Source organism: Durio zibethinus, chromosome 11 (genome assembly GCF_047325235.1).
Source record: "Durio zibethinus cultivar Kanyao isolate XHJ-2024 chromosome 11, ASM4732523v1, whole genome shotgun sequence".
Classification (NCBI taxonomy): domain Eukaryota; kingdom Viridiplantae; phylum Streptophyta; class Magnoliopsida; order Malvales; family Malvaceae; genus Durio; species Durio zibethinus.
Genome location: NC_143172.1, coordinates 23758668 through 23830606, shown reverse-complemented (window position 1 = coordinate 23830606; position 71939 = coordinate 23758668). Strand labels below are relative to the sequence as shown.

Sequence of the window (71939 nt, the reverse complement as noted above, 5' to 3'; positions counted from 1 at the left end):
CACATCATCAAATATTCATCTTGTTGATTTCGATTTAATTATGTCGAAATAGATGTACAAAAGGTATTTAAAAATTGGCTGAAGAAATACAAAAACTAATATAAAGTAAATCAAAGAATTGAGCAAAACCAAAGGAGATAGAGATAAGGAAATAAAATTTAATTAACTTGTATTTTAACGTGGAAAGAAGGTAATGCTAATGAAGAGAGGGTTGAACCTTTCTTAACTATTAGGTCTAATAAAAATCAAAGGTTATAAATACGTGTAAAACTTATCGGTTTTTATATTGGTATAGGTTGATTCCTTACATGCGATAGAAAAAAATAGATGAACAAAACAAACAAACAAATCTATTAGTAACACATGTAGGTAGAGAAAAATCAACATAAAATCACCTAAAACCACAATTCAAAATTCGACACTTGAAGATTTGGAGACCTCCTCGAGTTGACTTTAAAGCCTCTCTTCTTGTTTTTGCCATGAAACATGATCTCATTTAACTAACTTTAAAGCTTCAAAACTAGTTATTAATTATTGGGAATTTAAGTGCCCAAAAGAATGGAATTTGGAGGTTTGCTTTAACCACCATTCACTGCACAATGCATAGAATTGGAACTATATGAAAACCACAAAATCATAAAAAAAAAAAAGGATAAACCTTATAAAACCCTTTGTATATATTTGTTGGGGGCGGAGTGAGATGTGAGAATATAAAAACCAAAAGCCCTGGAACAGGGTCGGTGTAACGCTAAGGCTTGGAGTTTTGGGGTCTCCAAGATAACACGTGTGGTGCGGTGCAAAGAACATGGTGTGTGAGTGTGTGCGCTGCTTCGTTTCTTAGACTTGACCAGTCAACCTAATTACCCTTGCTTAATTTCTTTTTCATCTATTTTCTCTTGCTTTATCTTTTCTTAATTAAGACCTTAAGAATTATATTTATTTATTAAAACTTTGATAAGCAAATCCAAGAGTATTCACAAACGTCGAATCTCAGGGATCACATTGGTTGTACACGCAATGTTACATTGGACTTGATGTGATTCATTATAAAAAGTTTACAAATATTATGTCAGTTATAGACCTAATAAAATGCCGGGTATATTATATTCACCACTATCATAACAATTTTGAGATCGTTAGGTAAAAAAATTTTAAAATTAAAAAAATAAAAGAGTTGTTATCAATTTTTTTAAAAGTATGATTGGTCATTCAAAAATTTATCTTTTTAATAAAATGATAAAATGAATTTAAAATTTATAAAAAAAAAATAATTTTGGTCTACTAAAACGAAATTGGGTTTAGGAGTTAATTTCATATAAAAAAGGATTAGTACCCCCACAATGCTTATGAAAATTGGTATCAATTAATTATGCCTTATTTTTAGGGTTAGATAAAATGGTTTTGACTTGAAATTTAATAATAATTTCGTTCATTTTTTTTTTGAAAAAAAATCAATGTTACTAGTCTTTTATTTAAGAACATTGCAAAAAAAAAAAAATCTTTAAATTAAAGAATTAACTTAAAATCTTTCAAAGGTAAAATTTAAAGACAATTCTTTTCATCTAAGATTTATTATAACATTCATTGAAAATGAAAATAACATTTTTTGTAAAAAATAATTATTAGTGACTTTCTAACATTTAGGTAGAGTATTAAGAATTATTTCTTTTGAAATGTTATTTTTATTTTATTTTATAATTTCACATTTTAAACTACATTTTAAAAAATATGTTTATGCAAAAAACTATTGATGGTACAATTAGCTGGCAAATGATAATTAAAGGTATAAACATGCGAAACGAGTACCAACAATAATGAATATATGCATGTATGCCAATAGATGTCATGTATGATGATGAAATGCAATTTTGAAAATGTTTTTTTAAATATAGTGAGATCACCCGAACTCTTCAATCTCTAAGTAGAGTTTATGTGCGACTATTTATATTTAAGATCTCATTTTTAATTTTTTTTTATTTAATCTCATTATTATTGAAGGTTAATGACTTGTACAAAAAAAACTTGATGAATAACATTTTTTAATCTTTTTGGCCATATTTGGAAACAAATTACTTCATATGAAGTTTTTCATACGTATCTTTAGAATTTTGGAATGATTTTGAGAGTGGGCTTATGTCGAGATTTTTAGGGTTTGAATGATTTTTGGTTGATGACTTAGGGTTGTAAGTTGAATTTAGGATTTGGGTTAAATTTAAAGTCTTGATGGATTTTTAGGATTTAAGGTCTCGCTTTAAAGTTTCAAGGTTTTAGGGTTTTATGATTTTAGGGTTTTAATTTTAGGGTTTGATGTTTTAGTGTTTTAGCATTTTACGGTTTTAAAGTTTTGGATTTTGAGGATTTTTAGGTTTCAAATTTAGGGTTTCGATATTTTAAGGTTTTAAAGTTTTGGGGTTATAGGATTTGAGGGTTTTAGGGTTTTGAATTTTAAGGTTTTGAGTATTTAAGGTTTAAGGTTTTAAGATTTTGAATTTTAAGGGTTTTAGATTTTAGGATTTGAATATCTTAGGGTTTTGGATTTTAGGGTTGGGGAGTTTTAGGGTTTTAAATTTTAAGGTTTTGAGGTTCTTGGGTTTCGTGGTTGTTAGGTTTTGTGTTTTAGGGTTTCTAGTATTTAGGCTTTAGAATTTTGAGGGTTTAGGGTTTTGAGATTTTGAGGTTTTAAAGTTCTAGGGTTTTGAGGGTTTTTGCATTTTATTTTTTTTTTGCGTAAAAAAAGAGAATTATCGATAACCCAAACTCTTTTAATTATCTCCAACATTTAGACAGATTTTCGAAATAAGTTTGATTTTTGTAATTCTCTTTTTTCCTTGACAATTTTATATAAATGCAACAGAAACAAATAAATTATGCATATGAAAGCTAAAAATTAAAACAACCAATGTAATCAATTTTTATACATATTTTATTTTTATTTACTTATGAAAATTTCCTTTCTAAAATTAAAAGTGGAATAAATTTTACTTGTTATTTAATTTATTTATGAAAACTTTTACCTTATATTTTAAATTCTAATTTAATTTAACTTAACCTAGTTTTTTAATTTTTGATTTTTTTAATTCTCCAACATCTAGGTAGAATTAATTTTTTTTAAAATATGATTTTGAATTCTCTCCAACGTCTAAGGTTTTCAAAATCATTTTTTTAAAAAAATAAAAAAATTATTTCGTATAAATATTGTTATATTTTATCCCTAAAATTTCCTTTTCAAAATACATTTTAAAAGTGTGAAATTATTTCAATTTATTTTTATTTAGGAAATTATAGAGAAATTTTTTTTATCAAGCTTAATCATCCACAAATAAGTTTACTTTTAAAGGTGTACAATACTAAATGAATGCATATAACATCATAATAAAATAAAATAAAAGTAAAAAAGATAACCAAATAGTCTATTAGGCTTAAATCCAATAAGATCCAAAACAAGAAGGGAGCCTAATTTGGTAGATTTGAAGCAGGCTTGAATGGAATAAGTGGGTTGAATTAGAGGAATAGGTCGAGTTTGGAGAGGCTGGGTCACAGGTCAAGTCAGTAATGCTCAAGTAGGGTCTTAGGCCAATCGGTCGAGTTTTGGGTTGAGTTTGACCCGATCAACTCTTACTTTTAAAAAAATAATTATAAATATCGAAAAAATTTTAATTCATTTCCTCTTTTTCTAAAAAAAAAATAATCTTTTTCGAAAATATAAAGAGCTCTCCACAACTTGGTTTTTGGTGAAGATGTGTTGTCGTAGCCACTCTATTGCTAGGTTCACCTTCGGTCGGTGGCCTTTCTTTTTTAAAATTGACTTGTAGCTTCCTCTCTACATTTTCTTCATGAATCTAATCTCTATTTTTCCTAAAATGGCCCTAAAAACTTCAGATTTGAGCCTAAAGCTAAAAGTTTTAAATTTTCAAAAATTTATTTTCCACCATTGAATTTGTCCCAAAATAATATATGATGTCTTCCACCTTCTCCTTCTCATTTTCACCTTCAGTGATAAGCCAAAGGGAAGTCACAACCATTCACCTCTTTTTTCTTTTGGTGAAACTAATTTTTTCTTTTTCTTTTTTGGTTCAACGCTGTTCTTTCTCCCAGTCATTGGTTCTTTTTTTTTTTTCCTTTTTCTATTTCATCAAATCTTTTTGTTGTCAGTGCCCCTCTTCTTCTTTTCTCTTTTTTTTTTTTTGCTAAATAAATTCTTTTTTTTTCAATAACCCGAAACTGATCTTTGCTATTATTTTTCAAGGTCAATCTTGGTGCTGGGTTCTTCATCGAGATCGATAAGGACTGTGGTTCTTTTTTTTGTTTTGGTTTGTTTGCCTTTAGATGTTATGGGTCGAGTGCATGCAAAGGCTGGAGATGGGTGGTGTTTCGTACGATCTTAGTTCTAGGTAATAGTGGGTAAAGGTTGGAAATAGGGGAAGTCAGGGATGGGTTGGTGTTCAGCTATCAGGGATTGATCATAGGGTGGTTGAATGGTGAGTGATATGGAGGGTTCTGACTTGGTGACTATCAGGGCTTTGGTGTTTCATAGGTGGTGACTGTAGGCTAGGGTGGTTGCCATTAGGTTTATTTGGCTTGGAGTTTTTTCTTAGTTGAATGGTTTCTGAGGAAAAAAATTTTTCTCCTCCTCATATGAGATCAAGTATTTGTTAAGCACTGGTGCTTTTTTAGTATTGTTGCAACAACTATTGCTATATTTCAAGAGATGTAGCATACTACATTTGGGGCTAAGTGTCTTTGCTAAATTCATATTGAAAGTGAATAAGGATAAAATATAGGTAAAGACAAGGGATAGCTGGAAATAGAACTTAGCAGTGCTGATTTTAGGGTAGAAGGAAAGCAAAAGGGAAAAACTCTGGCAACCGAAATTCGACCATCCATTCTTACCTTGCATTTTTTTCAATATTTTACCTTTTTTTATTTTTTTGTAATTTATGGATTAATAAAAGTAATTAAATCTAAGAATATATATATATAAATAAATAAATTTGGGCCTTAAAATCAAATTGATCCAAATTAAATCGAATTGGGCTTTAACCCATACAAAAATGATTCAAAAACAAATAATCCAAAACAAAATCCAAATGAGTCCAATTAGAACACTTAAACTAGCTTAAATCAAAATGCTCAAATCATGTGTTTTTGATCGAATAAGCTTGAACTGATAGGACAAAATTACGTATCTACAACTATGAGTATCACATCCACGATCACATACAAACATACATCGGTCGTGTCATCTCATACTCAAATAATGATACAATCTCATCCATGTCGACATCACCCTATATGATGAGTTAGAAATAATGAAGTCGGGACAGTCGTTCAAATATTTTGTTTAGATGACTCCATGAAAACTAAAAAATCACATTCAATTTGCAGCTCTGTCTAAACGATAATAGATCGACCAATCTTATCCTCGTTAGTCCATTAAGAATAGAACGTTAAGAGCATTTTAGTATCTAGTGAGCAAAATAGATATTTTCTTCTAGAATATAAGTCAGCTGACAAATGTGTGCATTTTGGTCATTTCGACCGAGCTGATATGTCAGACTAGCTTGAAATCGGGAGGTCCATGTCAAGTCGACCACCTCAACAATTTATAGCTAGTGCCTCAAGATGTTGACTTGTTATGCTCTGAATGAATAGTCAATTGACAGCTCAACTCAAGCCTATGAAATCAATCCTAGTCCCCTAAGGCTATTTAGGTCCAAAGTTTCCCATCACACAAGTATAAATAACCCAATCCAAGTATTTTCAATCTATCTAGCATACTCGACTTTTAAGCTTTTATTCTCATTTCCTTTTCTAGATTGAACTCTAATTTGAACGTAGGAACATAAACACCATGATAACTCCTGACTTTTATATTTAATCGATTTTTCTTTTTTGTGTTATCAAAATTTTATTCCTCGTAAACAATTCGATGTAAACAATATTGTATTTAAAATTATAAAAGAATTAACTATTAAAGGAAATTCGATACCCAAAATAACGTTCATTTGATACTCAAAATAATGAAAGACCCATCCATTGTATCTATGTTCAAACTTTTATAAAATAACATCAAAATAAACTATATTAAATTACATAATCATAATTAATGATCCGTAAGTGATTAGCTTATCCGTAAGTGATTGGCTTAATTGTTTCTATTTTGCTCTTTTCGACACGAGAAAACTAGCTAGCTAGCTAGTTTTAACAGTGATGAAAATATTAAAATACAATTACGTGGTATTGCGTGAGGACTCAGAGTCCCTGACAAACATTGATCGGCTGCCCTAAAACCAAGCACCTCTCTCTCTCTCTCTCTCTCTCTCTCTCTTTGGTTGAAAGAGAGAAAGATCAGATCAGAACAATTGTTAGATCAAAATTATAAGTTGAAGCAAATTGGGAACAGACCTAAAGAAAGACAGTGTGGCGTATCCAAGGAGAGTTGATTCTTTTTTTTTTTTCTCTCTCCAAAACCCTATTTAAATACAAGGCTTTTGCAACTCCTTCTCCCATGCGAAATGTCTCCTCTCCACTAGCTTTCAGCCTTCCCTCGGGTTGAGTTTGAGTCTATTTCTTCTTCGCTCTCTTGTTTCTTCAAAGTTCAAAGCATACCACTATATCTCTTCCTCCACAACTTGTCTCCCTCACCACCACTCGTTTGTGTTCCTCAGCTCATCTTTTTTTAAGTTGTTTTATATACATACTAATATCTCTTACTTTGCATTTGCACCCTAGCTAACAAATTAAGTAGCTTTTCTTCTTCTTCTTCTTCTTCTTCAATTCCTAGCTATAATATATATCCTAATTAAGAAGATGTCGAGCAGAAGGTCAAGATCATCAAGGCAATCAGGAGGTTCAAGAATAACTGATGATCAGATCAATGATCTTGTCGCCAAATTGCAGCAACTTCTCCCTGAGATTCGTAACAGGCACTCTGATAAGGTATATATTTTCAACTTCCCTTCTACTTGGGTTTTTTCTTTGTAACTTAGATGTATAATTTCATTCAATTAATATTATTAAGGTCATGAAACAGGGTTTTCAACCTTGTTTTATACCTATACATAGCAATAGTTAATAGAAAAAAAAAAAAAAAGAAACGAAATGAAAATTAGGGGTGTGGAGGTGACTGAAGAATATTACTTAATTTTGGTATATCTGTATATATAGACAGTTTTCCACGCATATATTTGATTTTTATTTATAATGGAGAAAAGGAAGAATGGATAAGTTATTAAATTTGGAGTTTCTTATGCCATTTTGCAAGAACAATATAATCTTGAAGATAATAACTATACAAGAGTAGGATGTGCGATTTTGTTAATTATATTAGGCTTCGTTTAGACAGTCAGTGAAAATCTTTTTTTTTTTTCACGATATTACATCGTTTTTGGACCGAATACTTAAGGATCCAATGATAAAATGAAATGATGATATGATGGAAATTCTTTTTCATCAGTCATTCAAATGAAGCATAATACTTAGAAACAGAATTTTATATTAATCGAGCTTGTGATTAAAGTTTAATGTGGAGAAGTGAATTTTGTTCATGAAATATTTTCGTTAGTTCCTGAAATTATCTACTAAAGAAAGACTGAGTCTTTCTTTTTCTTTTGAGTAGTGCATCATAGAGTCTTCTCTGTGATATGAGTTAATAAAAAATATTTTCCCTCCACTTTAGTAATAATAAGAAAGGAAAACCCATGGCAGCAGCTGTTTTGGATTGTTTTGCTAAATTACAGCTTATAATGAGTTCTAATTATTATAATTATTGTTGACAGGTTTCAGCTGCCAAAGTGTTACAAGAGACTTGCAACTACATTAGAAGTTTGCACAGAGAGGTTGATGATCTTAGTGAGAGGCTATCAGAGCTACTAGCAACAACTGACAATGCCCAAGCTGCCATAATCCGTAGTTTGCTTATGCAATAGATCAGTTTGCATATTCATATTAGGGTTCACTACTACTTTTTGTAATAGGGTGCTTTAATTTGTCTTTATGCTATCCCTTTGCATTTCTATCTAATTTATCCCTTTTTTAGGGCTTTGTTACTACCTAGCTAGATAAAATCCTAGTTGAAGTTCAATGAATAAAAAATCTTTGTGCAAAGCTGTGTTAATTTATAATTTAAAATTTAATTCAGTTAATTCACGTACTTGCTTTTAAAAAGTGACATTTAATGAATTTGATATTCAAATTCTAACACTTACAAATTTTTTTTGTTATCTCCAAATTACAATCTCTTTTATATAAAAAAGTTATATTAATTCAGGGAATCGAATAATATAATAAGAGGACTGATCTTGATCCACCCATCAAGCCTCTCTCAACGTGCAAATGTGATGAATTCACCAATTTCAAGATATTAAACTACTCCTAGGACAGAACCAAAGCATACATACATACATACATACATACATATATATACATACATACATACATATATATATATATATATACATACATACATACATATATATATATAGCGAAACTCTTTGGATCAAATAGGGGTAAGTGTTAATATATATATATATATATATATATATATATATATATTCAGCAGTGTTTGTACTCTCTATAGATATATTAAAAGCCAAAATCTTAACCACAAGCAATTAGTTAGTTAGTCTTAATTAACAGTTTAAAGATATTTTGATGTTGTGAAATCAATTGCCAATCCTGGAACTCTCTCATGAAAAAAAAAAAAAGATTAATTACAATTACAAATAATGAATGAGAAAGATGTAGAAATGGACTAGAGGAACAAGATCCTATAAAATAGGAAAACAAAATATAAATATATAAAGCCTTTCTAAATATTAATTTAGCAACAGGCTCTCCTTAATTAATTATAGTTTAGTAGGAATTTATGATTAGTGAAGTATACATGAGACACCACCTTGAGTATTAACGCAATTTATTATGAAGAGTTTCACAAGTTTGAGATTTAAATCGCACTACTTGAAATATTTTTATTAGATTATAACCTCTTATATAAAAAGAAAAAGTATATATGAGACTAAAGGATAACAAGATATATAGAGAAGAAAAACAAGACGGGAGTTATTCATAAGCAAAATTGAAGAACTTCTTATTTCTTAGTAGTAATCAGCTAGAATTATTTTGTATCAATGTTTTATTTTGCAAAATTTTATCTTTCAAGACTTGATAACTTGAATTTATCACTATCGCCATAGATGCATTATTCTCTATATATGGGCTCAACTTTTTTTTCCTTATACATATATAGAAGATGGGCAAACATATATTTAATTAATTGTGTACTCAACGATATACATAGTATATCCAATTAACATGAAGAAGTGAACACCCCTCAAATACATAAAGCAACTTGCATAGGGCAGGTAGCATGCATGTATATAACCTTTATTTGCAGAATGACCGACCAAAATGAGTCCCAATATCTTGTTCGATCTTTTAAAAGTTTGGTTTCTCTCTATTTTCCATGATCTATTTGATTGTTGGGAGTATGGGTACAATTTTTTCTTCGTTTCTTGTTTCTTGGGGAGTATGGTATGGGTAGCCCCTGCCTTACGCGCTCGAAATAAGCACAAAAGCTGCATGTGGATAAGCAGTTTTGACTTTGTGTTTGTCTTCCACTCACATTTTTATATAATTCAAACGCAAAATACAAGAATGTGGATCACCCAAATTTAATTTATATGAATGATTTATTTATATTAGGATAAGAATTACACTTTTTTTTTTAATTTTTGAATCAAAATGGTTAACTATAAGTATTATAAATTTAATTTTAATCTAATAATAAAAAAATTGTGTAACTCTTATATTGATGCAAGTAATTCTTTACTCTCTCTGTATAAATATGATGAAGATTGTTCTATCACTTGATTTTGCTTTATAAACTATATGGTATCAAAGTCCTAGCCCTCGGAGAGGACAATATTGAATTTTTTATTTTTATATTCGAGGTTACTAGGAATTAAATTTTGGTCACTTAAATAAATAAAAAATTTAATAGTTTATCAACAGATTATATAATTATTGACGAAAAACATTAGCTTCCCGACATAACCTTAAGCACTTGCAACATGAAATGGTTAGCTTACACAGGACTATTCTTTTTTTTTTTTTTTTTCTGTTTCATCCCAATTTTATGGAATGTCCCAAAGTCATACATTATAACTAATTAACATACATGAAGGCAAGTATTTACCTACTTATAATATGGATTAAAGATCAAAATGGAAATAAAAATGTTTTTTTTTTTGTTTTGTTTTTTATTTGTTTTAATTGGAGATTATATGGAAGAGGATAGAGGGTATGTTGCAAACTTGGAAATGAATGAATTGCGAGGAGTAGGAGTAGCAAGGAGGAAGACTGAAGTATTGCAACAAATGCATGCCAATTACCATGCCATGACAGGCAAAAGAGATGAGAAGCGGAATTATGAAGTGAGAACTTGAAAATTAGAAAGAGGAAAGTAATAATAACTTATTGAAGAGTGAAAAGTGGAAAATTTTAAAATTGTTAAGTACCGAAAAATATCAAATAAGAACTTATCAAATTAAAAGTGGGAAGGAAAAAAAAAGTAGGTACTTTGGGTGCCAGAACTTTGAATTAATTAATGAGTAACTAATTAAGGATATATTATAAAGGTCAATTAATTGGGAAATTTATAATTTATATCTCCAAATGAGAAAATTTTGAACTTATTCCTCGTTAAAAGAATTTATGTTGAATATATATCTAAAAATAAAGTTCGAGTTTAATTAATTAAGTTGTATAATGAGTGGGTTTGAATTCAAGACATTTAAATTAAATATATCTAAGAATAAAGAACAAAGTTGTTCCAAATGACAAAAAGGGGGGGGGGGAAGAAAAAAATACAATCACTATATACATATGAGTAATTGTCTTAACGATTTTGGAATTATTAGATGAAAAAATTTTAATTTTGAGAAAAATAAAAGGAGTCATCATTAATTTTTTTTAGGATGTGATTGGCTACCCAAAAGTTTATTTTTTTAATAACTATAAAAATAGGTTTAAAGTTTATTAAAAAGATAACTTTTAGTCTATGAAAATCAGGTTGAGTTTTGGAGTCGGTTACATGTAGGAAATGATTAACACCCCCACAATGCCCTTAAATTTGTACTAATTAATCATACGTTATTTTCGGTGTTGGATGAAATGATTTTGATCTTGAAATTTAATACTAATTTCCTTCATTTTTAAGAAAAAAATTAATTTTACTAAAACTCTTTATTTAGGAATATCGAAGAAATTTTTAAGTTAAAGGATTATCTTAAAATTCTTTAACATTTTAGGCAGAATTTAAAATAACTTTTTCGCTTAAAATTTAACATAATATTCCTTAAAATGAAAATAACACTCTTTGTAGAAGATGATAGTTAATGACTCTCCAACATCTCGACAAAGTATCAAAAATTATTTTTTTGAGAATATTATTTATAATTTCACAATTTCAAAGTACGTATTTCTTTTTTTTATATATAAAATATTTTATATGAGAAAGTAAATGATGGTACTATTAGGTAGCAAATAAAAATTAAAGACATAGACATGCAAAACGAGTACAAACAATAACACGATGACGTATGTATGTCAATGAATGTTATGCAAGGTGATGAAATGCAATTTGAAATTGGGTTCTTAAACATAAGGAGACTATATTGACTCTCTAACATCTAAGCAGAGTTTAAATATGATTATTTATATTTAAGATCTCATTTTATATTTTTATTTATTCGTTTTAATCCCATTATTAATGCGAATTAAGGACTCACTCAAAAAATTTAATAAAATAAGGTTTCCTAAATATCCCATCATCTAGGTAGCATTCGAGAATAAATTACTTTACTTGAGATTTTCACACGTATCTTTAAAATTTCAAGATGGTTTTAAGTATGTGCTTAGAGTTTGGTGATAATTTTGGGTTACGTGTCAATTTTAAAGTTTTGGATTTTTTGCTTTTAGATTTTAGGGTTTTAAGGGTTTAAAGTTTAAGGTTTTAGGTTTTAAGGTTTCAAGTTTTGAGCATTTTGGCTTTCGAGAAGAAAATGGACATTTCTAAAAATCTCCAACATTTAAGCAAATTTTCGAAGCAAGTTCGATTTTTATGATTTTTGAAAAAATTTTCTTTCTAGTATTTCCTTAAAAATTCATTATTATTATTACCAACTATTTATTTTTATTACCATTTAATAATTCTCCAACATCTAGGCGAAACTATTTATTATTTTTTTTAATTTTTAATTTTATCATTATTTAACAATTCCCTAACATCTGTATTAGAAAACACCTCGATCTACACAGATCAAGCTTCAAAGTTTTGGTTCTTTGTGTTTTTTTATTATAAACTAAAATTGATAGTTTTTATCTTGTTTTTGTGCAGTGGGCTGTGATGCTGAGGTTCCTTCCTTAGGGGAGGAGTGTGATTGATCTTTTTGTGTTTTTTTTCTATTTGAGTTTTTTTTAGGTATTTTTTTTTAGTTTTCTGATAAGTGGCTGGGTAGGTTTCTGGTGAGGTGTTTGGAGTGCTTGTAAGGGGCTGAAGTGAAGGCTAATGGTGCATGGGTGTGGGTTGGTTTTGGTGTGTGTAAGGCTAGGACCAGGCTACGGGTGCATAGGGCTTAAGTGAGGCAACAAGTGAGAAAGCTGGGTGATAGGGGTTTTGAGAATTTTGGGAACAACTTGAGATGATGAAGGTATGGGTGTTGCGAGAGTCTAAACTTATGTGTGAAGGCTGGGACTGATGCTGCTAGTTGGAGAATGGGTGCTTTATAGGACCGACTGCTTGGGGATAGTGGGTGGAATAGGTGGTGGCTATGAAGGTTTAGGGTATGCTAGAGATTGCAAGGGAGTGGGTGGCTCAGGGTTTTAAGGTATGGTCGGGGACTATAGGGGAATGAGTTAAGTGCAGTGGTACCGTGCATGGTACCACTATTTTTTTCTTTTTTTTAGGGTTTAATATTTTTTGTTAATTAATTAATTAATTAGACATATTATTTAATGTTATTATGTTTTAATATTTAATTATAAAACCAAATAATGAAATAAAAGTAAAAATAAAAATAAAGACAAAAATAAAAGTAGTGGGCTTAGGCCGAACAAATGAAATTAGTCTTTAGGCCTAAATAAATCGAAATTGGGCTCGACTTAAAATCTGAACAAATTTGGTATTTATAATTATTATTCTTTACAAGTTTATGAGAATAAAAAATAAGACAAAAACAAAGACAATAATTTTGTCCAAAGTCAAAAGTTTTTTTTTTATGATCTGAATTGACTTGAGTTGAAAAATATAATGACCGAAATTGAAAAATAAGTTTGAAAATAAAATGATTAGGATTAAAATACGTCAGGGATAAAGATGATTGGGATTGAATTGCAAGTCAAGAAATGAAAATGACTAGGACTGAACCGCAAGTTAAAGAATAAATATGACAAGGATTGAAAGTTAAAAAATAAAAATGACTGGGATTAAATCACAAGTCACAAGAAAAAGAATAAAGATGACTGGGTTTGAACTGCAAGTGAAAAAATAAAGATAATCGAGATTTAACTGCAAGTCAAAAAATAAAGATGATTGGGATTGAACCGCGAGTCAGAGAATAAAATGGCTGAGATTAAGCCACGAGTCAAAAAATAAAGATAATTGGGATTGAATCACAAGTTGAAAGATAAAGATAACTAGGATTGAACTACCAATCAGAGTATAAAAATGATCGAGATTGAAATATAAGTCGAAGAATAAAGATGACTGGGAGCAGTGAGTCAAAGAATAAAAATGACTGAGATTGAACTGTAAGTCAAAGGGTAAAGATGATTGGGACTGAGTCACGAGTCAGAGAATAAAGATGACTGGGATTGAACTACAAGTTGAAGGAAAAAGATGATTGGGACTGAATCGCAAGTCAAATAATAAATGTGATCGAAATTGAGCTGCATGTCACAAAATAAAAATGATCAAGATTGAACTACGAGTCAAAGAATAAAGATGATCACGATTGAGCCATGAGCTAAAGAATAAATGTGACCGACACTGAGCCATAAGTCAAAAAATAAAAGATTGGGTGCTCCACAAATTGATAGTCTCGATTTTAACATTTCATTTTCAAGACCATTATCCTTGTTTTAAAAAAGAAAAACATATTGATTCCTCTTGATGTTTCATAAAGAAACCTTCAATAGAACTTATCATAAGATGTATGTGATGCATGCAATGATTGTGATAAATTAGAAAGATAAAGATGCAATCAATGATTTATATCATGTGCTTTCATTCATGTTATTTCGAGTTTTGAAATTGGTTTGGTTTTTTCAGATTTTAGAAGTCGATTCTAGTATTTTCGTATTTTTGAATCTCTCACATTTCATCTAGTTGTTTATCTTTCTTTTTGTATCAAAATCTCAAACTTCTAATGGAACCATTTGACTCTTGCTTGCCCTGAAATCTTCTTTGAATTGTTTCTTTATCTTTTATTCCCTTTTTTTTCTTCTTGTTTTCGGTGATCAATTAATTTCATTTCATTTTTTCTGATCCTATATTATTATATGTGTCACCCTTACATTCTTTTTTTGAATGACGAGTTCGTATATTATGAACATTATCAGTCATTATCTTAATTTCAAATGATAAATGCAATGATTTCATGTAATGTTGAATATGAAACTTAATTAACAATGGGGTATTTTGGTTTAGAAAGATAAAGATAAGTTTTTCAAAACGCAAAGAATAGGTTATTCAAAAACATCTTAAGAATTAAATATCAGTTCTTTAAATAATGAACATTTGAATGACGATGACCTATTCAGACCAGATTTTTTTTCAAAAACTCATTTCATTTACAATCTTGCTACATTTGATCTCATATAATCAATCCTTGCCTCATATTTGCGACTAATGGAAACTTGCCCTAAAAAGTCATTTCCCTTGATTCTGGCACTGATTTATCTAGTTATGTGCCATCTTTTCATTATTTGAAAGGTTTCCTCCTAGCTTTACCTTTATTTAAGCCGTATTTTTAGATTTTCAGCTTAAACGATCCTCTTTGTAGTTTAAACCACCTGTTTCAGGTTTTCAATCTGAATCATCACCTTTTTTTGTTTGCCTCTTTTTTTTTTCTTTTTTTAAGCAAAATATTTCTTAGCAATGTTTGAATTCATAGGGTTTGGCAATTCATCACCATCCATTTTTACAAGGATCAAGCTCAACTAGAGAATGCCTTTTTTTACTACATATAGACTTTCTCAACTTGGTGTCCATTTTCTTTTATTATTATATTGATTTGGCAAAATCCTTTTCAAAACCAATTCACCTTTGTGAAAGCATTAAGGTTATATCTTTTTATCATATGCTTGCATGATTCTTCTTTGGTACATTGTCCATGGTTGAGTGTCAAGAGCCTTTTTTCTTCAATGAAATTCAATTGCTCGAAATGGTCCTGAACTCAGTCTGCTTCATCTAGTTTTGCCTCCATCAAAACTCTCAGGAAAAGAATTTTCACTTCGATTAGTAATAAAACCTCTATTCCATACACTAGTGAAAATAGAGTGGCCTTTTTGAAGGTTCAAATTGATGTTCTATAGGCAAGTAAAGCAAAGGGTAACTTTTCGTACCACTATTTATATGTATCAATCATTTTTTTCAATATTCTTTTGATGTTTTTGTTCGTAACTTTTATTACACTATTCATTTTTTAGTAATACGATACTGAATGATGATGCTTTATCTTAAATTATGCATACAATTCTTTCATCATTTTACTATTCAAATTGCTAGCATTATCAAATATGATCTCTTTTTAGAGCCTATACCGATATATTATTTTCCTCTTTATGAATTTGCACATCACTGATTGCGTAATACTAGCATACGAAGTTACCTCCACCCACTTGGTAAAGTAATCAATTATTACAAAGATAAAACGATGCCTATTCGAAGCTTTTGGGGTTATAGGTTCAATCACATCCATTCCTCACATAAAGAAAGGACATGGTAATACCTAAGACATGTAGTAGGACTAAAGGGGAATGAATCTTATCCACATAAATTTAACATTTATGGCACTTTTTGGTATAATTGATGCCATCATTTTCCATTGTAAACTAGTAGTAACCTATTCTCATAATCTATTTGGCCATCATATATAAATTGGCATGTATTTCACAAATTCCTTTGTGTACTTTTTCAAGTGTCTTTCTTACTTCAACGGCATCTACACACCTTAGTAATATTTGGTCTTGGCTTTTCTTATACAAGATTTTTCCATCAAGCACAAACCCTGCTATTAATCTTTGAATGATCCTCTTGTCATTTTTTGAGGCTTGTTCAGGGTAATTTTCACACTTGATATACTACACAATGTTATAATACCACGGTTGTCGATCTACCTCCTCTTTCACATTCGAACAATGGGCCAGTGAATTTTTCATTTGTACTCTGATGGGCTGGATTTCCATATTGTAATTTAACTTGACCATTGCTGCCAAAATGGCCAAGGCATCAGCAATCTAATTTTTTTCTTGAGGAACATGCTGAAATTGGATCTTTTTAAACTATTTTATCAAGCTAGTTATGTGTCTTTAGTGTAACACCAATGTTGAGTCCTTGGTCTCCCATTTGCCTTTTAGTTAATAAATTACCAAAGTTAAATCCCTATATACTTTTAATGCCTCAATCTTTTTTTCAATGGCCATCTGAAAACCTATGGCACATACTTTTATATTCAACAAAATTGTTTGTGCAATTAAAGTTCAACCTTGTAGTGCAAAGGTAATAATTCACTTCTGGGGATATTAATACTGCCTCAATGCCATGCCTCATTATTGTAGACATCGATTTTGTCCGGGTCTACTGTTTTAATAATAATAATAATAATATTAATAATAATAATTTAAAATGACATAAATTAATTATTAATAAAAAAAAAACAAAAAAAATAAAAAAACAGGCTGTAGAGTGGCTGGAACTGCTGTCGCCCCCGACCAGGCACCCTACAGCCCTCTGACCAACCCTTTGTCTACCCACGCTCACCAGCCTACAGCCACCCGACCAGTCATCTTACAGCCACCTTAGAGTCCTTTAAAACCCACAGCCTCTTTCCTTTCAACCTCTCTATCGGAATCCTCTCTTTTTCTAAACATCTCTTTTGAATCCCCTCTAAAAAAAAAAAAGCTCTCGAAACCCCTCTAAAAAACCTCCAGACATACTACCCTCAACACCTTTTTGTTTCGAGCTTAAACACCAAGCCAAACTCTTCCTTCAACAACCCCAAACACCCCTCAAAATACGTAAAATAGAAACGTAAAAACAGAAACAAAAACCAAAAACAACACAGTCCTCAACTATGGCGAGGAACCATCAGCGCCGAGCTCCCTGCAAGAACAAAAAGAATTCGATCAGCCTTCATTTTACAAAAAAAAAAAGAGAGAGAACATAAAACTTTGGACCTCGATCTACGCAGATCGGAGCTATTTTCGATGAAAAAGAGATCGGATCCGAAAAGATCACGTCGAAGAGAACTTTCAGAAGAATTTTGACATTTTTTGACACCGAAAACCACCTGTAGAGACTACCACCGGTGACCCAGACAGCAGCTGACGCGGTGGTCCGATGACCGGACGACGAGCTCTCTCTAGAGCTCTCTTCTCTTTTTTTTTCTGAAAAATCAAAAGAATGAACAAAAAAAAAAATTCAGCTATTTATAGAAAACATTAAAAGCAAAACGATGTCGTTTTGAGCATAGGGCCAAAACAACCCTGTTTCGACCAAGGAAGATCCGCACGTTAACCGAATCTGACCCGGGATCCGCGTAACCCGACCTGTGGACCCGTTCTTCCAACAACTGCTGATCGATCCAATTGAATCGATTTGAACCGGATCGAACCGTAGACTGTTCAATCGAACCGTGCACCGAACCGACACCTTTTCAGTTCAATCGAATCGATAGTTGACCGAACCGTTACCGATCCGGTTCAGGTAAAAATTTTTTTTTTTAATTTTCTATTTTTTTATTATTTTAAGTATATTTTTATATTTATGCATGATAAATTTTTAAATTTGTTTGAATAATTGTTTAATTGTTTTAATAATAAAAAATTGAAAACAAATAATAATTAAAAATATATATTAAAAATGCTAAAAAAAATGTTATTATTATTATTATTTTCCCTACCTAGATGTTGGAGGGAATAAAAAATATTTTTTAAAGAAATAATTTCACCTAGATGTTGGAGAATTATTATTAACAAATTTTTATAAAAAATAAATATAAAAATTTTTTAATTAATTTTTAAAAATTATAAAAAATTGAACCTGCTCCAAAAGTCCGCCTAAATGATGGAGATTTTTAGAGATGTTCGCGTTTTACTTAAACCTTAAACACTAATTTTTAATTTTCAAAATCCTAAGTTTCTAAAACCCCCCACTAAAATCCCAAACCCCTAAAATCCAAAATCTCCTAAAATTCAAAAATCCAAAATCTTAAAATCCGAAACCCTTAAAATCCAAACCTCAAAACCCAAATCCTAAAATCTCCAAACTCTAAAATCACAACCCTAAACCTTCCATATCCTAAAATTCAAGCTTTAAAACCCTCTAAACCTTAAAATCAAACCTTTAAAACCTCTACTCAAGCCCTTACTCAAAACCTCCTAACAATCCTAAGGACACATGTGAAAATTTTATTTGAAGTAATTTGTTTTCGAATGCCACCTAGATGATGGGGTATTTAGGAAATTTTACTTCGTTAAGTCTTTTCACATGATTTCTTAATTCGCTTTAATAATAAAATTAATAAATAAAAAGTATAACTGTAAATTAGGATCTTAAATATAAACAGTCACACCTAAACTCTACCTAGATGTTGGAGAGTCAGGGTGACCTTATTATATTTAAGAATTCAACTTTTAAATTGCATCTCATCCTGCATAACATTCATTAGCATACATATGTTAGCATGTTATCATCGATAATTGTCTACATTATTCTCTTTAATTTACTGTTCGATGATAAAATATTTTATAATAAAAAAGAATAATACTTCAAAAAAAATCTTTTTGTGATATTATAAAATAAAATAAAAACAATATTTTGAAAGAAATAATTATTGGTACTCTGCCTAGATGTTGGAGAGTCACTAACAATTATTTTCTATAAAGATTGTTATTTCATTTTAAGGATTATTGTGTTAAATCTTAAGCAAAAAGAGTTATTTTAAGTTCTGCCTAGATGTTGAAGAATTTTAAGATAATTCTTCAACTTAAAGATTTTCTCAATAGTTCTAAATAAAAATTTTAGCAAAAATATTTTTTTTAAAACGAAGGGAATTAGTATTAAATTTCAAATTAAAACCATTTTTATCCAACACCAAAAAAATACGTAATTAAATGGTACCAATTTATGGGCGTTGTAGGGGTGCTAATCCTTTCCCACACGTAACCGACTCCCGGACCCAACCTGATTTTTCCTAAATCAAAATTTATCTTTTTGATAAACTTTAAATCTGTTTTTATGGTTTTATTAAAAAGATAAACTTTTGGGTGGCCAATCATACCCTAACAAAGATTAGTGGCGACTCATTTTATTTCTCTCGATTTTAAAACTCATTTTTACGTCTAACGGTCTCAAAATCGTTACGACAATTATATTGGATGCTCTATCGAAAAACATCTTTCACACTTTTCTTACAAGTTTTTCATCTTCATCTTGCAAGATCGTTATTAAGACTTCATCTGAAAACTCAAACTTTATGGGCTCGTAATCTTTTACAGTTTGGTCAACAAGAAAATTAGTGATCACACTCTTTTTTATGGATTTTTGTGCCATATATACAATATCATATTTCGAAACCATGACCTGCTATCTCGTTATCCTACTTGATAGAGATGGTTTTTCAAAAATGTACTTGAAAGGATCTAACTTTGACATTAGCTAAGTCGTATGATAGAATATGTACTGCCTGAGTCTACACGTAGTCCAAACTAGGGCATAACATATTTTTTTTATTTAAGAGTACTTGGCCTTATACTCCGTAAAATTTTTACATAAATAATAGATATCATGCTTTTTCTTATCAGTTTTTTCTTTTTGCCTTAGTATGCATCCCATTGATTTTTCCTGTATTGTAAAATACAAAATCAATGGCCTTCCTGTAACTAGTGGTGATGAGCTTATCATATACTTTTTAATCTTTTCAAAGGCATTTTGGCATTCTTCATACTATTTACTAAGAATTTTTTAAGAAGCAACCTAAAAATTAGATCATCCCAAAAAACCTCTCACTTCTTTTTGTATATGCAGCATTGACAATTCCTGAATGGCTCTATTCTTATCAAGGCCTACTTCTATATCTCTTTCACTAACTATAAATCCTAGTAATTTTTTAAATTTAACACCAAAGGTGTATTTAGCTAGATTTAACTTGAGCTGGTATCTCTATAACCTTTCAAAGAGCTTTTTGAGCTTAACAACATGATCTTCACCTTCTTGAGACTTAGCTATCATATCATTAACATACACCTTTATTTCCTTATGCATCATATCATGAAAAAAGTGACCAAAGCCTTTTGATATGTAGCACTAGCATTTTTTAACCCAAAAGGCATGACTTTATAGCAATATATACCCAACATGGTCACAAACGTAGTTTCTTCCATTTCTTCACAAGCCATTTTGATCTAGTTATAGTCGAAAATCCATGAACGAAAAAGTGAAATGCTTAGCAGTATTATCCACAAAGATATCAATATGAGGTAACAAAAAATTATCCTTTGGGTTAGCCCTATTTAAGTCTCGATAGTTTACACATATTCTAACCTTTCTATTTTTTAAAAAAATTGAGACTATATTAGTTACCCATTCAGAGTACTTGGCCACTTTTAAAAAACTTATATCAAATTGCATTTTTAACTTTCTCATTTATTTTTAGCAACATTTCTGGCTTTATGCGTTTCAACTTTTACTGCACAAATCAGCACTTTGGTTTTAAATGTAGTTTATGCTCAACCACCTCTGTGCTAAGCCCAAGCATAACCTAATAAGATCATACAAATATATCCACGTATGCTTACAATACATCCACTAAATTTTATTTCTCAATCAATATTAATGAAGTACTGATCCTGACTTCTTTCTTATTCTCACCATCTCTCAAATTCAACAAGTTAATAGATTCTTGATAAGGTTCTATAATTCTCTTCTCTTGCTCAATCTATTTTAACATATCATGGGCAAATCATAATCTTTTAAATCAACATTGTTATCAAGCTCGCTAATGTGAATCGAAGTTTCAAAATCAAATCTAGCATTATTGTCTTAGTCATCCATAATGTTCATTATTAAAAGATCTAAAAATGAGTATAATCACAAAATATATATAAATATTGGTTTTGGTAAAGGCAAGAAAGTAACAATGGAAAAGAAAAAATGGAGAAGATGAATTCATCATTTTATTAAAATAATGAAAATAAGCCAATATATTGATCTTCAGCATGCTTTTGGGCAAAAGTAATTGAAATTTTTAAGTTTGAATGGTTCAAGGATAATGAAAATAGTACATTATTCTTGGATCTCCTAACCTAGGAAAGGAAAAAAGAACATTTCTTCATCTTGCATATCTTTTTCATCTACCCTAATATAAACTTGAGAAAAGGCTTTCTCTAATCCCATTGCTAACTCACCCTTTTCAACCTCTAAAAATCTAAGATGGATATATCTATTAGAACGAAATGTTTCGTATAGATAGAACAACATCATTCTTTCCTCAATTGATCCATACCCTTTGAGACGTGCCATTTTTTCTTTTTATTTTCTTGCATCATGTTCCTTTTATCAATAGTAATGGGCTTATAACCTAAATTCTATCTCTCTTTATTCTCAGTAATGCTTAGTATCTTCTTGACTTCTTGTAAAGACTTTTCCAAATCTTATCTTATTTGCCAACCTTTACCGTTAGTTTGTTTGATTACTATACCCGTAATTTTTTTACAGTTTAGGGATTGGTATCTTCAACCCTTTTATGACATAAGTAGCATTTGCTACTTCAAAAGCCCTAAATAAGCATTTGGTCACCTCTTCTACAATCTTAACATAAGGAATAGTCAGGGTGTTAGTCACTAATAAATCTTCTTCACCATCTAGATAAACTTGTTTCCCTTTAACAATAAACTTTACCTTCTAGTGTAAAGATGAAGGTACAACTCTAGTTATATGGATCCAAAGTTTTTTAAGTAAACAATTATATGCAAGTGTTATATCCATCACCTGAAATAGGACATTAAAGGTACATAAATCGATCAATAAAAAAATCTCTATATCGCCAATCATTTTTTTTCATGTTCTGTCAAAAACCCTTACAATCATGTGATTGTTTCTCATGTGGGAATGATCCACTGAAAGTTTTGATAATGTCATCATAGGCATGACATTAATAGATTACCTATTATCAATTGACACTTTAGTTATGGTGTAGGTTTTGCATTTGATAGTAATGTGCAAGGCTTTAACACTACCTTATTCCTTTAAAGGTATTTCATTATCATTAAAAATAATGAAGTTTGGGCTATAAGATTTTCAACCATGTAATTTACCTTCTTGACAGAAATATTATGTTTGACATAAGCTTGGTTGAGCACTTTCAGCAAAATATTTTTATGCGATTCTGAATTCAATAGTAATGACAATAAAGAAATACGAGCTGGTAGTTTGTTCAGTTGGTTAACCACACTATTCTTACCATGTTTAATAATCTTTAAGAACTCACAGGCTTTTTTCTCTAATATTGGCTTGTTGATATAGACTTCTAGGCTAACCATTAGTTGAGTACCTTGATTTTCCCTTATGTTCTTCTCTTATTTTACTTTTCCTTTTTTTAGCTTTTTTTAACATCTCAAGAGTGTAACATCGACCACTTCGAGTCATTCCTGCTATGCCTATTACATTTACGGTATTCTCCATACTTAGATCATTCGAAGTTATATCAATTCTTTATTTTACAATATCATAATCGTACTTTTATAAGATTATTTTATTAGTCTGGTAAGGGAATGGACTGGAGATATAAATATTCATTGGCGTCTGAGGAAAGAAAATAGCTTTCTTGACTGTAAACTCTGATTTCTCATCAAGTATACCATTGAGGTTTAGGGATAAAAAACTTGCCAGAATGCTCATCACCCATCATATTCACACCACTCTCATCATATTCATCATAAAACTCTATGATGGTTGCATCCATCAAGCTTTGCAATATTCGTCTAAAGACTTTACAACCTTAGATCAAATGTCAGACTATTATTCCATAGTGCTTATAAACTTTGTCAAAGTCTTCATGACTTTCATTGTTATCCAAAAATAACGACTGAATCATGCTTATCTCACTCAAGCAGTCATACATTCATTCAAAATGGGTCCACACTTCATCCACGCATCTTTTGATATTCACATCTTTTTTATTACCCACCATATTAATTTTTTCTTCGGTATGGTCTGAAAAAAAGTTTTCATTGACACTTGGCTTGAATTTAGTATCAAAAGATAAGAGCCTTTTATTTATTAAACCTTGTACCTTATGTTTAAGTACTGTATAATTTTTAATAAAGTGTCATGTCACATTATAATAATAATCACACTTAACATTAGGGTCATACCAACTTGGGTAGGATGACTTTAATGATGCCATATGGACAAGGGCAATAAGGTGGTCTTTCATCAATTGGGGGTCCAAATCAATATAAGACATGAAAATTAGGTCAAATTAACATTTTTCTCGATTATTGTTGTATTGTAGGTTTTTTTAGTTATTGGTTTGATAAGTTGGTTAGGCAAATGGTTGAGTTGAAGGTATAAAGGTGTAATTAGGTGTTTGAAGACTAAAGCTCGACCTGTGTGGTGGTTGTTGAAGTGCTCAGTAATAATATGGTTGCTAAAAGATGTGGTTGGTAGTAGGGTAATAAGGAAGGTATAGTGGGTTTGGATTATATGAAATAAAAGAAAAGTGTGAGGAATTTTCGTAAGTGACTACATGCGTCTCACGTTTCTTATTTTTGGATTTGTTGTTTTCTTTTCAGGCCCTTTAATTTTGCCACTCTTGATAGTATTCTCTATCATTTCTGTCGAAATCACCATATCAAAGAAATTTTAACCTATCATAGTAAGGGGCTTTTAGTATGTTGACAAATAACACAGTGATCTGCTTTTTAATTAATGGTGGTTAGACCTAAGCTGTCATATTTTTTCATCAATGTGCATATTTCTTAAAGGTTTCTGTTGACTTTTTCTTCATATTTTGTAATGATAGCCTATCAGAGGCTATATCAAGGATATGCTTATACTAAACAATGAAGGTTATGGCCAAATTCTTTCATTAATGAATTCAACTCTGATCTAGTTGTACATACCATCTTGCTGTCAATCCTATTAAATTATCTTAAAAATAGTGTATCAAGAGCTTGTCATTCTAAGTGTAACCTATCATCTTTTGACAAAACATGGTAAGGTAAACAGAAAGACATTTCATTTTATCATATTTCTCAAATTTTGAGATTTTAAATTTTACTGGGATAACTAAGTTAAGTACCAGGTTGAGTTCATTAGTGTCAATAATCCCATAAATATCATTACCCTCTACTACTTTCAGCCTTTCTTCAAGTTAATCATACTTGTTTTATATTTCTAAGTTCACAATAGGCTCTAACATTTCACGAAACTTCTTTTATTCAATCAAGTCATCTAGATTTGGTACCATGGTAGGTCAACTGGGATAGATCTTGGGTTAGCATTCAAGTAAATCAGTAGTTGACTAGCAAACAATTGATATAAGGGCATGGTTACACACTTAGTGACTGTACATGTATGCTACGATGAGCTTAAGCTTGAGTTAAGGTGAATCTCAAAGGGCATAATAACTCCTCCATATTAACTTTTTCCCTTGGCCTTGATGTACCAGTAACTCATTTACCCTTTAATGAACTAGACAATAGCTGCCTTAATTCAACCATCTGTGCTTTAATATTTTACTATATCTCTATTACTCTTTCTTTTATTTTCTCTTGTGCCCTTTCGACTCTCTTAAATCTAGTTGCATTTTCTCTTTCCATAACTCAAGCTTGAGAATGATTATTATATTTGTGTAGGATTGATTAACTTGGGTTTTTTGGCTTCGATATCCTTGAACTTTAGTTTATTAACCATGAATTAGATCACATGATATAATATCATTGTTATTGTTGTTAATCTTTACTTTTATTAAGATGCATGCATAAAATGAATGTAATGTAAATTAGGGAATTATTTTGGATCAATCGGAACAAAAAGAAACTTTTATTGACCATAAAAATTCTTGTACATCATCTAATCATCCTTACATTAAAACCATAAAAACATTTTACTTGAGCATATTACTATCTAGCCTCATACAAAAAGTTTAATAATCACTGACTACAGCTTTTGATCGGTACAATCTCTCATTTAAGTGTTTTTACTTTCTTGACCATTCTGCCAACCTTTTAGATAGCTTTGTAAATTTGAAAAGCCAAATGCTCTATGTACTACTACCTTTTTAAACTCTCTGCTCTTTATATTTTTCAAGCATCCACTTTTATATTATAAGTACAGGTCCAATAATCCTTCATCTCTTACCATTCAATCAAAATCTTATCTATATGATTCTAATTATTAACCAACTGAAGCCCCAAGCTCATTAATTTTTGCTCTAAAGCTTTTTTCTCATTTTGTAAATCAAAGTTCTTATTATACTCCGTCTTTAATTTGGCCTTGGCTACCTTTTCAGAAACTCTCAAAAACTTTTCTTTCCATGTGTGTTGTTCTTTGTGAGTGTAAAGATCACTTTTTTATTTTCTCGAGCTCTATTATTTTGACACTCCACTATCTCTTTTAATTCTTCCATATCCTTCTTGGATCTCCTTGAAGGTCTAATGTTCAACCTCAATCTCTTATTTTTTTGATGAAGGTCTTGTAAATCTTTTTTCAATACCTTTTATTCCTTGGGTAACTTCTATACTGCATCATCTTTTATCATCAAATCATATCTCAATTGGTTGACGTGATCTATTATTGCCATCTTTTCTTTCTCTAACTTTTTACTTTCAATCTCAAACTCTCATTGGATGATCTTAAAAGTCAATAATACTGACCCTGAGATAAGAGTGGGCAACTTATCTAAAACATCAACTAGTAAATGCCTAACTTTATTAACCATTTTCATTCTCTATGCAAGGTAACCTTTCGTAATATTATCTACAAATTTAGTCAGGCTTGTTCGGTTAACCTACTTCTATGCTTTGATGACTTCATGGACCTTTTTCATATAACCAGTTGCCCCATAATCAAATTCAAGTGAAGTCTATGAGTCATAAAGATGAACTATCACGAGTCATATTATCTCTGAATCATAAGAGATACATAACCCATGCCTCCATATTCTTAACAAGGGTACCCACAACTCATCTCTATAATCATACAAAATGGTCATAAGAAGTATCCATGGTGCCTTCCATGTTACATCCTCACTAGTAAGCTCTAAAAAGAACAACATCCATTGACCTTTTACCCAATCCCTCTGCCATTTCTTTGTGACACTCTTTGATGGAAATAAAATGAATGGAGAATGAACAAATTGATATCTTCTCTTTTTTTCAAAAGTGACTTCTGAGCCAAATAAAAAGTAGATGAGCACATCCTATAAATAGCCCTTCACCTTTTTTTGGACAAAAATTAAGTGATCTAATGGTCTTTGATAAAATAGTCGATGAAAGATTTATACTTTTATCCAATTGCACAAAAAAGTCAACTACTTATGCTTTTATATATTATAATACCTTAGGGAATATCATCAATCCTACATGGCTAAAGTAATCATATTCAACCCCCAATCAGTATCAATATACTTTTTTATATACTCAAATAAAAAAGCTAATAGAATAGTCTTAGCCCCATTCTTTTCCTTCTTATGCTTGTCTATCTCCTTAACCCTTATTTACATAATCTTGGCTAACTTTTTTCTATATTTGGTAGTCTTTTGCTTTTCCCAATGAATCTTATCTTGATCAGTAGACTCTATCTGGAGTAAAGATGACTATTTTTCAATTGTAAGGGTAAAATCTTATTAGTTAAATATGAAACACCAATAAGATATATCCCAAAACTATATCGTAACCTTAACTAGTGACTCATTAATCTTTACTAACATAAGTAATGCCACATCCTCATATTTTTTTGAAAAAAACTCATTTTCTACTCTCCATTATTGCCATATAGATTCCAATTCGGTTGTGTCATTTTGATTGAAATCCACATGCATTGACTATGGTAGCATCGAGATATGATCATTTACTAAATAGTCTTTTTTTTTCTTAAGTACTTTCTGATTGGCTCTTAACCTCTAAGTAGTTCTGACACACGAATGATACCATTATAAGCTTCATGAGAGTTTTTTCTTGCTAAAGATTGACCCAAAATAATACCCTCCTAAGAAATGTGATGCCTATATGATGCATGCAACAAAATTGAAAGCAACAAAAGAATTAAACAAGTCAATAATGTTAATAAAATAAATAAATAAATAGTCAATCATAGCAAATAATAAAGTAAAATATACATAATGTCCTAATTTTAGGTGATTTTCTCTAGAAAAATGGCATGACTCTATCCTAGTGCTAGACTTTATAGCTCACGATATATCGGGTTAAGATTTATATGTGTAAAGGTTTCAGACTATTCCTAACATCATTGTCTATTATAGACTAATAAAGTTCTCCAATCCTTGCCCATTACAAGCTACTGATAGAAATTGTTCAATCTGAGTGGAAATATTTCACTAGCAAAAATGAAGATTATCAGCTCACGAGAGCATAGCTACTTTACTTCCTCATAAAAAAGAAAAGAGCTTAGGTTTAGAGCTCATGCATACGAGTGAATTTGTGGAGTGTGTAAAGAGATATATCAATTAACAACATAAGAAAAAAAAGAATAACAAAACCAAGGTAAGATGTTAACATGCAATATTTTTTTTTTATTTTATTATTTCTGAAAGAATTAAAATAGAGGGAATTAAAATTAAATATCAACTAAAATCGTAAAATCCAACAATTCGGATAACACATGATTAATTTTTTGCTTGAATCTAAAAAAAATCTCAAGTGAAGTCATCAAGCTCTCTTAATGGTTTTGAGACCGCTAAACAAAAAGATTTTAATTTCAAGAAAAATAGAAAAAGTCACTATCAATCTTTTTTAGGGTGTGATTGTCCATCCAAAAGTTTATCTTTTTAATAAAACTCTAAAAACGGGTTTAAAATTTATCAAAAAGATAAATTTTAGTCTACAAAAATCAGGTTGGGTTAGGAAGTCGATTACATATGAGAAAGAATTAGCACTCCCATAATGCCCATAAATTTGTACCAATTAATCATACTTTATTTTTGGTGTTGGATAAAATGGTTTTGATCTTGAAATTTAATACTAATTCCTTTTATTTTAAAAAAAAAATTTTATTTTTTTTAAAAAATTAATTTTACTAAAACTCTTTATTTAAAAATATCAAAGAAATCCTTAAGTTAAAGGATTATCTTAAAATTCTTCAACATCTAGGCAGAATTTAAAATAACTCTTTTCACTTAAGATTTAACAGAATGTTCCTTAAAATGAAAATAACACTCTTTGTAGAAAATGATTGTTATTTATATGTAGACAAATTATCAAGAATTATTTTTTTTAGAATGTTATTTATAATTTCACAATTTTAAAGTACTTTTTTTTTAAAAAAACATTTTATGCAAGAAAGTAAATGATGGTACTAGGGGTAGCAAATACAAATTAAAGATATAGACATACGAAATGAGTACAAACGATAACATGATGACATATGTATGCCAATGAATGTTATGCAAGGTGATGAAATGTAATTTGAAACTAGGTTTTTAAATATAAAGAGACCATCTTGACTTCTCAACATCTAGGTAGAGTTTAAATGCGACTATTTATATTTAAGATCTCATTTTATATTTTTATTTATTCATTTTAATCCCATTATTAATGCAAATTAAGGACTCGCATAAAAAACTTAATGAAATAAAGTTTCCGAAATACCCCATTCTCTAGGTGGCATTCAAGAACAAATTACTTTACTTGAGATTTTCACACATATCCTTAAAATTTCGAGATGGTTTTAAATATATGTTTAGAGTTTGGTGATAATTTTGGGTTACATGTCGATTTTAAGGTTTTTGATTTTTGGATTTTGAATTTTAAGGTTTCGAGGATTTTAAGGTTTAAAGTTTAAGATTTTAAGTTTTAGAGTTTCGAGTTTTAAGCATTTTGGCTTTCGAGAAGCAAATGAACATCTTTAAAAATTTTCAACATTTAGACGAATTTTCAGAGTAAATTTGATTTTTTTTATTTTCAAAAAAAAAATTCTTTCGAGTATTTTCTTAAAAATTCATTATTATTATTACCAACTATTTGCTTTTTATTACCATTTAATAATTCTCCAACATATAGGCGAAACTATTTATTTTTTATTTTTTATTTTATAATTATTTAATAATAATTTCTTAGCATTTAGGCGAAATTATTTTTAAAGGAAAGTTTTCATTCCCTCCATCATCTAATAGGGAAAAAAAATTTATAATTTATTTTAAGTATCACTTTATAATATTATTTTTTAGCATTTTTTTGTTATTATTCTACTTTATTATTATTTTATTTTGTTTTATTATTTAAAGAAGAAAAATCAAAAATTTGAAATCATTTTTCATTCTTATTATTGTTGTTATCACTTAGTTATTATTGTTGTATAATTTTATAAGGTTTATTTTAAGTTTTTTTTAATGAAATTTAAAATTATCAAGATTTAGATTTTATTTATCATTGTTTATGGTTACTTACTAATATCATTAATATTAAAAAAACACTAAACATTTATTCTAACAAAAAAATTAAACATGTTTAACTAATAATAACAATTAAAAATAATATATATAAAAAAACAAATAAAAAAAAATTTACCTGAATCAAACCAGCCAACACCAGTTTAACTGGAATGATCATCAGTGATATGAATTTTTCAAAAAATTCCTTGAAAACTCGTTCCAATCTTCTAAGCATGGATTTGTCTTTTTTTCAATCAAAAAACACATCGATCGGCATAGATCAAGCTTCAAAATTTTGGCCTTATGCAGGGGGCTATGGCATTAACGTTCCTTCTTTTGGGGAGGACTGTAATTGATTTTTTTTTTTTTTTTTGAGTTTTTTCTAGGTCTTCTTTTTTGGTTTCCTGATGGGTGGCCTGGTAAGTTTTTGTTGGGTGTTTGGAGTGCTTGCAAGGGGCTACAGTGAAGGCTGGTAGTGCGTGGGTGTGGCTGATTTTGGTGTGTTCGAGGTTAGAGCCGGGCTGCGAGTGCATAAGGCTTGGACAAGGCGACTGGTGAGAAAGTTGGGTGCTGGGGGTCTTCAAAAATTTTGGGAACAACTAAAGATGATGAAGGTATGGGCATTGCGAATGTCTAGGCTTCTGTGTGGAGGTTGGGACTAGTGATGCTGGGTGGAGAATGGGTGTTTTATAAAGTCGACAACCTGGAAATAATGGGTGGAGTAGGTTGTGGCTAGTGAAGGTTCAAGTTATGGCCAGAGACTATAGGGGAATGGGTGGCTCAGGGTTTCAGGTTGTGGCCAAGGATTATAGAGGAATGGGTTGAGTGTAGTGGTGTCGTGCATAGCACCACTGTCTTCTTCCCCTTTTTTTTAAGGGTTTAATATTTTTTATTAATTAATTAATTAGACATATTATTTAATGTTATTGTGTTTTAATATTTAATTATAAAACTAAATAATGAAATAAAAATAAAAACAGTGGGCTCGAGCCCAACAAATGAAATTAGGCCCTAAGCTCAAATAAATCAAAATTGGATCTAACTCAAAAATCTAGATAAATTTAGTGTCTACAATAATTAATAATTAAATTAAACAATAGAAAGAATAAGCTATCTATAAAACTAGGCTTCATAATATAATGCAACCGACCACGGATTTTGCATTATGAAATTAATTAGATAAGTTTATTTTTAATTATTATTAATTAGGGGATTGCTATTTGCTACATACACTCCTTTAAAAAAAAAAAAGACTTTATCATTCCATTAATGCAATTAATCATATTTAAAATTATCAAATCTAGTTATAAGCAATATTTTATCAATAAAACTTGAGTTTATTTGATGTTATAATACATTATCAATGAATCGGATGATGATATTTTATTAATTTGATTAAGTATATTGATGGAAAGATTAAAATCGATAAAATTGATTTTAAGAAGACAACTGCTATAACTCACTCTGCTCTTTGAACCTTACTATGTTCTGCAGTCAACATTGCCTATGGATTCATCAAAAAGTAACCAGTTCGTAGTACGTGTGAATCAAACATTTGTTTACCTCTTGAATCATAGGAATTTTGGCATCAGGATGGTTCTTTGTCTTGCTACTGTGAGTTATGTCCTGTTTTGAGTCATTGCTTTGAACAGGGAATCTCTAAACCCTCTTCTCTTGTTTACATTAGAAGAAAATGACTGTACCGCGCATGCTACCTGCAATATTATAACATAATGATTATGGATTCCAATTCCAAAATTTTGCATGTCAAAACTTTAATTCAGATTTTAAGGTCTTGAGCGTTTAAGGATGGATACACCTCATGGTTGAATAATTAATATAAATAAAGGATAATGTATTTCACTTAAATCAATCTGTAAACCAAATATATATTATCTTCAATTTCCCATTTAGTTTTGTATTTATAAATTTGAAAACCAACATTAAAAAAAAAAAAAACAAATTTGAAAACCAAAAAAAGGTGTTAGTTTCTTTTTTAAAAAAAAATAATATGATCTAATTTGGATAAATCATTTCTATTTTCAAAATTTTTCCTCGCATTTGTCTCTTTGATAATTTCGGTTGTTATCATTACTTTCTTTCAAAAATTCTTTTCCTGGTATTTGGCTTTTTGATAATTTCGATGGTTTTAGATTTAGCTTGTGCGAATTATGGATGAATTTTATTTTATTTAGTTGGTTAGAGAAATTCTAATTACTCAAATGGAAAATCAAACTTTTTTAAAACATAGAATAATGGGTTTCAATAATGAAACTAGAATTGAACATAAGGATTATCTTAATTAATTCATATAGTCACTTTTAATAATAATATTTTAATAAATCTTAAATTCAAATTTCATCACCGATAATTTTTTTTCTTTATTTCATGCCACTTTTATAAAAAAAAAAAATCAGAATTTCAAAGAAAATAGAAAATAAAAGCATTTAAAAAAATGTCTCCTTCTTTATGGTAACTTTTAATTCCAACCAATATTAGGAATATTGTCGCTTCCTTCAATCCTTAATCAAGAAAATAACTTGTGAATTAGAAACCTCAACTGTCTTAACTGCTAACCAAGTTAATAGCTTCTATTTTTTAGCTTCCAAGTCACTTCTTTCCTAATGTTTGTTGTGGAATTTGTAACTATATCTACCTTGCGGACCACCCATAAATAATCCGCAACCAACAAGATATTCAAATCAAGATCAAAATCATTAAAGCCACTCATCCCTTTCCCTATATTTTGGTTGAATTGCAAATCTGACAAATCAAGTTCCATTAAGGAAATATTTTTTATTTTTTTATCAGGTTTTTCCTCTATTTTTTGTCTTCTTTATCTTTTCATCAGCTTTTTCTACCACGGACAATGAGTTACTATCAATGTGAAGCATGGCAGGTTGAGGCTGAAGATGGTGAAGATGAACATGCTCTTATGCAAGTGGAAGATTCATCACTCTGCCCTGTGTTTTCTATTGAAATCTTTGCTAACATTGTTTCTCATGAACCAACCATTGTGCAACAGCTTTTGTTGCCACAGGATCAGTTGACACAGGCCAACACATCCTGGTCGGCTATATCCAGCAGGCTTTCGCAGATGAATGTACCCTTTAGCCTTCATGCAACGGTGACGCAGAGGGTCATTGAATGTGCACGCTCGGCAATGAACGAAACACACAACGAGAACCGCAACAACATTCCTATTATCGTGACTCTTTGTCCCGTAAGACCATCAGAGGAGGAAACAGTACTTTCTGATGAGAATGAGGGCTTTGCAGAATCCTTCAATTTGCAGGTTTTCAGGCTGAGGGGTGCAAGCAAGAGAGCGATTGAGGCACTGGAGAAAGTTAAAATTGAAGGTACTTTTACAGGGCAGTGTGTAATTTGTTTAGAAGAGATTTTGGATGGGTTGAAAGCTAGTCGAATGCCTTGCTCCCATGTGTACCATCAAGATTGCATCGTCAGCTGGTTGGAAAAGAGCAATCTTTGTCCACTTTGTCGATTTCAGATGCCTACTTGATCTATGAAATTGGGTCTTTGCTATTGGAGGTATATCGTTCCTTCATGCAATTGGATTCTATTCATGTCGTTTTTCTTTGTTTCTCAAGAATTTCTTCATAATGTTAGCAGTAATGAACTTTTGGCAAATCATGGAATTGTATATGTCAGTGTCCATGTTCCATACATCAACCAAGCTACGAAAAGTTTTTTTTTTTTTTTTTTTTTTTTTGGGGGGGGGGGGGGTACAGTGGAGGGCAAAGACCCTGAAAAACTAAACAAGAAACCAGAAGTTATGAATTTTCCCCGAATATGATTTTGAATTTGGGATAGAGAGAGATTTGAATATTTCATATTTTGAATGGTTTTCTGTCAGATATCTGGATTAAGATTAATTCAGATTCTAATTAATTTAACTTGACAAATCTTATCTTATGTAGTTATGTTAGTAACCATAATTCCCTTCAAACTTGTCTAATTGGGGAGAGGATCCTCTCCGCTACAGTTTTCTATTCTCACACTCTTGCCTGAGTTTTTTCCCCCCAAATCCTGAGCTTTTCTTCAACATTAATAATTCTCAAGCCCACCCTTCTTAAATTTTACTAGTGGCAAAATCGAAATTTAGTTCAATTAATTGATATAATTATTTTAAAAAATAAAGAAATTATTCTATAATATATATAAATCATGGATATTCTACTTCTATGGAAAGACTTTCATTAAATAAATTTATTTGATAAATAAAAATAATTAAAGTTTACATTGAAATTTTTTAGGTTTTAACTTTACATTAAAATAATAAATGTTATTTTAATTAACATGCGATATATTAATTAATGCATGTGGAACAAACTTTACATGTGTGAACACTCAAACTAATCCATAAAACGAGCCCAGGGGCGTCGCCCATAAATAAGTAATTAAGTCACCCAATCAGAGCAATTGATGTGTATTGGGTCAATAATCAGATTAATTAGAGACTAATTAATTAAATAGAGCCTAAAACTATGCGAAGCCTAGTATCATTGGAATATTAGTCCAATTCAGCTAATTGAGTTGAGATTTGATTAATCCAAAGATAATAAATGAAGGCCCCAAAATCATGCGAGTTAGCTTAAAAGAAACAAAGAAACTTTCTTTGTGGACCAAATCCAACTCACAACGGTCCAGAGTGTCCAAGTTAGCTGGAACTCGATGGTAATCAACCTTGCTAGAGAAAATGTGGCAAAGTGATGAACATAGGCAGTTATTGATAGTTAGTGCAAAGAGAGAATTCAACACTTTGACTAAGGTAAGCCTTAAAATTAAGAAATCCAAGAGAATTGAATAGATTGAATTCTTAATTATTCAAGACATTGCTAAGTAAAAATCCCGCTAATGACACACAGATATTCTAGCCTTTATGTGGGACAGGTAAAAATATTTTGACTTGAAAGTAAAAGGATTTAGAAGCTGTCAAGGCTGAAATTCAACTAGCTTTATAAAATGGCGTTTCATTTCAATTCAATTCAATGCAATGCCAATGTCGGTATAAATTAAGATCCCCGAAACATTATATTGTGTAAGCATTATCTAAATGAATATAACCATACATCTATGGGAACAAAAGGTTCTGGCAATTCCAGCCAGTGAATCAGCAGAGAATCCTTTGGGGTTCATTTACAAAGTATATATATCTATGACCAAAAAAAAAATGTAGTAACGAATAGTAGCAACATATATAGTTTTCAAAATTAAATGTTTAAAACAGTATGAACTACTTACTACCTGCAGAGTAATCAGTGCTATTAGAAGTAAAAATGACTATCGTACATGCATGAAAATTTTCTATATATAAGAGGAAGATGTCGGAGAATCATGATAATATATTGACTGCCTGCGCCCCACGAGCAACCTTGATGAAGACATCCTCAAGAGTGGTGTCAGCCAAACCCCATGCAAAAACTGTAAACCTGCTCTTTGCATTCTCAACTGCTTGGAATACATCTGCAATTCTCACTTCTTGCTTTGGCATCTCAAACTTCTGAGTTCCCGAAATTTGGTATATCTTGCTAGCACTTGGAGAGAGACGTCGTACCATGTTCTCAACTTCTTCCTCATGATTGGAAGAAGTTGTCATGGTAAATATATAAGATCCTCCATATCTGGCCTTTAGCTGTCAGTCACCATATGAACAGCAAGTTTAATGTAAAAACAATTTAGACCAATCATGTATTAACAAAGCTTTCCAACTTGAAACAGCCAAAGAAATAGTATACTAAGAATAAATTTGATTGAAATCATGCAAGAAAACAGGAATAAGAAAGACGACCTCAAATATAAAGTTGATTTTGGTGAAAACTTGGCGAAAGGGAGGATGGCATATTATTTCAAAGGTTAAGGGCTATGGTGCATGTTTACACACCATACAGAAAATTTAGCGCCCTCCCCCTACCTTTTGGAATAACATAACCAACATATTCTTTACCTCCCATACACAAGCAATCAAGCATGCGAGGATAATGCAGTAATGCAAACATTCCATCCCAATTTTTTTTAAATTGAAAAGATAGAAGATTGAAGATAGATATCATAAAGAAAATAGAATAAAATTCCTTAAAGAAGAGTTTAATTCATGAACACTGGTCTATGGTTAGGGTCTGTAAGATGCCACCATGTAAAAAGATGCACATGAATCTACTATTGGATGTAGTGGAATGTAAGTTCATGAAATTGAGAAAATAAGATCTATTATGGCTAACTTACCTCTTTAGGATTTCCTATGCACTGCAAGCTGCCATCTACAAAAATCCCTAATCGATCACATAGCACCTCTGCCTCTTCCATTGAATGCGCTGAAAACATTCAGATAATATTTGTTAGTATATAAGGGCCAAAAGTTCTCACCTTCTATGGACAATAATTTTACACGCACCATTTTCTTCTTTTTATGTAAAAGTGCAAAAAGGAGAGCACAACATGCAAATTCAATTATGCAAAGAGAAAGAAAGAGAGCGAGAGAGATACTGGTGAGAATAATTGCCCTGTCTTGTTTTGCACGTTTCACAACACTCCACAAACTATTTCTTGAAGCTGGATCTAGTCCGGTACTGGGTTCATCCATATAGACAACCTTGCAAAATCTCAAATGATTAAGCCATAAACAGCACCGCAGGATATAAGTTAAAGAAGGTCTCACATAGAAAAGTAGAGTGAATACAAGTCAAGGTTAACTCTTACCTTAGGATCCCCAATCAGTGAAATGGCAACACTGAGCCTCCTCTTCATACCTCCACTATATTTTCCAGCTTGTTTGTCAGCAACCCCTCCGTGAAATAGGTTGACACTCTTAAGAGATTCTTCCACTGCCTGAAGCAAGGGCATGGAAATGAGGAAAAAATTGAAACCTTTTATGTGATTATGACACTAAAACTACATTGCCCCCCCATCAACCTTGATTTAGGTCCTGGACAAACTTCAGCTGTGCATTCAAGTTTCAGTACAGAACAGATTGCTAGCCAGTTTCAGATTTAACAAGGTCCACCCTTGACATTTAAATATTGGAAAAGATGAAATGAAGTTCTAATAGAAGAGCCCCTGGACTTTGTAATTGAAATAGAAGAGCCCCTAGACTTTATAAATGAAGTAAATTCATGAGCATCAGTTTCTCCAAGTCAAATCCACAACAAGCTCAAAACATAGATAATTTTGACTTACTTGATTTAATGCAAAACCTCTGAGGTTCTTCAGTCTGCCATAAAATAGCAAGTGCTCCCTCCCGGTTAGGGTTTCCCAGAGAAGGCTAATTTACAAATAACAAAAAAAATTAGAAATCTTTTCACATGGAAATAATTTCTTTCTTGGAAAAAATAAGTGATTATATCCTACTCATGCTGTGGGCAGACACCCATGCTTGTATAGATTGTATCCATATAATTCAGTATGTCCAAACCCTGAACATATGCTGTCCCTGAGGTTGGTTTTGTGAGCCCAATCATCTGTCAACAGAATAACACATAAATATTGCATAGAAGGTACCGGGTAAATCTCGTTCTAGCTTTAAAAGATAAAGGCAGGCGTAATACCAGGTCAACAAGTCAATATCACTATTTTATTAGACAGCAATAACCCCATATAGAAAAATGGCTAAAATACTATTGGGGAAACAAACTAGATTCTAACACGGAAGACTTCATTTTCAGTCCCTCACTTTACAGAACATGCATGTGAGTCTGTGCGCAGATTTGTGCATAAAAGAGTTATATTTTTTAATAAAACAATCATACACTACCATATTAATTAAAGAAGTCTTTCCAGCACCATTGGGTCCCAGCATGCCAAAGCACTCCCCTCTAGGCAAAGCAAGAGATAACCCTCTCACTGCAAATTTCTCAGGATTTCCATCCCTTGCAGGATATATCTTTTTGAGGTTGTCGCAAATGATGGGATGACTTGTACTCGGTTCAAGTAGCAGCTGCTCAACCTTCTCCCTCTGGCAAACCAAAAAAAAAAAAAAAATCTTAATTCAAATGAATGAATCTCTTCACATTGAGCTAGAAACATAACACTTTGAATGACAAATACGAAGGTACAACTGCGTAATCATTAACAAATGCATTAAAAAAAAGTATTCACTGAGATGAACCCACTTCACATTAAGATAATGACATGAAAGTTAGAAGGATGCTGTTAGGAAGCACAACTGGAGAAAATTGCTAATATTATAGTTGCATGACAATCACAAGGGGTGGAGACCACTTAACTAGACATTCTCTGCTGCATAAAGGCATAAACAGTAAACACTATAGCCATCCTTTCTATCACATTATACCAACTAATGAAAGGAGCAAAAACACTTAACATGAAGATCAATGCTTCCTCAGTAAGAAGTAGATGATTGAACTGTTTCCTATTCTACAATAAGAAATAATCATATTAATAGAATAATATAGATCCCTCTCTGCTAGTGAGTGAAAGAGCAGTCTTTTGGAATAGTCATCCATCAATTAAGGGATTGGTGGTCGCTAACTCATTTAGAAAAATCTACCCTTAAATTAGAATATGCATTCTATAAAGCCAAAGAAAAGAAAAAGATGTTACCTCCTGATTAACATCAGCTTTATCCATCTGAAGAAAAACTTTTGATTCCTGTCTTTGCAAACTAGGCCTCCGAAAGGATAATGCAGGCTTTCTCCAGAATTTTTGCAAGAAAAACAGAGGACTCTTCCCAGCACCCGAAGATGAAACCTGATCTACATAATAAGCAACAAATAGCACCACCAACCACTCAACAAAAATGATAATCATGACCTCTCTCAACCCATTTATGCTATCACTCAAATCCCCCCACCGCATCCCATTTGTCCCCATGTAATTTCCTCTGAAAGAATATTGCCCAAACTCATATAATCCACGATACAAAGAGAAGCCAGGATACAACTCCATTGCAATAACCCATCCTCCTAAAACATCAAAAAAAGAGCCTCGTAGTAAGTAGGGTGAAAGGTACAAATTAAGATGACAATAATTGAAAGACTGATGATCTAAAGCACTAAGCAGGTGTGTTTGCACCCTTTTATCAAAAGGAATAAGAATTAGATGAAACAAGATTACCTCCAACAATGGAGCCTTCATTTAAGAAAAATAAGGTTTTAACAAAACTGCCTATTTTCCAACACATTCGGTACAACTATATGACAGCTATAAGTAATCTATAGATTAAAAACCTCCTGGGATCTTAGTTAAATGCAACGATGAGTCTTAAGAGATTGAAAGAAGATACAGCTTAAAACAATGTGTCCCAACTATTCTAAGTTTATAAAGCCTAATTTATGATTAGTCTGGGCCCTGGGGTTAAATTCATTTCTCAATTCCTCACTAATCCCTACTTCCCACAGTTCAGTAAGTCCAAAGCAGTATCTGACTCATAAATGACGCAGCGTTGAAGAGTCGGATAAGATGATTCCAACATTTATATTGCATGTGAAAGGAACTGGCTCTGCCAATGTATTTTTTCTTTCCTACTGCCATATCATTTCCAAAAACCTAGCTGCCAACAAAATTAAATGCTCAAAGCAGTTTCGACTGGCTGCAAAACTTTAGCTTCTTTAAAAAGTCATCCAATAAAGATATTAGTTTCCATTAACAAACTGTTCCTGATGGCAAAATAAAAATGACAAAGTTTGCAAATTAATAACAATTTCATTTTTATAATTTCTGAAACTTACTTGGGAATGATTCATCTTCAACAAAGGACTGGAAGAGAAAGCCACCTAAAAGTCCCGTTCCAAAGACAAATATGTATCCAATTACTGTAATCATTGACAGGCAGTTAAGAGAAATAAGTCAGTTAACTAATCTTTAAAACAGAGTAGAGTTTTGCCAACTAAGACAAGTAAATCAAAGAGCTAAGATAAACCTGAAGCAGTCTTAACATTTGAAAACATTGCAGCTACAAGGAAGGCCAGGGCAATTTGCAGGTTGATGTATAGGAAGTAAAACACAAACTGGATGCTATAATCATTTAGTGTGAAGAATTTCAACCCTGGAAGGAAGTCAAACACATTAAAAATCGGCTTGAGGTAAAGATAATTAAAGAGCAGTTAAATGACTAGATTAGTACCTATGACCGAGCCAAATATCACAAAACATAACATGTACAGCAAAGAGATGACAAGAAAATAAGCATAAGATATCATCCAATAAGGTCCATCACCAAGCCCGTGCATTTTCATCATGACTCGCAGTTTTTGCTGTTTTTCATATACCAGTGAAGTCAACACCACCTACATTGAAAACCAAAATGATAAGACATTCATAAAACGATATATTATAAAAACGTCTCGATGTTAACCAAAAGAGATCATAACTGGCAATGACTCAAGACAGGAAAATTGTTACTGTGACCTTTCTAGATCAGATTTGGTCATAAATAAAGTTTGCCCTTAAGTTTATGAGGCAATGCTGAAAGCCCACAACCCATTATCCAAAGGTCTTAGTGTAGAGGTGGAGTAAACAGGAAGGAATCTTGCACAAAGAAGTGCCTGATTAGATTTTGCTCACGCATTACATGATGAAAAGTGGTGCACTGACAAGAGTTATCCATGTCAATTTGCAATGATCTTCTTTTTGTAAAACAACATCGACTAAATATTCTCTTGGCCCTTTGTATGCATATTATGCGTGGTTCATAACTGCCATAACCAGTCAATTTATACTGTGACTCAGAAGTCAACAAAAGAACTAACCCAAATTTATTTCAAGGAAATTCCTCTAGACCCAAATTAGAAATTAAATAAAACTTTTACTATCAACTCACTGTTGCCAAAAATGTGTGATAATTTTGATGACGGTAGAATTGCTATAGAAGTCATAATATTAAAAAATTTGCAACCATGGGCACAGTGAACTGTACTTAAAGACCCAATTCTAATGAAAAGAGATAAATACTTACAGGAAATAGTTGTAAAATAACCCATGTAAAGAAAAGCGTTCCAAGAAGAGATGATAAATCAATCCTGAGTTTAGTTTCAGGTTTTGGCATTTCTTTGACAAACTCTAATAGCATTTTTGCACCAGGCGCTTGCAAAAACTGAAGGTAGGCATTGGATGCCTGCAAATGTGACAATAGCAAATATCAATCTTTACAAGCTTTTGATCAATAAGCAAATTAATAGATAAATTTGTCAAATGCAAAGGATGCAAGAAATAAACAATAAACTTATAAAGAGACAAGCACATTAGTAATGCAAAATGCAAGTTGTTTAGATAGAATATATAGTATAATACAAAATGGAGTACAAAAAGAAAGTCAAATAATGGATAACGATTCTATTAGTACTGGAAATGAACCACACAAGCCAATTAAATGGTTCAAGATATTTTTATGTAAAAACATTTGTCATATTTGCAGCAATAACAGAAAGATAAAGGCTCTATAAGAACAGCATCAGAAGCCCCCAAACAATCATGGAAATAGAAAATCAAGGGAATGCATCCACCACTTGTCTCCAGAAAACGAATTGCCTACTTTTAACTAAGTAGAGTGGAACATGTTCTATTTACCTAATTAAGAAAGCATGCAACTATTCAGCAAAAGAAACTTATAATGAAACAAGAAATTGAAAACTAAAATAGAGACTATGAACTATTGGTTTGTCAATCCTAGTCCCATTAAGAGCCATATGGGGAGCACAATTGAATAGGTAGAGTACAGAATTGGGATTTCAAAATCCCTCACTCCTCCCAGTTTCCTAAATTCTAACAGCTTAGTTAAAACCAATTTATCCAGCTAAACATTATCTACTGAACAATATTGATAGATAAATTGCAACAATCTTATGTATCAAATGGTATAATCTTCCAAGTATATTTTAATATGGAAATTAATGATGGATGGGTGGGGATTAAGATTCAGCCAAGATATTGCTGTTTTAAGATGGTTCTCATATATGCCTTTCTCGTAATTCCTAACTTCTCTTGTATTCACTCCATTAATGTAAAACTGATAAGCAATATTTGACCCTAAAACCATTGCCAACAACTTCTTTAATAATCTATAAAATAATTTTTTGTCAACCGTTTTAAACAACACATGAGAATCTAAAATTAATTCCCAGGTGTAAGCTTAGTAATAAGAAAGTAATCTGACAAAGAGGAAAGCTAACTTCACCAAGTTCAATGCTCATACCAGGTTTACAGATCGGGGAATCCTCAACAATGACATAGGAAGGCCAGCTGAGTAATTCCTATAGGTAGAATTGTACCAGACAGTCACATTAAAATTGTTGCCATCTGAGTTCAAGAAATCATATGCTGTGGGAAAAAATAAAATTGTCAGTATTTTTCTCTACCACACATAATTTTATGTAAATTAGATGATAGAATACAATTAAGTTACAATTTTCAGCTAGACCAACCTGCAACAAACTCATTTATCTTCTCTTCTGAGTTCCCTTTTCGGTAACCTTTATACAGCTCATCATTCACCTCAGAAGAACTATTGCGCCATAGGTATAAACCTCGAGCACAAGTTACCACTATGTTCAAAGAAAAATTAAAGTAATAAGCATGGATTAGGAATATTCCTGAAATAAAATTTTGAAGTAAAATTGTAATTCACTTTTTCAAAAAGATAATATTTTATGGAAGAACTATTGACCAACTTTGAATGAGATCCAGAATTGAATCTCTAACATAAATAAGCCATTTTAAGACATTAGATATACAAAGATCTCTACTTTGAGAATGTTCCTGAGGTTTGCTGACTATCAATAAGATAATAATGAATCAGGCAAAGAGAAGCTAGTTCCAATGAAACCTCAAAGGCAACAACAACAGCATCTGTCAATGAGTGTTCCATAAACCACATTAATTAAGTAGCATAATAATTTTGGAAAGGAGCCTAAATGCTTGATACAAACATATAAGTCTAGAATCTGCCCACCAGTGCAACAAACTTGTACTTGGTAAAATTAACAAGAATATGAAAAAGTGCGATAGCCAAATAAGTTTATAACATGAAATAATTGTTAAATTAACATCAGAATTATCTATACCTCTTTCAATTATGCTGATGACACTAGAGGTCTGAAGTTTGGGACATTTAAATATAAATATACAGATTATTTTTATCAAATAATTCTTGTCCCTTTATAAGACCATGCCTAATATTCTTGAAATTTTCCATTATGGCATTTCAACTAGTCCATTCATGTAATCTTATCCATAGAACAAGAAAGTAACTTGTGTTTATTTAGACAAAATTAAGATTCCTAGAGAGAAACATATGCAAGAGAAAAAAGCGTATACCTTGTTCCCTTGCTATAGATGATTGATTGAAGACAATAGAAAATGTTGAGTTCGATGTGCATTGGCCTTGAACATTATAGATGGGAAGATCCGAAGCAAAAGCAGGTTCAAGATAATTGTAACCTTGAGGATATGTTTGTGTACCCTGAAATATTTTGAGAAGACAAGCAAGCAGACAAATTATAAACCACAAGACGGGAAGTAAGATTATGACATCAGATTAAGTCATTGCCAAAATTATAAACATAAAACCAGCAACCATATGAAAGTGGAAAAGGAAGACAAAAATAGGAGATCGACATACCAGGACACTGGTGGCCAAACTGCCTAAAAGATCAGAGTAATTAAAATTGATAGAAGTTGAGAACATACTCCCCGTCAAAACTGCCAAAATGAGCAAAAGAATTTTGAATCTGATTTTCATCTTTCACTTTAGCAGGTTCGTTAAAGCCAAAGAGAGTGAATTCTAAGTTTAAAGTAGAGGGAAGGAGAAGAAGCAGGATGCATACTTTCTCCAAGCGATTGATTATTCCCTGTGAAAAATGTAGTTGTAGGACAAGACCCTGTACTCCTGCAAGACTCATTTGGCAGGTCTGCAGACGTAAGTGAACCAGTTCTCACTGCACGATAGTTTGGACCTGGAATTTGTAACAGTGCAGGCCATTCTGGGGGGTTAGGAATTGGGCAACTTGATGCTTGATCCGTTGTCGAGTACTCTAACCCACATTCTCTCCTCTGGCACTGACCATTTCGATTTGTTTCAACACAACTACACCCACAACGATTATCTGAATTGTTTAGTTGACTGTCCACCAAATTTTGCAACACAACGAACAGAACACAGAAAAAAAGCGGGAAGGAAATTAGCCGAAAATTTGTCCACATGTTCCTTTTCTGCAAAATAGAACAGATGATACAATTAGACATATAACAAGACCAACTGAAGGCTTATGTATATTTATGGAAAATTCATTCCTATTCGATCATTATTACCATCCCAAAAAGGGTAAACTTTCAGCTTTATAGTAAATGCATGTCACTGTTGATGGTTCTCATAATGGTACATATTTAGCACCCAGAAGATCTGTACTATCGAGGAATTTAACCCAAAAACCACAAAGAACATAGGCAGATGAAGCACTGAGCATAAATGATGAACTAACTCTACTAATGGAACAGAAAATCCATCCTAAACACACAATCATCCGTGAAAATTATGGATCTGACTCCAAAAAAAAAACAGTAATCAGGACAAACCAATGATCATCGCACCTAGTAAACCCATCATCAACAAATGAGAAAGCAATCCCAACAAGAAATGCAAACCACACCCAGGAAAAAAAAAAAAAAAGGAATAAAAGTTTATTTAACCCTGAATGCTTATTCATCTTCCAAGTTTCATTTTAGAAAAACTTTCAATTTTTTTCAACAACAAAACCAACATATGTTTAGAAAAATAACTCGAAAAGGTGAGAACTTGAGTAAGATTCACCTGGAAAGTTAAGTTCTTCCTGAGAAGAGCGTTGGCTTGAGTCCAGAAACTGGCCGGACCCAGTGTTGGACGATGATCCGCCATTGATACAATCCAACCAGTTAAGCTTTCCCGCCAAGATTGAAGGGTTTTTTTTTTCCCTCTTTTTTCCTTTTTATTGGGTTTGCTCGACTGAAATAGAAGTCTCAAAATTCTGAGGAAAAAAAAGCGCAACTCCTTGCTCCGTTTTATAAGGAAAGCAAGCCAACTTTTTTTTCGCTGCTATTTCGTTTTTCCGACAGTTAAGTGAAAAAAACCGCTGATTTAGGAGTAAATTACTGAACTGTCCCTCATTTGTTTCCTATTTTACGGGATTGCAGGAATTTGCCGGATTTTTAATTTTTTTCTGCCGAAATTACCCGTCCACAATGACAATTGTACCCTTCACGCGTTTTGGCTCCTTTATAATGTTGGTCATCCAAAGTCCAATTTGCCCCCTGTTTCAATAGTAAATAGCAAAATGCCCTTGGTCCAATAAATTTTTAATTGAATTAAATTTCCTGGAAAATGTTAACCATTGGTCCAACACGATATATTGTTCATTAAGTAAAGACAAAAATAATTTAAAAAAAAAAGCCATCAATTCAATGATTGATGATAATATAATAAAGTGGTTTAACATTGTATGGAGCTCAATTTTACGTGTGTTATTCATCACCCCATGTTAATTAATTAACTACCACATGGTCAACAGTTGATGAAGTATTCAATTAAAATAAATTCCTCATTCAAACTTAGCAACACATTGAAAAATCAGTAACAGCAACATTTAGACTAAGTCAATGTCATTTTGGAGAGAAAATGCAGCTTCCTGGAAGACATCATGCAAATGCCAAAGCAGTCAGAATCAGAGATGATTTTTAATTTAGACTATGACAATGGGAAATTTTGTTTAAGTGATTTTACAAGAAATTGAAAACAGGGCAATAGTCTCTAATTAAGTATCCACGTCATTGACATTAGTATAATAATGTAAAAATCAAGATGGTTGGCTCAAATAATAAAAAGAATGGGTTTTTCTTTTTATTTTTTAAGTTTGAATTCAATAAGAGATTGAAAGAAAATAATTTTCAATGAACTTATTAAGTATGATATAGATAATCCTGTTTAAATAGATTTGGAAAGGAGATGTACCGGAGAAAATCTAAAAATTTCTCACCGCTTAAAAAATAATTATAATTGAAATGGTTTGGAGGCCAAAGGTCAAACTACAAAATGCAAGCAACAACTGGAAACATTATAAACGAAAGATTTTCCTTCCAATGGCATCATAGCTCAGTCTTAAACTGCTAATCATTTTGAACAAAGTAATTAAGTATTCATTTGATATTCTCGGAACCAAGGGTATTCTTTACTTGTAGCACAGACTATGCCGCGGTCCCAATATCACCTACTTTTACATATTCTGCATAAAATTTAAACCTGGCGTAATCTTGAATGTATACCTGAAATGCATGTGAAACATCATCTATGCCATACAAGTACATGTTCTTCAACCGAAGTTAGACTCCACGCGTTTTTCCAATCCGAATGCTACATGTACACATGATTCTTACGTTTAGATCTGCGGATGAAACAGGAACGTGATTTCAAAATGGGAAAATACAAGATAGTTTCTAAGTTCCTTCCATCCTCGGCCTCAAAACACGTAGCCAAAAATGAATTTACTATTAAAAAAAAAAGGAAGAAGAGGATAAACATACGAAACTTGAGCATTTAAAGAAACAGAGCTAGTCAGATAGCAGCACATAGGGAAAAACTGATACAGGGATCATCCAAAGTTTTATCCATAGTATTTAGCACATTAATCAACCGACTTAGGCCGGAGTAAAGTCCATTTCTATGGTAAAAGAATGGATTTTATGATGCAGATTTTCTTTATATTAATGCTCAAAGATATTGGCTTCAGAGGCGATGTCAGCACAATGGGAACATGAAAGAAATATCGATAAGAGGATTCCACTAGCAAGTAAGATAATGCTCAAGCATATTTCCACTAGCAAATAAGATAAACAAGAGAATAAGATAATGCCAAGTTTCTCACTTCAATAATACTAGATTTTTTACCCAAAAAAGGAACAATAGGAATAATACTGATTATATTAATAATAACAAATAATAAATAGGTGATCCAAAGGCGCAAAAGGTTAGACAATACTATATTATAGTTAAATAAAATGTAGTAAAGAGAAGGGGGAGGGGGGAAGAGGGGAGGGGATTTTTCAACAGGACGAAGGGACCTTGAACTCTTACAGCATTAACAAGCATCCAGTAAAAATCTTTGACACCAAAATTATCTGACTGAAAAACAAGGGGTAGCTCCAGCTGGACAGTGAAGCTTCTGCCTTTCATATGACTTGCCACTTGTTCATATAATCCCTGCCACCAACAGTCTTGCACTGTAACTTGTACAAAAATAATCTGAGAGAAAAATTGAAGTTTTTCAATAACCAAAACTTATAAGCACATGTATTATTACAAGCTGCATTAACCCATCTCCTCTAGGATGTGGAAAATTAATTTTCAAACAAGAAGTATCACTTGTAGTCATCACCGAATCATGCCAAGACTTAGTTATGGTTAACATGGTTAAGAACTCCTAATCCTCAAGTTAATTACACCAACTTCTAGAAAGTTGAATTTGAATATGAACATTGAAACTGTGTCTATTTCACCTCAGGTGTCCTAACCTAGATTTATCACAAGCAGACACCTCTTCTTGTCACTTGCTCAAGGAGCCCCTCACTCAATTTTGCCTATTCTGGCATTATCTTTTATGTCAATCTGTGCATAAAGTTGGCCTAACAGTCATGAACCTCTTTCAATTTCCTTTCATTCTTTTTTGTTTTTTAGGAGGGGCAACCAACTCAAAAGTATGTCCTGAGATTTGATGAAGAAGAACTTGCAACAGCTGTAACCAGTTAATAACAGCCAAAACAACATGACTCATCAGGGTACGACTGCTATGCATCAAAGCAAATAGTTTTATAGCTTCTTAATTAAAAGAAAGCTTCGTGTACCTTGAATTAAAAGAAATATAAAGATCCAAATCCGGATGAGGAATTCCATCGAACACTTCACTAGCATAGGCAAAGAAAGACGAATCAATGAACTTTTTGGTGAGAGTGTGAGTTAGAATTAGATCTGACAATTCGTATATTCATAATCATATAAAAAATAGATAATTCATATAATAGTAACATGATTTAGTAGGGTTTTAGGACAATCGGTTAGTAAGTAGCCGTTGCCCAGAGTGTCAAAATTTGCAAAATGCAGTACGGATAAACAACAAAAAAAAAGTCAAAATACTTATTACGTCTTTGTATAAAAAAAGAAATATAGACATTTATTTATCCACTCCCGAAAGTACTTTTTTTTTAGTACTTTGGTACTTTATTATCAACCGTCTGTCCTTTTACGTTTGAAAATCTATAACACAATTAACCTAATTAAATACCATAGAATGGAGTATAATTTTTTTATATTTCATATTGTCAAAATTTAAGTCATGATCACTTATAATAATAAAAATGTAAATAAATTAAATGTATGATTAATAGTTTGTAAATATGTTCTGATTTTATTAGTCTATTAAAATTTTTAAATGATCACGAATAATATTTTAATATTTATTAATTAAATAAATATATTATGAATATGATAACATTCGTTTATGTTTAAAGTTAAATTTTTTATTTAATTATATTTATTTATTAAATTTAATAAATGATTATTAATAATATTTTAAAATTTATTAATTAAATAAATAGAGTATGAATATTGATAAAATTAAATATAATTAAATTGAAATTTTAAGCAAAGTAGATAGTTTTTTAAACTTTTTAAATTAATACTAACATTTAGAACAATGATCATATAATATACTCCCTTCCTCTCAAATTATTTAGAGGATATTGATTTTTACGAAGTTTAAAAAAAAATTTTGATTTTAATATATTAAAATTAAAAAAAAATTATAAAATTAAAATTCCATAACTTTTAATATCAAAAAGTAAATAAAAATTATAAAAATAATTTTAAAATATAAAAAATAAGAATTTTAGATGTTAAAAAAAGATATAATTTGAAGACACCCTTAAAAAGAAAAAAGATAAACAAAAAAATAGAATAAAGAGAATATATATATATATAATAAATCATAGCATTCAATCTGGGAAGCTAACAGTAAGGATTAATTAAATGCTTAAATCTTTTGGCTTAGCTAAAAGCAACCTTATCAACACAACAAGCAGAAAAAAAAAAAATTTTGTCGTTTTAGATTACTTGTTCGGTGTCTTTTTGCATTATGTAACTTCAAAAAAAAAATTTTGAGAAGAAGTATGGGTTTTGTTGTTTTGGAATTTGGATAATCTATTTGGTTTGTACAAAGTTGATTTGTCAGTTTGATTATGACTTTGATGCAGGCGTTACCCGGCAGCGATGAACTATCCTCAAATTTCAACGATCCAAACCAATGCCATTTTGCCATCCTTTTTAGAACAAAGACTTTTCAGCTAGCAAGTAACCTTTGAAATCAAATAATCAGTGGGAAACGAAAATGCGGGGCTTTCTTATTGTACAAGTAAGTGGAAATTTCTTAATTTTATTTTTTTATTTGAATTCAAATGTTCATGACATTTGAATTTAAACAATTAAATATAAATCACTTTTAATTATATTTGTTTAATATAATAATTGACGCTTTATGTTATAGATTTAAATACATTAAAAAAATTATTTAATATATTAAGTTTTTAAAAATGTTTATAACATGCTCGCTGCCCGTTAACAAAACTTATGTTATTTGAAAGAACTGCATCTTTCGTCCCATAAATATTGTTTTAATTTAATTTTTATGGTAATTTTTTTAATTTTGATTTCATTTTATTTAAAATTTTTGAATAATTCAAATACGAAAAAAATAATTTTCAAAAACATTGAATGAAGACGTTTCTTTTCAAACATATTTTTATAAATATTTAGTTTGACAAATATTTAAAATATCAATAAGTTTGATTGAAAAAAAAAATCTATCCAATTGTTATTTATAAGACGATGGAAAATATTTATTGTATTATTTTCATGAAATTCAGTAAAAAGTAAGACATTAATACATTTTTCTTTTTCTAAATATGGCTTAATATTTTCCTTCCAATTTAAATAAATAATTTTCAATTTTTTAAAGTTTTTTTTTTAAATAATGGTAAACTTCGATGGTAGAGAAATGATGATAACTTTGCCTATGGTTTAATAGCCAAAAGTTCCTTCAAGTCAACGTTTCGGTTTTTTAATATGACGAAACTACCCTTTTGAACAAAAAATGTAATTGACCAGACTACCCATTTGGCTTGAAAGCGATGCCGTTTAAAAAGAGAAAGGTTCCTTGCCGCTGTTTGAAGGATAGAATAATCCCATAATAATATTTTTAAGGTGGAATTTTTAAGCCAAAATTCATGCAATTCTAATAAACACTAATGTAAATTATGAAATGGATCATTTTTCAATGTGGTGATTTATTGAAATAGGTATTTTTCAGAAAATTCTTAATTTTCTTTTAAAATTAAAAATTTTGATTACCAATAATTTTTTATTAATTGATTTAAAAAAATTATTACGTATCATAATATTTGAATTCAAATTTAAAAATTTTTAAAATGATTTTAAAATGAATTAAATTTTTATATGATGATTTTTTGTGAATAAATTTTTGTAAGATAATGTATATTCATAAGTTTTTTTAAAACAAATTTTTTTTCATTATCAATTTTTTTTATAAAAAAATTATATATTATAAGATTTGAATTCAAATTCAAATTCTTCAACCTCAATAGCTAAAACAAAAAAAAAAAAATTATTTTTCAACAATGAAAGTACTATTCAACTGTATGGACTTTGATTGTTTTATTTTTCAACTAAAATATTTTCATTTAATCAATTAAACAAAAACAAGCTTATGAAACTTATGAATAAGTCAAATGACAAAGGAAGGATGAAATAAAAATCAAATTCAAGAGCATTTTTTTGTTGGTTTCTATCTAGTATCTATCTCATTTTGGCATTGAATCGGTAGTTACATGACATTTAATAATTGTTAAATTTATCCAATAAAAGTTGATATTCTTAATTAATTAATCTTTCAAATTAATATTTATTTGTTTAATTTAATTATTTTTGAATATTTAAAATTATCAAAATTGAGTGTTGAATATTAAAATTAAAATTATAACATAACATTTTATTAAAATCAAACAACTATAACCACTTAAATTACGTTTTAATCAATCAATTTAGCCATAGATTAAGCGGAAAGAATATCAAATTTACGCGACGACGCTCCTCCCGATAAACTTTCAAGAAAATTCCTTCCAACGAAATTCCCAGAAATTCCCTACGGTGGCAAAATAGTAAATATTTTAAACCCCAAGACCATTTAACCTCACTTCACTCTCTTACATAACCACCAAAAACCGCGCTTTTTCAGCTGCTATAAAATCCAATAAGTCTTACAAAATCTCCAAAAAATCAAATCAAAAATAGAAATAAAAAAATATTTACAGTTTTGAGAAAAAAGGCAATGAATTTGCTGAGAGGATTTGCGCTGCTTGTCTTGCAATTCAGAGCTTTGTTAAAGAAGAATCTGTTACTCTCATGGCGGAACAAGAGAGCGACTTTTCTGCAACTATTCTCTTCGCTTTTCTTCATTTTTCTCATCTTCTGTATCGAGAAAGCCACCGATGCTCAAAACTCCAACACCACGGAGTACGAGGTGGTTCGAGACCCCAAGCCGTTGGTGGCTCCGGCTATCCCTCCCTGCGAGGATAAGTTCTTTGTCAAGCTACCTTGCTTCGACTTCGTCTGGAGCGGGAATGAGAGCCAGACCATTGACAGGATCGTTAGAGCCATTAGAGAGAATAATCCCGGCAGACCCATTCCCGAGACCAAGGTAAAAATTGATTCTATATGCTGTCAATACAATATAATTCTTCAAAAAGTAATAATACGTTAAACTCTGATTGTTAGCAATAAAGATTACAATTTGATTTGAATGGAAAGGAAATGTTTTTGGCATCCAAAAAGAAGGCTATGATAATTGGTATATAATTTACTTTTTGTTCCTATCTTAATTGGTGATTTATGAAGGAAAATAGGGAATCTGGTTGGGATTGTGTTATTTCAACCTGAGTGTATTGAACCAATTATAACTTCATTCTCTTTTTTATTATATATATATATATATATATTTGCAGGTTAAATCGTTTAGGACAACTGGTGAAGTTGATGAATTCCTATCTAATAATCAAATGCATGTCCCGGGAGCTTTGCATTTTGCAGAAGTTAATGCAAGTGTGATTAGCTATGGCTTGCAGACTAATTCTACTCCACTTGCAAAACGAGGGCAATTTGAAGATCCCACACTTAAATTTCAAATTCCACTTCAGATTGCTGCAGAGCGTGAGATTGCTAGGTCACTTATTGGAGGTACTAAGTGCTCCTTTTACGATATTTTATTTGCGGGAGGTGACTTGTATATCTTTGTTTGATTGGTTTATATAATAATGCCTGTACTGTTTTTATTTTTCTAAATGCTACAGATGCAAACTTTAGGTGGACTGTTGAACTCAAGGAATTTGCGCACCCTGCAATGCAAACGCTTTCCACAATAGCTCTTGTTGGACCAACTTTTTTCCTTGCGATTGCAATGTTTAGTTTCGTGTTTCAGATTGGTTCACTTGTTTCCGAGAAAGAGCTCAAGCTTCGACAGGTCTTGTTTAAATTGAGATTAACGTTGCAGTCTTCTTACAGAAATATCATTGTTTATTGTTTCTGTTTGTTGACTTTCTGTTTCTTCCCAACAGGCTATGACTATGATGGGTCTTCTTGATTCTGCCTATTGGTTATCGTGGCTCACATGGGAGGGAATCATGACAGTTCTTTCATCACTCTTCATAGTTCTATTTGGAATGATGTTTCAGTTTGATTTTTTCTTGAACAACAGTTTTTCCATTCTCTTCCTTGTCTTCTTCCTTTTCGAACTCAACATGGTAAAAACATGTACCTGATCTTTACATGTCATTGTTCTTGTTTATACTTATGTTGATTTCTGCTCTTAGTTAAAAATGTAATCTTAACATATAACTCTTGATTTGTCACTTCTGATGCTTGATGGCAGGTTGGTTTTGCATTCATGCTGTCACCCTTTGTTAGCAAGTCAACTTCAGCAACGACAATTGGTTTCTCCATTTATATAGTTGGCTTTTTTACTCAGGCAATGTTCAGTTCCTTTCTGAACTTCTTGATTTGGAATTATATTTATAAGTTCAATTATATTTATGGACCTTATTTATTGCAGATTGTTACTGCCAGTGGATTCCCCTACAGTGATAACTTCAGTCAAGCTCTTCAAAATGTCTGGTCATTATTCCCGCCTAATCTTCTTGCTCAAGCTCTAAGGCTACTTTCTGATGCTACTTCCACTCCCGAAGACATTGGAGTTAGCTGGAGTAGACGAACAAAATGTGCACCAAATGATGATGAGTGTGTGATAACAATTGTATGCCCACAGTTCAAAATTGAAAGTTTACTGTTGAGAATGTTTCACATTATATTTTCCATATACCAGTCACTTCCTCTTTTCTTTCTGTCTTCTTTGTTCTCCTTTTACAGTTTCCTTCTTTCTTCAGGCTTAAAATTGTTACAAATCGTTTTAGATAGTTAAATCATTGTCATTTATTACCTTATTTTGCATGTTCTTTACAGAATGATATCTACATATGGTTGGTGGCTACATTTTTGGTCTGGATGGTTTTGGCTATCTACTTCGATAACATAATTCCAAATGCATCTGGTGTGAGAAAGTCAATATTTTACTTTTTGAGGCCTGGATATTGGACTGGTAAAGGTGGCAAAGTAAGAGGTAATTGAATTCCAAATTCAATCTATAGTCAAGAATTTTCCTGTTGAACTAATGTACCTAACTTGTAGCATTCTGGTTTTCTCTTCATAGAGGGTGGCATTTGTAGTTGTATAGGTTCAGCTCCACCATTGGAGCATATTACTCCTGATGATGAAGATGTCCTTGAAGAGGAAAGCCTTGTTAAAAAACAAACAACGGAAGTTGCAGTTGATCGAAATGTTGCAGTTCAGATGCGTGGTCTTTCAAAGACATATCCTGGTTCCAGGAAGATTGGTGCCTGCTGTAAATGCAAGAAGACTTCACCATACCATGCTGTTAAGGTAAACAATCGCTTTTCAGCCTTAGTTTTCTGCCCAGACTGAGAAGGCTACGTTTCTTGATCCCTATGTTGTTTAAATATAAGTACCAGAACCTAAATGATCTTTCTCTTTCTTTTTTTTTTTTTTTTGGCCAATGATCTTTCTCTTTCCAAGGCACTATTTTTCCTAATATATCTTTTAAAGGAGATTTCTTGGCTCAGTGATGGGATGCTTGGGTCTTTGATGTTGTATGATGGTAAGAGTTATTTAATTTGTTTGGGTTTGGGCCTGATATGGCCCTTTTGAGAAATTGGTTTAGTTAGAAGTCATGCAGCACATCATCATGGCTCCTAAATGATGCTCTTCCCTAACTATATTTGTTCTCTTTCTTGAATATATTCAACAAGTTGTCTTTTTCCCAGCCTATTAACAGTTACTGAGTATAGGCAGTAAGGCGAGAGATGGAAAATGTAATGTGGATATTCATTTAGATTTCTGCCATAAAAAATCCATTGCTTACTAGTAAACTTGTCTTCAGGGCTTATGGGTGAACTTTGCAAAGGATCAGTTATTTTGTCTTCTTGGACCCAATGGTGCTGGAAAAACCACAGCAATCAACTGCTTGACAGGCATAACACCAGTGACTAGTGGAGATGGTAAGATGCATCGTTCCGCAACTCTTGTCTCTTGATGCATATAATTCGTCAGAATGAATCTTCAAGGAATGTAACAATATGTTGTAAAATGCATTTGTAAACAGCACTGATCTATGGTTATTCCGTTCGAAGCTCTGTTGGCATGTCAAATATTCGAAGAATCATTGGAGTTTGTCCTCAGGTCACTTTCTTTCTCTCTTCCTCTCTGACATGCACATACACAACTCGGCATGTGCATCACAGCTTGCCATTTCCAGAATTATCTAAGTAATCATATAACAGCAATGTTCATAGAGTTTGGATCTTAATTTTTGTTCTTATATTGTTTATTTTTATAGTTTGATATCCTTTGGAATGCTCTATCTGGTCAAGAGCACCTTGAGCTGTTTGCTAGTATCAGAGGCCTACCACCAGCTACAATCAAGTCGGTAGGTACCACATAAAGTCTGTGGAAACAATCTTTACCTGACTTTCTTGTTGCATTTTGTTTTTCTCTGAATTGGCCTTGTTGTTGACCTAATATTCACATTCTATCATATTTAACCGTACAAATATTTACTAACATGCTCAATTAAAATCTTTTGCATTAGAAAGACTTTTTGGACTATCCTACCCACAAAGATTTAATTTATTTGCTCAAATTCCAGGTAGTTCAGAAGTCATTGGCTGAGGTCAAACTCACAGAGGCTGCCAAAGTGAGAACTGGGAGTTACAGTGGAGGAATGAGGCGTCGTCTCAGTGTTGCAGCTGCCCTTCTAGGAGATCCGAAGTTAGTCATTCTGGATGAACCAGTATGTTAATCAGACCTTTTCATCACATTAATGTGCTCAATCTACTTTGCAAAGTGCTTCTGTTTCTTTTTTTGGGAAATGCAAAGTCCTTCTCTACTTCTCTTTCCCCTGGCATCATGTATTTATTTCCTTTCTGATGACTGCAGACTACTGGTATGGATCCAATAACAAGAAGGCACGTATGGGACATAATAGAGAATGCAAAGAAAGGTCGTGCCATTGTCTTGACAACACACTCTATGGAAGAAGCCGATGTTTTAAGTGACCGAATAGGAATCATGGCAAAGGGTAGGCTCCGTTGCATTGGAAATTCAATCCGGTTGAAATCACGATTTGGTACTGGTTTCATTGCTAATGTTAGCTTCACCGGAGGCAACAATGGACTTAGTCCTCCCAATGGAGATGCAGTTGCCACAACTTACCAACATGAGTCTGTGAAGCAGTTCTTTAAAAATGTATGTTGTATAATTCAACTGATTTAAGTATTTCATTAAGTTGCAGAGAGTTGGTTTCTCATTTGGGCTAATTTTTCCAGCATCTGGATGTGGTGCCAAAGGAGGAGAATAGATCTTTTTTGACTTTTGTCATTCCTCATGATAGAGAAAATCTCCTAACTGTGAGCACCTTCAAATCTCTTATGGAACAATCTGTGTTAACTATCTTTTTATGCTTTGCCTTATTAAATGTTTTCTTTTCTTTGAATTTATAATCTTGAATAGAAATTTTTCACGGAGCTGCAAGAGAGAGAAGAAGAATTTGGTATAGCAGATATACAACTTGGTCTTACAACCCTTGAAGAAGTTTTCTTGAATATTGCAAGGCAGGCAGAGTTAGAAAGTGCTGCAGCCGAGGGACGAGTAGTCACTTTGACAACAACATCTGGGGCATCAGTTCAGGTAAGTGCAATCATTTGATGATAGAATTATTGTGCATATAAAATTTAAAGCAACAAAGGAAATTTATCATAACTTTCAATAAATCCTTTAAATGCAGATACCAATAGGTGCAAGGTTTGTGGGGATCCCAGGAACAGAATCTGCTGAGAATCCTAGAGGTGTCATGGTTGAAGTTTACTGGGATCAAGATGATACTGGTGCACTCTGCATTTCAGGGCACTCTGCTGAAATTCCGCTACCTCCTAATGTTCAACCGATGGCTTCTCTAGCAGCTACTACTAGAAACTCCTTACGCCGGAGAGGACCTGTTCATGGAATTGTGATCAGCCCCGATGAAAATTTCACACCTAGTTCTTAGTCATTCATCCTAAATACCATATCTTTATGATCCTATGCTTGCTTAAAACCACTTATAGTTTTCTGTCATGTTTTTTTTTTTTTTGGTACAATTCTGTTAGGTTTTTGAGTTCTAGCCCTACAGTAAAGTACTTAATTAATTTTATAATTATTTTTTAAGTTCATTTGTAGCATTTTCTCCATAGTACTCGAGTCCCTTTTCTCTGATATTATCTGTTCTTTCTCATCATATTCTTATGTTTTCTAATGCAGAACTGCAATAACTTACTCTATTGTTATTGACATTTCAATTTGTTTAGTTTCTGTGCAGTTGCAGGTGTTATTTTTGTTAATCTCTCTTTTGTTCTTGTTTCAGAAGCAAAAAAGTTTTTTAAAAAAATCATTCAAATTAAAATGCAAACTACTGTTTTTGAAGAAATAAAATTTAATAATTTTGCTTTTATTATATTTAAACTTGTAAAATACCTGTGTTACGCCGTGAGATTTGAACGTCGGCTTAAAATCAGTGTACATTAACATTCAAATAACAAAAGATCATAGTTAGATAAAGAGTTAGAATTCCAAAGGATAAACAACATAAAATTAAAAGATAAAATTCTAATTTTGGGGTAAATGGACATAGCGAAAGACATGAGTTTTAAATGTTGTTCACTGAATCAATTCACTTCAATTAGCAGAAAAATGAATAAAAAAATCAAATGAAAAAACATGTGTATGAAAATGATGAAGTTAACGAATGACAAAATAAGTTTATTCAAATTCTATAGAAGTAGATCAAGTGTAGAGGTAATGAAAAAAAAAAACCAATCAACTACATATACCATATGATTTTTTAAGCAATAGCAACCATGGAGCTCACATGAGAATATGTTAGTCTAATAAATGGGTTTCTAAATGTGTTGTCACGTAACCAATTATCACTATGAACATTCGCAGAACATGCTATAACTTCTCACGACTGTCTTTTCTCATTAACCCATGTTTTATACCACTTTGACGAAACTAGCATCCGAAACTTCCCAATCTTTTTTGTATCTTCTCTTTGTGAGACTAAAGTAGGTATCCAAGGGCTTCATTTAAGAGCATATTGTACGGAAAATAAGCAATTTTGAGGCTCTGGGAATCTCTATCTGCGACATTGGTGATATTTCTCCCCGGAATTTCCAACCTCTACTTTTCACCTTGCTTGGCAACTTTTCCGCTTCCTCCATTTACCTAAAGAACCCTCTACAATTTCGAGCCAGAGATTGAGGCTGATCCATAGGAAAACAATAGGCAAGGCAGAGATGATTTGACAATCTGCATGAGCACGGCTAGCCACAAGCTGCATTGAACAAAATTCAAGAGGAAAACGATAAGCAAGGCAGAGATGATTTGACGATCTCCACGAGCACGGTAGCCAACTGCGACATTGTGTCTGTCTGAGTAGATGGAATAAAATAACCTGTAATCGAATCAGATTTCAAGGAGACATACTTTTGTGATCACTCCAATACAATGTCGAACAATAAATGTTGCTCACTGCAAATTAATTAGCTAGAATGCCAAAGGAACTTAATAATTAAAAAGAGAGAATTTGGAACTACTCCAAAAAAGAAGCAAGAAGCCTAGAACGGTTACAATAGCAACCATAGAACATCAATAAAATGAAATTTAATAATAATGATGATTGTGGCAGGTTGTAACTTCAAAATCTATTGATGTACACTAGAAAACACCCAGAATGAAGAAAATTTTCAGAGGCACCCGGCTTGCACACACCTTTGACTATGGACCGATTTTAGTTTCACAGCACATTCTATAAATCCGAAAAGAATACGAATCTTGAACCAATTATGCTAACTCCTCATATCACACTATTGCAGAAGATCACCTCCTCCACTCTACTTGGGCTGCCTTTGCTGCAAAATCAAACCAAAAATAAAGTGTATTTATTTGCATGAGAAAACGGTGATCATTCTCAGTAAAATAAATTGCAAGCATTCTTTAGTTTATTATTGTGATAGAATCTATAGGAATAAACACCGTCCAGATCCATGATGATTCGTTTAGCATGGACAACAGAAAATATATAATATAGTCCAAGGTATGGAGAAACAGTGAACCAACATTGCTGATATGTTTACTAACTAACATAAGGGCACGCTTTAGGGAAGCTGCATGATGATATATGGGAACTTTAAGACAACTTATAAGTAAAACTGATAAGAAGTTCAACCAAGAATCAGCATTTCATACCATTTCCATCTCTGGATGACAACATAGATCTTTCATTTTTGTTCCCTGCTTTCCCTGCACTCCCAACCAGTCTCTGTGTCCTTGGTGACTGTGAGCTGATTTTACTATTGGCTGAAGATGGCAAAGACTGGCGTCGATTGGGGTTATTTTTGTCACCTCCCTCCTGGCCAGAGCGAGGAGAGCCTTGTAGTCTCAGCTCCGCCTTGGCAGATTCAGTAGCTGCCATGTAGCTTGGGAGTGCAGGACTGTTCTTAGGCCCATTCTCTGTGCGATCTTGTTTTGCAGGGTTAGAAGCTTTCCTGCCAGACTTCTGATTCTCATTATTCTCTGAATCGTCCTTCCTGTTCAACTCCATATTTGTTATGGGAGTATTCTCATCCATAACCGTTCTATCTGTTGAAGGCTTTGAGTCCTCATCAGCAGGATCAGCATGCAATAAATCTGATGTCTCATTCCTCCCTAATGGCCCTGGTGTAGTTTCAATGACAGTTGAATTTGAAACTACCACAGTCATATGTGTCTTTGTCTTCTCAGCTGAGCCATTCACTGTCACAGCCATCTCTCTCTTCATCTTCTCAGCTGAGCTAGTCACTGTAGCCGTATCTTCTCTCATCTTCTCAGCTAAGCTATTTACTGTCATAGCTGTCTCTTTCTTCATCTTCACCGCTGCTGTCTCTTTCTTCATCTTCTCAACTGAGCTATTTACTATATCCATCTCTTTTCTCATCTTCACAGCTGAGCTATTTACTATCATGGCCATCCCTTTCTTCATATTCTCAGCTGAACTATTTACTGTCATGGCAGTCTCTTTGTTTGTCTTCTCAGCCAAACTATCCAGGCTCTGTTCCATGATATCAAGATTCGTAGTTCTTGAGACCTTCTCCAAACTTTGCTTTGGCTTTTCAAATACAACCTCTGACTGCAGTGAATTTTCTATTACAGGATTATGAACCTTCCTCAAGTTGCATTTAACCTTTTCAAGCTCATTTTGAGGATTTTCCAGCGCTGACTCAGCTGGATGGCTGGAAACTTTTCTCAGATTACACTTGGGCTTATCAAATTCAGCAGTTTCTTGAACAGAGGTACCATCCAGATTTGCAGGAGGAATCCTGCGGACACTTCGTTTTGGTCGACCTTTATCCATTTCAACAGCTTGACCATTAACCTTCTTTCTCTGGAATTTAGTGTCGGAGGCTCTCTTTGGTTGAGAAACAGGTTTCCAGAAGCAGGATGCTGACCAGAGCTCTAACCAGTTCCAGACTGAATTTGGTTCCCCAGCATCATAATGGAGGCGCAAAGGCATTACAGTAGGTGATGAAGCAACAATCTAAAGCAACAAACCCAGCAGTCACTTGCCCAATTTGAAAGAAAAAGAAGTTAAAAGGAAAGGGACAAAAATCAAATGATACTCCAATAAAAGAAATCATGTCTACTGATAGGCAATAGTTAACCATCAGCCAACTTGCTAAACACCTCTAAACAAACAACACTTTTAGGTGCCATGAGAAAAAATTAAAAAAAAAAAAAAGACAGATTTGGGTTTGATTAAAATTGATGAATGCATACAGCCAAATGTTTCTGATGCCCAATATTTTTGGGTGTTACAGATTTGGAATTCCTTCAAGATACAATGAGAAATACCTATGCATGATCTACTGACAGCTATCATCAATCAATGGCATCCTTGACATATAAACTTGAGGGGCCGATTAACAATATATTATATATTTTTTATTAGACTTATATGCGCACACACAAATAATACCAAACAATATATTAATAAAAAGTAACCAATTTATAAAATTATAACATAGAAATATTAGTATGATAGCATTAAACTTTTAAGGATGACAAGAGCTCTAAATTAATGGTAGAATTACTAATTACACTATCTTTCAATGAATTATTAAAATCCTTTTTTTTAAAATTTAAAATTGAAATAAAAGAATAGAAATAAATCAGTCATTAAACAATATATTATTATCAAAACAAAAAAATAAATATAATTTTAAAAGAAAAAAGTTGAAACCTTGAGACTAAAAGTTATAATTTTTTTTTCTTAACCTTTTATAAAGCAGTTCCAATCTTTTTTTTTCTTTTTTGAAAAAAGATTTTAGGATAACATGAGATAAAGATTAAAATTAAAAATAAAAATTAAATGTAGAAATATATTGTAATAAGCTAGAAAGAAAAGGAAAACACATATTTAATATTTAGTTGGAGATTTGGAATCTTGTTAAGAAAATTAGAAATTTAATTTGATTCTTGTTAACTTTACTCGATTGTGATTTAAAGCTTGTTACAAATCTCTACCTTGATTTTAAGAATTTATAAATAATGATTAATGAATACAATAAATAGACACATAGCAATGTAATTTTAATTCCTTTTAAATTGTAATAACGCATAAAATTAAAATTTAAAATCACAAGAGAATAAATTAATAATTTTAATTTAGAGAATCAACTTATTTTATTTAATATTAATATATACATGCCAAAGATTTTTAAAAAATTTATGGGGCCTCTGGCTACAATGAGGAACCACCATTGTGATCAATCAAACTGCCAAACTTCTCTAATGCCCAATACTTTTGGGTGCCATGAAAAGGTAGATGACTTTTTTAGGCCAACCTAAAATTAATGCAATGGAAGACTATGTATGAGCAAAAAGGCAAGTAGCATGTTGAAGCTTCACTGAACAGAAACAAAATAGTAGGTTTCAGCTATTTCTGCCAACCAATTTGATTCATGGAGCAAATGAAGTTTACTCCAAAATTAATATTAGTATCCCAGAAAATCACAATATGAATGCCTGAATAAATCATGTGCAACTGCTTCTTGCGTAACAAGTAACGAAAAAGCAACATGATAAGATGGATAAGAAAATCAGATGGCCAGGTAATGTTTTCCCCCATCAAAAAGAGCTTACAGACAAAGATAAAACCACCAAAGCATAATAGTCAATAAATGGAGTCATCTCAGTGATGTGGCACAATATCATGGTGAATTCTATCTATTTTCAATTTCATAAATAAGAAAAACAAGACATACCTTACAAACAAAAGCATTTGCCGACAACTTTCCAATGCGTGCAGGCATATTAATTCCAAGAGAAACCACAAGCTTGCTTTCCTGCTGAATAACAATATAAAGATTAGACTACGAAAATAAGCCTACCTATTTCTTGAATAAATACAAATTCAATGCAGGAAGAGTGGAGACAAAAGTGGAACTGCATGTTCTACACTTAACAATTCATATATGCTAATATATCCAGCATATTGTGATTACTGGAAGTAGAAGATTACAAACAAATGGCAATAGTAAGCTTCAAAAGCATTTTCACCATTCAAATTATATCTGACTACCCGAAGCATGTGATGTCAAAAGTTGCTAAAACAACTTCGGGCCAAATACCCTTTTAACTCATTTCACTAAACTTGGTTGATGATGGGCAAGTTGATTCCTTTTACATATGGACCATCTACGGGCTGACACCATTTTGAATATATAAAAGAATGAAAGTAGCAAAGGAGTAACTAAGGTACTTGAAAAAATTTGAATGAAAAGAAAGTGATTGCAAGATAAATTTTTTATTAGCAACCAAGATGACTTTATTTGCTAAAAGAATTTACCAGGTGAATCATGCCTGTAAATTGCCCATGATAGAATTCTCAAAGAAATTACCAGAAGGTTCATTTGATTGAATTTTTTCAGTGCTTCAAGACCACCATCAGAATGCCTGACCATTACTCCACGAACATGTGCTTGTAACTTGATAATTCCCATCACGCAGCACAAAGTAGCTATAGCTTGTCTCCTAACCAAGTGGCCACGAATAAGTGCCTGCAGCCTTATAATGCCTTTGAGGGCCCAGAATGCCCGGCGAGCCTTCACATAAAGAACTGATATCAGTATAGGTATAATATCAACTAAAGGTTCTTCCTTGGCTATATAAACTATTTGAAAATTGATAATAAAATTTCAGAAACAATAGGAGAAAAATACCAGGTAACCCCTAAAAGCAGCCTGCACCATAGTTGCTGCTTGTTCTTGCTTCATACTTTCAGGATCACATGGTGAATCCTGAAAAGTGGACTTCAGCAAATCTATGCCTTGACTCATTGGCAATATCCCATCATCTTCAGAGATATTTGCAGCTTCCTTGTTATCCAATTCTAATTTCCTTTGATCTCTATCAGTAGCATATGGATTCGACTTTGAAGAGAATGAAGGTGCCACAGCCATATCAGTTTCTGACACCCTGGCTGCAACCAATACCTCTCTCTCATTTGCAACTTTCTGCAAAAAACAGAAAGCATACATTATTATTTTAGGATCGATGGGAGAATGATGCCAAATTACTTATTATTTTCATTAGTCAGTGCTAAAGAGTAAAGAGTGAATGAATAGTACCCAGCAGAAGAATAATAAAGATCCATTAAGCTTACCATTGATGAAAATGGCAGCAAGTATCAAATAGAAAGTATGCTAATGAATACATGTTTATTAGGGGTGCAACTTGGTAGGATTTCTTGGTTTGGGTTGGGGTGGGTTTGGACCCGACCCTCCAACATTTGACTTTTATATTCTACATTTTAATCTTATTTGCAGCTTTCTTTGTTGAATGAACTAACACCAAACACCAGAATAAATCAACCGACAGAAGAACCATCCACAAACTATACACCATTCAGATATAAGCTATGAAGAGATAAAAGACACTGGTTAAACACAACAAAAGAAGTTGGAAACTAGAAAACGGAGTGTACATTGTTGGATGGCATAGTTTAAGAACTAGATCTAAATCTAAGATAGAAGGACAAAAATCAAAAGTTAGCAACAAGGTGAAGTGTGGCTGGAAGAAATATCTAGATCAAGTTCATCAATGCAGTGCATCTAGAAACCATCAAAACTCAATTTATAAAGAGGCATCAAGAAATGGAATCGTAAGTAGCAATGTCAAGTTCTTTTGATAGAACACATTTTTATCATGCCCAAATAGTTTAAACCCGAAAATTATAAGTATAACAGAGCATTGCAAACAAGAATTTTTTGTTGTGCATAGTCTCTGCAAATATATATAACAGGATATTTTCTGTTTAGTAATTTGTAAAAAAAAAAGATATTTGCTGTTTAGTGTGGTAATTACCTCTCTTCCTTTAGGATAACTAGATTTGGAAGATTTCTTTCCAAAAAGCAGAGTCTTAATCCATTTTCCCGGTGATTTTCCCATTACTCGAAGATCACAAGATCATGCAAAACAGCAAATATCTGTAATTGACTTTCAGCTTAAAAAAGCAAAAATTACACTGCAAAACGAAGAATAGAAATTATCACTAATTACTGTGTAACAAAAGTCATATAAAAGATTACAAACCAAAAAAAATCAGCAAAGCAGAACATTCGAATCAGCTAAGAAGAATCCAATTATCTAACAAATTCAAACCCAAAATTCAAAATTGTGAAGAAATTAAAGTAATTAACCCCAGACCTGTACGATCTGCCGAAAATTGAAATCAAAAGGCAACAGTTATGGCGCCAAAAAGAAAATAAACAAAAGAAAGCTCTTTAGAAGTAACAAATTTACACTACATCTGATACTTACCTCGCAAATGCAATACTTTCGAAGCTCAAATCTACCATTCCTGATTTTCAAAAGCACCAAACCAAACATCGAACCATGAGTTTTTTCTTTTTTAAATTAGTGAAAGAAGCACTAAAAATATTTATAGGAAAATCGAGAAAATGTAAAGTTACCCCTAAAGAGAAAGACACTGAGAGAGTAAGCTTCCAAGCAAATCAGAATTACAATAAAAAGTATCTTCGCTTTTTTTTTTTTTTTTTTGCTTTGCCTTGTTTTGCTTTTGTTGCTGTGTCCGTAGTCTATGCTGAGAGTGGGAGAAGTTACAAAAAAAAACCTGAATTCGGAAATTATGAATAAAATAACGGTACCTAATCTGGTGTAACAAATTTTAGTGTAATAAGTGTAGTTGGGATTATTTTGACCATTAGATGGAGATACTGTTTCAATTGTCACCGACAGTGGAGATAGACGGTTGAGATTCAGAACAGATGTAGGCGTTGGAACAGAAGATGATTGGGGATTAATAAAAGTGGGAGGTAGTGTTGGGTTGGGTGTCCCAAATAGCAGTTACTTCGGGAACAGGTGCCCGGGTTCTTTAATCTGATGCATGTCCAAATTACGCTTCTGCCCTTCTACCAAAAACTTGTCGGGGTACGTCGGTGTTAAAGCGCGTGATGGATCTGAGCCGTCTGATGGTAGCGGCAGAATCATGGAGAGAGGGGGTGGTGGGAGTGTGGGTGGAGAAGGTGCATGAGAGCAATGCTGGAGGAGAGGGGAGAGAGCGCGGCAGGGGTTGCGGCAAGCAGAAGAATGATTATCGACCGCTGACAAAAAAAAAAACAAAAAAACAAAAAACAAAAATCAAAAGGCCAAGAAGGAAGCAAGAAGTAGAACCCACGGAAGGTTGAAAGCGGTCATTATAGCCATCATGTGCAGCTTCAGTCGCCTCCTGTCTAGCAACCAGTCTTTTTTTTCTCCGTTTGTTTCACTTAAAATTACTTTAAAAAAATAATTGTTTATTTAATCAGACCTTGAATATAATTTTTTAAGCATGAATACAACCTGAAATATTATTATATGAATAAAAATATTTTTCTTTGATTTTAAATAAAAAATCAAAATATTAATATTAAAGTCTTATAATATTTTAATTTTAAATATTTTATTTTCTATATTATTAAACATAAATATTTTTAATATTTTAATAATAAATAGTATTATACTATTAATTTAGTAATAAATATTAAATATTAATATAGTAAATAATATTTTTATTATTTTAATAATTAATACTAATTATTATAATAGTATTATTTTAATAATACAAATATTTGATATACTTTTAGGATTTTTCAAATTAAAATATATTAATTTTATTTTATTGACAAATGCATTTATATTACTATTTTAATAATTAATAATAAATATAAACAAATAAATAATACTTCTGTTATGATTCATTATTAAACACTTTTAATATAAAATATAATTATTTTAATAGTATAGATGCTTTTAATATTTTAATAATAAATATTACTATTTTTTATTTCTCAAAAAAAATATCACTATTTTTTATATTATTATGTTAATAGAAATCATATTTTAGAGTATTAATACTATTTGAATTTTTTAAAAATATTAATACTATTTTGAATATTTTAAAGTATTAACAAATATAATCAATAGTTTTGTTTTAAAAGTTTAATATTAGTATAATATTTTAATGTTAAATATTATTATTAAAATATAATTATTTTAATATTAATAATTTTAATAATAATTTTTTAATATTTTAATGATTATGTTAGTATTATTTTTAAAAAATAGATTTTTCAAAAACCCACTAAATAATAAAATACATTTTTCATTAATTCACTCAAATAACAAAAATATCTAATTTTCCAAAAAATGAAAATTTTTCAAGAAATTATTTTTGGAAAAGATAATTTCTACTAAATAAACGAAGTTTTAGTCTTACACTAATATCAATATAATTTTGTTTTCTACTGTTTTTCTTATTAAAGTAAAGAAATTATGCGTAATTATTATTTGTATATGTAAAGATTGAATTTATGATATTTTGAAGATATTTTAATTCATCCATCTTTTCGTTAAAAAATTAATGAGACATGTTATTTTAAGATCAAATTATGCCATCAATTCTATTTTTAATTTTTTAAGTCAAAAGTTCTATATTTAGTTTAAAATGCAAATTTAATCTTTTTATAACGATTTTAAAAATTACATTATCTTTACTTTTGTATTCGAAATTTTAATTTGATCGTTAATAGTGTCTAATTTCTTTTATTAAATTCGTGGATGTGGAAGTTTGCTTACTAATATAAAATTGAGCTTATTATTGAGATTTATTTTGAATATCATAATCTCACACAAAAAATTAAAGTAAAGTTATAAGAGTTTGAGTTATCTTGTATCCCATATCATAAGTTTAATAAAAGTATAAGGAGTTTCACCTTTATAAATAAGATATTTTGATTTTAATTTAGTAATTTTAAATAATTAGACACCAAGAAAATAGTTAGGTGAGTAGGCTATTAAAATGATGCAATTAAGTTTTTGATTAAATTTTGAGTAAGGAATTTTTGATAATTTTTCTCATTCCAAAAATTTTTCAATTGTAAAGATTTATTTGATAATGGATTAAGTTTAGAGTATGCTATTTTAAGTTGGGTCAAAATAAATATATTTGTATGTTCTTATTCTTGATTTATGCTTGTTATTTTATGCGTGGGTGCTACATATGCTTGTTGATTTCTCAACAAGTAGTATTAGAGCTGCGGTGATCTTTAACAAGTAATATCATAATGAGGTTCGAGGTTTAAGATTCATGAAAAAAAAAGACAAGCCTGAAAAATCATGAAATAAGTATTTCAAGATGTCTTAAGAAGGTATATCTAGTATACACATGCCTAAGTTTGAAATTTCGTTATTTGATAGAAAGAGTAATTTAATGTTATAGCAAAGTACGATTTAAGATCTATTAGTATAACAAAGGTTGGATCAGGCATTAGAGAGCAGTAAGCTTGAGAAAATGTCTAACGATAATTGGAATAGAATTTTAAAAAAAGCTGTTAGTACTATTAGATTGACGTTACCCCTAGAGATAAAGTATAGTGTGTTGACTGAGAGTATTTCAAAGCGTTTGTGAGATAAACTTGAAGATATTTATGCATTGAAGTCATTGACTAATAGATTATGTTTGAAGATGGACCTATATTCTCTAAAGATGGAAGAAAGTATGAATCTTCATAATCACCTAAATAAGTTTAATATATTGATTTCTTAATTGCTGGTGATTTTTATTGATGAGTTAAAAGATAGAAGAAGGCTTTAATTTTGCTATCATCTTTGCCCAAGTCTTATAGGCCTTTAGTTCAAACTTTGTTAATGGTTAGATCTATTTTAAAGTTGGATAATGTGACAATCCTGTTGAGTGAGAACAAAAGGTTTATGAAAACACAAAACTTATCACCTAAGGGTAGTACACTAGCTGTAGAAGGTTTTAATCAATAAAAGACTCAAAAGATGATTGATGGATCAATAGAAAGATTCAAATTAAGAGACAAAAATTACAGTGACATAGAATGTTATTATTGTAGTGAAAATAAATATATCCAAGTGCGCTGCAAGAAGCTGAGAAGGGATATGACTACTTTTAAAAGAACAAATAATAAAAAAAATCCTATGAAGGAAAGAATGATACTGCTGCTATTGTGTCTGACGATGATGATGTCATTTTGATAACTTATGTGGAAGAGACTCAGATTTTGAAAGGTGATAAAGACTGGATTTTAGATTTATCTGCTACAGTCCATGTTTGCAATTATAGGAGTTACTTTATGGAGTTGAACGAGAATGAGAAGCATCAAAATATTATGATTGCTAACAACAAAAATGTGTAGATTCAAGGCATTGGGAGTATTCAACTTAGATCTCACAATAGTATTGTTAAGATGCTTCGTCATATAAGATATGTATCGAGTTATAACTATAATTTAATTGCTTTAGGTGAGTTAGCTTCTCGAAGGTATATATATTATGGTAGTAATGATTCATTAAAAGTGTATAAGAATGGTAATGTGATTCTACAAGGGAATAAGATTAAAAATCACTTGTACGTACTTGATAAAGGCTCAGTTGCTGGGATTCCTATGATAAAAGAAAAGAAGAAAGGCAAGCGTGTCAATTTTACAGATACTGTTGAAGTGTTTTAAGATTCAAGTTAAAAGAAGATTTAATAGAATTTGCCTTGAATCTCATAATCATATATTGAAAGTTAAAGTAAAGTTATAAGAGTTTAAGTTGTTTGTATCCCATACTGAGAGTTTAATAAAGATATAAAGGGTTTCACTCTTAAAAATAAGATGTTTTAGTTTTAGTTCAGTAATCTCAGATAATTAGACATCAAAAGAATAGCTAGGTGAGTAAGTTATTAAAATAGTATAATTAAGTTGTAGGTTAAGTTTTGATAAAATAGTTTTTGGTGACTTTTCTCATTTCAAAAGTCTATCAATTGTAAAATTTATTTGATAGTGGATTAGGTTTAGAGTAGGTCATTTTGAGTTAGGTCGAACCAAATATATTTGTATATTTTTATTCTTGATTTAAGCTTGCTATTTTATGCGTAGGTGCTGCATGTATGTGTTGATTTTTCAACATTTACTAAAGTGAAATTTATTATCCATTTGGCTAAAAAGTGGGTTTAAATTTTTTTCTCTTTTTCTCTTTTTCTCATTTTCTCATTTTTGCTAGCTATATATTTTTTTCATTTTAAATTTTTTCTCTTTATTTGAACTTATTCTCTTTAGCTTTACAACCTTTAAGAAAAAATTAAAATATGACCATTTCCTTTTTCAAATTTTGACAGTCAGTCACTATCTACCATTGTCAACCATTGCTCGTTGCATCGATTTTTTTTCGAAAACTATTTTGAACTTTTCTTACCTCATTTTCAAATCCGCAAGTCTAAATTTCTTCACAAAAAAATCTCTAAACTTGTAGATTTAGACTTAAAACCACAACTTTCACCTCAAGAAAATAGAGGTAAGCATTAGTCAATTTTAACCAAATAAATAAATGAAAAATCAAAATTCAACTAATCGGGGTAAGATTTTTTAGTTTTTGTGGTTTGCATGATCAATTTTGTAGTTTAATTAGTCGATTTGCAGTTTTACAAATTATGAACCAAACCGATAACAAAACTAAATTCAAAACTTACCAATAGGAAAATACGTATTTACCCAACACCCATTTATGTTATGAAACCCCGAATATGTTTCTAATAGATATATCAACAAAGAGATAGGATCTTTCAAGGTCATGTTTTACCAAAGAATTTGTTTGAGGTTAAAATGTGTTAAACCCCAAGTCTTTTGAGGTCAAAGTATGGAACCTAGTTCTTGATTTTGATGGGACGTTGAAGTGTTTAGAGCTTTATGTTGTAGCCATCGATTCTTTTATTATTTGTATATTAAGTTTAATTTTGCATTCAACCCACCTCAAGTTTTTTATCAACAGAGTCCTGAATCCATCACACTTGAATGATTTTAAGCTTATTGAGCTTTACATTGTAGCCATCAGTTTATTTTGATTTTCACTCATTTAATCAATTCATTCGAGTTTTTGCTAAATTGATTTACAATCAAATTAACCTAAATCGATCAATTGTTCATCCATAAAAGAAAATTCCCATTTTCGTTGCCATTGGTCATTGTTTATGATTTCCCTTTCACTTTCCTTGCTCTAACATTTTTATCACATTTTTTTTCAATTTTTTAACCTTTTTTTAAATTTTTTATTACCTTTGTTACTACTGCTTTTGTTGCCTATTTTGCTTTTATATATTATATGTTATTGTTGCTAGTTTTTTGCCCACCACATAACTATTTGATGGTATAAACCAATTTATAACCAAGGATGGTGCTCACAAATGATTCATAAGCTCGATTGTTCACTCATGTTAGCAAGTTAACACCACAATAGCAAAAGATTTTAAAAATATAGGTAGTATAATTTTTAAAATGATTGTAGATGGATTAAATTTACACTTTAAGCTAAGCATGTGATTTAATATACCACAATTAGACTTTGTTTTAATATTATGTGAACATTTTGCGCCATAAATCTTATTTCAAAAAATCAATAAAATCCTCTCTTTTTCATTACATAAATTGTAAACACCTATTTGTCCAATCTCTTTTTAATAATAATAATAATAATAATAATAATAATAATAATAATAATTATTATTATTATTATTATTATTATTATTATTATTATTATTGTTGTTGTTGTTATTGTTGTTGTTGTTATTATTTCTTCTAACACTTTTTTTTTTCTTTCTAACATCTTGTTTTTTTCTACATCTTTTTCACAAATTTACAATGCATTTTATGCACTAAAAATCATCTGCACTGCCTAACTTGGCAACATGAAATATGATGACTAAAAGTCACTTGACAAATCTTCATTTTTTCCACAAAAGAATCCCATAAAAATCTACAAAAATCTAGGATTTTGATCTCTTAATTGGCTTTATAAATAAAGCCAATTCTTGTGAAGAAATGAACACAATCCTCTCATAAAGGAGATTGCCAGAAATAAAAAAGCATAAGCAGAAAACACTGAAAAAAATGAACAGAGGGCTTTTTTGGGGCAACTACTAGACTCAAAAAACACACACAAGCATTAAAAAACCAACACAGTCCTTTCAAATGAGGAACCAACAACAAAGTTAAAAAAAAAAAATTTCTAGAAACAAAAAAATTTGAAATCATCGATTTGGGTAGTTTAGGATTTTTATGAAAAAATATAATTTAGAAAATGTTTAGGAGATTAAAATGATTGTTTTAGAATTTTTTTTAAATTTTTTTGGATTGTCAAAAATCGAAAAAATTTGAATTTTTCGACGACTGTTTGAATTTTCTAGCTACCAAAAACTGAAAAATTAGTTAACTTTTGACAATTTTTGAATTTTTCGATGCCATTTGAAGATCTCAATCACCATGTACAACAGCAACCAACTAGAATCTAGTCTTCACAGTGACCAGATAGTGAAAAGAGATTTTCAGAGAAATGAGTTGTGGGGTAGAAAAAGAGCAGAAAGAAAAATTTTTTAAAAAATATGATTTTGGGTCTTTTATAGACATTTCAAAATAACACCGTTTTGATGTTCGAATCCAAGCTTGACTTGTACCTTGATCCACGCCTAACCCAGCTCATTTGGCAAGTTTCCCCTTTTTTCTTTTGTATTGATTTTTTTGTTTTTCTATGATATTATTATTATTATTGTTATTGTTATTATTATTTATTCTTTTAGAAATAAGCAAAAACATTAAAATAAAATGTAGATTTGTAAAATAAAATATGCATAAATCTTTAAAAGATAATTATCAAAGAAAAATTAAAATTTTGTTACAAGCAAAATATTGCTTAAATTTCGTCAAAGTGTTGGAATAATTTAAAAA

The 71939-nt window shown here is 31.3% G+C and overlaps 5 protein-coding genes across 9 annotated transcripts; 3 read left to right on the top strand and 2 right to left on the bottom strand.

The window, feature by feature from the left end:
- Positions 1-5994: 5994 nt before the first annotated feature.
- On the top strand, positions 5995-8214 carry LOC111290958 (transcription factor PRE6-like). The gene is made up of 2 exons (XM_022882478.2): positions 5995-6939; positions 7779-8214. Exons 1-2 carry the CDS (start codon positions 6811-6813, stop codon positions 7926-7928), a joined length of 279 nt encoding a protein of 92 aa, XP_022738213.1. The 5' UTR covers positions 5995-6810; the 3' UTR covers positions 7929-8214.
- Positions 8215-32448: 24234 nt separating this feature from the next.
- On the top strand, positions 32449-33972 carry LOC111290277 (uncharacterized). Its single transcript, XM_022881592.2, has one exon. The coding sequence runs from the start codon at positions 32764-32766 to the stop codon at positions 33412-33414; it is 651 nt and encodes a 216-aa protein (XP_022737327.2). The 5' UTR covers positions 32449-32763; the 3' UTR covers positions 33415-33972.
- A 951-nt stretch (positions 33973-34923) lies between these two features.
- Positions 34924-44868, bottom strand: LOC111289536 (ABC transporter A family member 7-like). Its single transcript, XM_022880655.2, has 18 exons — positions 44674-44868; positions 43691-44075; positions 43486-43565; positions 43182-43326; positions 42290-42409; positions 42061-42185; positions 40825-40983; positions 39994-40156; positions 39790-39915; positions 39599-39682; positions 38472-38833; positions 37663-37863; positions 37260-37369; positions 37089-37173; positions 36612-36740; positions 36399-36504; positions 36138-36226; positions 34924-35547 (listed from the first exon to the last, which is right to left on the bottom strand). The coding sequence occupies exons 1-18, from the start codon at positions 44755-44757 to the stop codon at positions 35248-35250; spliced, it is 2853 nt and encodes a 950-aa protein (XP_022736390.1). The 5' UTR covers positions 44758-44868; the 3' UTR covers positions 34924-35247.
- Positions 44869-51200: 6332 nt separating this feature from the next.
- Positions 51201-56789, top strand: LOC111290506 (ABC transporter A family member 2). 2 transcript variants are annotated; one of them, XM_022881844.2, is made up of 16 exons: positions 51201-51655; positions 51960-52191; positions 52305-52474; positions 52569-52754; positions 52883-52978; positions 53063-53263; positions 53470-53626; positions 53717-53946; positions 54464-54581; positions 54686-54762; positions 54920-55013; positions 55233-55372; positions 55519-55827; positions 55908-55988; positions 56092-56268; positions 56366-56789. In XM_022881844.2, exons 1-16 carry the CDS (start codon positions 51287-51289, stop codon positions 56624-56626), a joined length of 2898 nt encoding a protein of 965 aa, XP_022737579.1. In that variant the 5' UTR covers positions 51201-51286; the 3' UTR covers positions 56627-56789. The 2 variants fall into 2 exon arrangements, with proteins under 2 accessions (XP_022737579.1, XP_089624476.1); XM_089768350.1 differs by having other exon boundaries at positions 51223-51655; positions 52883-53263.
- A 1140-nt stretch (positions 56790-57929) lies between these two features.
- On the bottom strand, positions 57930-65443 carry LOC111290477 (protein IQ-DOMAIN 31-like). Of its 4 annotated transcripts, XR_016346532.1 has the most exons (9): positions 64626-64774; positions 64474-64513; positions 64018-64177; positions 62874-63167; positions 62553-62756; positions 61917-62000; positions 58864-60190; positions 58387-58526; positions 57930-58069 (listed from the first exon to the last, which is right to left on the bottom strand). XR_016346532.1 is itself a non-coding variant. In XM_089768351.1 (8 exons), exons 3-8 carry the CDS (start codon positions 64099-64101, stop codon positions 58495-58497), a joined length of 2025 nt encoding a protein of 674 aa, XP_089624477.1. In that variant the 5' UTR covers positions 64102-64177; positions 64474-64513; positions 64626-65443; the 3' UTR covers positions 58125-58494. The 4 variants fall into 4 exon arrangements, 3 of the variants coding, with proteins under 3 accessions (XP_089624477.1, XP_089624479.1, XP_089624478.1); XM_089768351.1 differs by lacking the exon at positions 57930-58069 and having other exon boundaries at positions 58125-58526; positions 64626-65443; XM_089768353.1 differs by lacking the exon at positions 57930-58069 and having other exon boundaries at positions 58358-58526; positions 61917-61997; positions 64626-64753.
- Between the last annotated feature and the right edge of the window lie 6496 nt (positions 65444-71939).

Bases quoted from the DNA above. Each gene is read 5' to 3' on its own strand.
- LOC111289536 (XM_022880655.2), bottom strand. From the start codon at position 44,757: ATGGCGGATCATCGTCCAACACTGGGTCCGGCCAGTTTCTGGACTCAA. The intron at 36,505-36,611 runs GTAAGAGTTAAC...AGATTTTGCAAG, and splicing joins CACTGATTGGGGATCCTAAG to GTTGTCTATATGGATGAACC. The intron at 36,227-36,398 runs GTATCTCTCTCG...GAATGTTTTCAG, and splicing joins CAGGGCAATTATTCTCACCA to CGCATTCAATGGAAGAGGCA.
- LOC111290958 (XM_022882478.2), top strand. From the start codon at position 6,811: ATGTCGAGCAGAAGGTCAAGATCATCAAGGCAATCAGGAGGTTCAAGA. The intron at 6,940-7,778 runs GTATATATTTTC...TATTGTTGACAG, and splicing joins GTAACAGGCACTCTGATAAG to GTTTCAGCTGCCAAAGTGTT.
- LOC111290506 (XM_089768350.1), top strand. From the start codon at position 51,287: ATGAATTTGCTGAGAGGATTTGCGCTGCTTGTCTTGCAATTCAGAGCT. The intron at 54,582-54,685 runs GTAAGATGCATC...ATTTGTAAACAG, and splicing joins ACCAGTGACTAGTGGAGATG to CACTGATCTATGGTTATTCC. The intron at 55,014-55,232 runs GTACCACATAAA...AATTCCAGGTAG, and splicing joins AGCTACAATCAAGTCGGTAG to TTCAGAAGTCATTGGCTGAG.
- LOC111290477 (XM_089768351.1), bottom strand. From the start codon at position 64,101: ATGGGAAAATCACCGGGAAAATGGATTAAGACTCTGCTTTTTGGAAAG. The intron at 62,757-62,873 runs GTATTTTTCTCC...CTTTATGTGAAG, and splicing joins CTGCTTTTAGGGGTTACCTG to GCTCGCCGGGCATTCTGGGC. The intron at 58,527-58,863 runs GTATGAAATGCT...TTGATTTTGCAG, and splicing joins GTCATCCAGAGATGGAAATG to CAAAGGCAGCCCAAGTAGAG.
- LOC111290277 (XM_022881592.2), top strand. From the start codon at position 32,764: ATGAGTTACTATCAATGTGAAGCATGGCAGGTTGAGGCTGAAGATGGT.